This window comes from Papaver somniferum, chromosome 1, assembly GCF_003573695.1.
Source record: "Papaver somniferum cultivar HN1 chromosome 1, ASM357369v1, whole genome shotgun sequence".
NCBI lineage: Eukaryota > Viridiplantae > Streptophyta > Magnoliopsida > Ranunculales > Papaveraceae > Papaver > Papaver somniferum.
This window is the reverse complement of record NC_039358.1, coordinates 121,147,308-121,214,406: the sequence shown is the minus strand read 5'-3', so window position 1 is coordinate 121,214,406 and position 67,099 is coordinate 121,147,308. Positions and strand designations below refer to the sequence as shown.

Genomic DNA, 67,099 nt, shown 5'->3' with positions numbered 1-67,099 from the left:
TTTAGAGAAATATCTTCTCAACTACGGACAATACAAGCTTAACAAGAAGTTTCAGGAAGACCAGGAGAAGCACGAAACAGAAAGAAAATACTTACTTGTCTTGCATCTTGATCCGTTCGCTTGGGTAAGTTTATCTTATAGTGCATATTGATATTTACCACACTACATATTGATGTTAAAGTATGTAGGAATAGGTACTTGCAATCTTGTTTTGTTTTATCCTACACTGCATATTTATATTCTGAACATATCAATAAGTGGTGGTGGATATTTTTCTGTTTATTAACATATTGCATAAACATGATTAGATATGGCTCTTCAAGAACATCCATTTTTTCAGTTCAATGTCGAGTGCCGGGTAAACTCGAAGGAGGAGAATAAAGTTATGTTTTCCAAACAATCTCGGAGATGGACAAAATTATCCAGAAGATTCTTGCCCCAATGTTCCAACCTTCACTGGATGCTACTTGAGTATGACTGCAAAGAAATGGTATTCAACCACTACAACTCGTCCTTTCAATGGAAGAAAACATGTCAACCAAACGTCAAAATGATGGCAGATTTCTTGTTCAAACCTATCAACATATACTTGATGCAGAACGGAAAAGAAATATTGAAGGATGTAATAGTCACTGAGTGTGAAGCACCTCAACAAGGAGAATCACCAGACTGCCTACTATATGTGATGCATTTTATGAAGATGAAGTCGAAAAGTAAATATGAGGGGATAAGTTTGGGAGATGACGAGCAAGTGCAATTGAAGATTCGTAACGAAAGGGTCAATTTAGCATGCAAATTGCTGACAACATCTCCACCATAAATCAGTTGGAAACTGCCAGAAAATAGTCATAATTTCTAAATGTAGTCTGACATAACATATTGATAAGTATCTAAATAAGTAACTAGCTTTATTTTGATAATTTCCATTTATAACCAGCTTTTATATTGACAAAACGTATCTTTGGAATGTTCAAAATTACTTGCCTAACTTATTAGTAATTCAGTTGGGACACAAAAGAAAAAAGGTTCAGAAAAGGAAAAAAAACTAAAAGAAACTGTTTTGTAAGAAACAATACAAAAATAGAATATTAAGAAAATGTTCCATCAGTACTGACGGGTCAAAACATTGCACGTTGCCTTGTTGTTACGAGCTTTCCAATTTCCAGCTGGTTGAAAGAATGGTATCATCATCGGTTTTCTCATCGATCCTGTAATAAAAAATAAGACTTTCATAGTCCGTATTAATAAGAAGTCAACAGTACATAGTATGTATGTTGCTTAAATCAATTGGAACATTTGTAATTAGGAATAGTATGTACTTTTTGAAATACTACATGTCAAATACTACATGTCGTATTTATGAATTGAAACATTCGTACTGATGGATAAGGTTGCATGTTGCCTTGTTGTGATGAGTTTTCAAATTACAATTTGAACATTTTACAGATTTTCTAGTTTTCTCCCATGTACTTTTAATGTGATTCTTTCTTTTTCTTCCTGGTGGAGCGCTTATAGGTGGTGGGAGAATGGTATCATCTACAGTATACTCATCAGGCATGTGGGAAAAAATAACAAAATCATCAGTATATACCAAAATTCCCCACAGTGTATATTTGCTTAATCCATTGTACTGTATGATCCTACCAAAAGAACATATTAATATGTACTTCTTAAAACACATGCGTGTCGTAATTAAGAACAGGCCTAATAGCTAATGAATATAGTTCACGATAAAATATGACTTTAAAGTACTCATTGACGTAATCAAGTAACCCCACCCTCACCCCCACCCATCTGCAGCAATAGCTGCAGTAGATGTTTTCTGTTGTAGATCTACCATATGAGACCTGCACACAAAGACCAACCATATTTACCTACCGAATATCTATACAATACATATTGATAGAGGTTAAATACTAACATTGGAGAATGCACTTCAAAGAGGTGATTATGTGACTGACTCACTTTCCAAGGACGACCAATCTGAATGTGAAGTTCAAGCAAGGCTTGATACACAGGGATTAACTGTTTCGGGTTCAGCAAAAGACTCTCTTCGTGACGTTCTGGCATCAACTCCATTATGCGTAGCCTACATGACAAAAAAAAATCAAAGTGTATTACATTACATATCAACTATCATAGATTAAGGGAGCATGCTTTAGAAGTACATATATGCTTGAACAGTTACATGAAACTATAAAATCTTAACAATACATATAAAGCTTGTGTTGTGACAAAGGAAACTGATACAAACCTGATCTTGTCAACCATAGGACATGCAGGTAACTTCTTCATGTTTAATATCCAATTATTAAACGATTCAGAAACACTTGAAGAAGTCTGACCATACCTACAACCCAGAAAGAATGCACTGGACCACTTTTCCCTTGGAATGTTGCTGCAGTAGTCAGCAACCCAAGGCCTAACCAAATTAACCATTTCTTGAATATTTTCCTCGTATGTTGCGGGAGAAAGTCCATATGTAGACTTGTGGAAAGAATTGTACACTTCTTTATACTTTTCATCAGACTTTGCGATAGGTAAGTTTTTGGACAAGTGGAAGAAGCAATAGCCATGGTGGGATTGAGGGAAAACTTTGGGAATATATTTAACCACCCCTTCACCTCGGTCAATCATAAAAGTGATAGGGAGATTATCCACAACTTCCTTTAGATTATTAAAAAACCAATGGCAAATGTCATTATTTTCTGCAGAGACTAATGCATATGCGAGAGGATAAAAACCTGCAAAAGGAATTAAAAGTTAAGCAACTGGTTCTAAAAAAGGGAAAACAGACAGTACATTTCAATATGGAATGGCACACAGAAAAACATGGCATATGTCCTTGTATTGTTACAGAAAATAGACAGTACATATGTCCTTTTACTATTACATAAAAATATTACATACCAATATGTAGGATAAAAAAACAGTTACCTTGATTGCCGTTAAGACATGTCGCCGCCATGAGAGTTCCTTTAAAAGGCCCCGTAAGAAATGTGGCATCACGGAATATCATCGGACGACACAATCTATAGCCCTCTTTACAAGCTCCAAAGAAAATAAAAAGTCTATTGAAACTCTTGGTGGCATCACTGTAGTCAAAATCAATATATGAACCGGGGTTGGTTTCCCTAACACATTCACCCACCACACAAGATCAGTATACGACTTCACAGCATCGCCAAAAATCTGTTGATGTGACAACTCAACTCCATGATATGCGTGGTGATACTTGATGTTGATCCCGCCCCCAACTTTCACATAATCTACAATCTCTGCAGGCTTTACGAGAGGGTTGTGCCTGACACGTTCATGAATTAAATGGTTCATAAGCTTTCTCGTAAAAGTTGGACTCCTCAAATTATAACCACCACCACAAGTGTGCCTCCCCACATATTCCTTTATCTTAAAAACATCAATACAACTACCAATGGATGTTGTGTGAAGCCTCCATGAGCAGCCTTTTTTGCTGCATACGGCAGTGAATCTCTCAAGGTTATTCTTCAGTTTTGTCACCTTATATCCAATTCTCAAATAGTATTTTTCGCATACTATAAGTACATAATCAACACCACCGTGGATGAGCTGATTCATATCCTCAAAAATATCCTCCCAACCATCTGAAAAAGGACACTTGGAACCTCTTTACCATCTTTCAAATAACCGTTCTTGGAACTTACAACTAAGTCTTCATTTTTGTCAACATCCTTACACCTAGCAGAACTAGATCCGCCAGCTGAAATAACATCCACCTGCAAATCAAAGAAAGCTGATTTCCTTTCACAATCTAATGCAGTGAGGCTCTGAAGTGATATATCAGCAAAAACAGAAACCATCATTTCATTCTGGACATAGTTAACGACAATGGTCGATGGAGTTAACCAGCTTCACGCATTGCAGATGGTAAACTTCAATTCCTCTAAAGTCGAAGATGATGTAACCAAATAGCCAATGGTATTGCTTTTGGTGTACATGAGAGTAGCAAGAAATATCTAAATCATTGTCAGCGACAGACATGTTGTCCATATAAAAAATGATCCAAAATTAACAAAACCAAAAAAAAAGTATTAAAACCTGTGTCTGTAAAATCGATATGTGCTATGCATTTTGATATGTATTGATATGTACTACGAGATCATATCAAAAAAATAGCATGCTATATGCAGTTTCTGTGGGATAAGTAATGCATTGTATATTTGTTGATGCACTTTATACATAATACATATTGATATGTCACGTCTATTTTGAATGAATATGTGCTATACATGATCATATCAAAACAAACAAAAAAACTACATTTTGTAATGGATATATGTAATACATATTGATATATATTAATATATACTACAGGATTTGTCTAATGAACAAAGGTAACTCCATTACAACACTCAGTTCATACATAATACATATTGATATGTCACGTCTATTTTGAATGAATATGTGTTATACATGATCATATCAAAACAAACAAAAAAAACTACATTGCAACACAATTAACTCCATTACAACGCAGAGATTAAAAAAATCAAACAAAGATTACTTAAAAAGAGTATTTCCATATAACAAATCTTTGTTATGATCATGTGTCTCAAGAAAATCAAAAAACGATGATCAATAAACAAAAAAGATCTCAATTACAAAATTAGATTAAAAAAAATCACCAAAATTACTTAAAATCGAACGAGCACGAAATTGAACAATGTACATCATAGTAAAACGATTAGTTACTAATCAATAGAGAAATTGAACATAAATACACCATAGATAAGAATCTGATCATCATGATTTCAAAAACTACGAAATCAAACAAAAAAGCAGCAGCAGAGAGGTTGATTATAGCATAAGTACCTTATTCTTGTCTGAAATAAACCTAATAATTGAGAGCGGGAAGCAACATAGACGAAGCAAAACCCAGCAGTAGCAGAGAGCGAGAGAGCTCAGATGTGAGATGAAGAAAAAAAGAGAGGAAAGAAACAGAGCTAGATAGATTTCTCACTAGTTATATCAATTGCAGAAGGTTAGATTTGGAATTATTTCAGCTGGCCCACACGTGTGCTTCAGTTTTTTGGACGAGCGGATGAAAAATCTGATCCAAAAACATGTTTTTGGACGAGCGATTAATTTTTTTTTTCCGGAATGGACTGGCCATTAACTGGGTCGCCAAAACTGGATTAACCAGTAATTCCTAGATTTAAAATATGCTCTCAAGCTTCTAGAAGCATTATCCTTTTAATACAACATTATTATAATATCATTTCATATATATTTTCCACCATTATCAACAACCACCAACAATCATAACCGCCACTAATGACCACCACCTTCATCACCCCAAACGACCACCACCACCACTAACCACCGTCACCAACTACCACCACCACTGACAACCACCACCACCACCAACCACCACCACCAACCACCATTGACGATCACCACCACCAACCACCACCGCAGTCGATAAACCATCACCATCCCAAATGACCATCGCTTACCACCACCACCGTCCACCATCACCGATAACCACCATCACTTCCCATCGTCGTGCGGATACGAACCACCGACCACCACCATCGTCAACCACCTTCATCAACCGTCATCGCCAACCACCGTCACTTTCCACCACCACCGACAACCACTACCCGTCGCCGCCGCCAATCACTACCACTTTCCTCCACAACCACAGTCACAATCACCGCTACCACCACCATCATGTGGAGTCAACTTTCTAAAGCTGCTGAAGTTGTGTCCAAATCTGAAGCAACTAGATCAAGTTGTCTCCAAAAGTGGAAGTAACTAGCTCAAATTGTCTCCAATAAAACTATGTACATGAACAAGTTGCTAAAACAAAGGGAGCCAACTAACTTAAGTTGTCTCCGAATCTAAGGCAACTAGCTCAATTTGTCTTCAAAAGTGAAGGCAACTAGCGCAAAGTTGTTTTCGAATCTGAGGCGACTAACACAAAGTTTTCCCCAAATCTAGAAGCAACTTGTTCAATTTGTTGACAAATATAAAGGCAACAAACACAAGTTGTCTACAACAAAAAATTATATAAGAATAAGTTGTTAAATCATAGCTCGGTTGAACCCACCAAGCGTTGGAATGTGAAGCTGGTTGTCATATTTTAGTATCAAAACTCATCTAGAGTTGCTTGATTAAATACTAGAGTCAACTTCGTTTAGGTTAGACCAGATTGTTTAGGAATGTTGAGACGTACAAGTATTACTTCGAAGACCTGAAGAATGTGAAGAAGTAACGACTATAACGACAACACCATGCTTCCTCTTGAGGTTAGTAATATTGACTTAATATTGTTTCCATTCCTAATATATCTTTCAAGTCGGATTATATTGAAAACATAACATGCGAAGATGAATATAAATAATACTCTAGCGACTAGACTTGGTCATAACATTATGATCGAACTGTCAAGGAATTTATTGAATTACGAAGTATAACGCTCATCTTTTGAACTTCGTAAATACGACATCGACATAATCTATTGTATATAGTTGCTTAATTATATGTGTATGATTTCACCATAGGAAACAAAGTTTTATAACATTTGTTTGGAGGAAGTACATATATGAACTTGTTTCATAATCGAAAGGAAATCATGATTGGTCAGGTTCTTTATTGAATATATTTTGAATGACCAATTATAAGATGACTATGTAGAACCTATCTTAACATGTTGAGATTTATGGTATAACCGGTCATAGCCTATATAATATAGCTAGTTATAATCGATCACAAGTTACTTTGGAAATCAAGGTGTAACCGATCACAAGCTATATTGGAATGCAAGTCGTAATCGGTCACAAGTTACTTTGGAAACCAAGGTATAACCGGTCACAAGATGAATTAGGATCGGTCACAAGTTACCTTTGGGAAGAAAGGTGTAACCGGTCACAAGCTACTTTGGGAAACAAGGTATAACCGGTCACAAGCTACTTTGGGAAATAAGGTGTAACCGGTCACAGCCTATCTTGGGAATCATGTTATTTCCGGTCACAGCATATTTTGGAGTGATGGTATAATCGGTTCCATGAGCAAAACCAAGTTTCCATGATTCACATATTTATTCATGATGTGTGTGAATTAGGGTTACGGGTTTTCTAAGATGAGAAGCTTCTAGATGTCGGCATTGTTTGAACATGTACATAACTCTTATCATTAATTATTCAAAGATATTTTTTGATTGAGCCGACCGAGCGAAGCGGGAGAGGACCTTAGAGCATCTCAAATGCTTGGGGTCAAGGTCATCCTATGTGGAGGTCTTATTAAGACCTTTTGTTTGTGGGTCATTCACTACATGACAAAAAATAATAAAGGTAAGACTTTCTACCTAAATTCCATCTCCAATCCCCAATATCCTATCCAACACTTTTGTCTAAATTTAGAGACAAAAGATGATGTGGACTCAGGGTCATGAAGAAAGTCTAAATAAGACTTTCTCCTTTACCCCCACCTGGTCCCACATGGACATGTCATCTTCTTTTATGACCTCCACCCTAGTGTTGGAGATGAAAAGTTGGTAGAAAAAGTCTTAAATCCTATGTGTCATATCAATTTAAGACCTTGACCTCTAGCATTGAAGATGCTCTTATATGACCATTTTTTTGTAAAATCTAAGTCATCAATTGACACAAAAAGATTGGATTTCTTTTTGGTAGTGTGCACCTGAAACGACAGAAGTATCCCTCCCTTTTAGTTCAATTACTATAACTCCTTATGTATCCTATCTTTTCACGGTATAATTGAAAAACAAACTTTAATATAACATATCTAAAAATCTGCGCCTTGGAATTTTACAAATTTTATCTCGTTGGAAAGGTTATAAAAAAATGTACGCAATGAATATAAACAACAACATCGAATTTAGAGTTTTTACGAAAAATTCGGAGGTCTTTATTATTTTAGGCACAATTTCAGAAAATTAAATGTACTTCCATTATGCAAACCACCACAAAGGATACGTAATACTTTATGTAGTCATATTTTGGTTTATGCATCAACTAATTTTCAGTTGCAACTAATAAAACGTGTGTACATGCTTCAAAAAACAAACAAACTTATGTACTCCCTCTATTTCAAGAAAAGTGATACTTTCACTTTAGGCACAATTTTCGAAAATTGAATAGAGTGGTTACCAAACAAATTTACTCTTTGTTGTTTGGAATATGATCAAAAGGATTAGTGATTCACGTGCGTGACTCTAGAAGTCGAAGGCGAAGGAATACTGAGGAAACTAAGTAGCTACGGGTAGTCTACTTGGTATCAACTATATGAAGTTGAATTCGATTTTGTATAGCGACTTAATTTTGAGATTATTCAAAACTGGACTAGGTCTCGGGGTTTTTCTGCATTTGCGGTTTCCTCGTTAACAAAATATTGTTGTGCCATTTACTTTATTATTCCGCATTATAATTGTTTTATTATAATTAATGTAAATTTCACTTGTACGTTAATTTCATAACACTTGATATTGATCATATAGAGTTTAGGTTATTACTGTACTTATTATCAAGTGCTCACTTCGTTGTCGTATAGTCTCGATCTTGAATCCACAATCAATCACACAAGTGATCTTGTTGTTGTATTGTCTCAATCTCGTATCCGTATACGATCATACGAAATGTGTACTAAAGTAGTCGTATTGTCTCAACTCTGTCCATAGACGATCACACTTGGTAAAGGACTTATAGGTTGATAAATAAAAGATTTTGGTGTATTTGGGTACCCTCGTCTTTTCACAAGTTGCTACAAGATCGAAGCCAACTTGCCCAAGTTGTCTCCAAAGCTAGAGGTGATACCACTGCACCACATATTCATGCATAACACAAGGTAACATGCATATAAAATTTATTTGGTAATTTCCTGAAAAAGCTACATGCTAATTTTCATATTGCAGCAAGCCCAACATTCCTTTCAGGAAAACTTTGTTTCCTTTTATTTTGGTTCCACTAGTAACTTGGAGCTTTCATGATCTGCAATTTTTAAGTGCAAAACTGATTAATCCACCAAAAATGACTTCAAGACTAAATACATGCCACATAACGAAAAAAGAATAGCTTAACAACATAAATATAAACTGGTTTGGAAAAAAGAATAATCTCTGCAATAACCATTTTTACCTGGTAAAACAAACTCAAACAAATCAAAAACAAAATTGAAACTCAATATGAAAACAACATATATAAGTTTCCTCAATAAAAAAAAACAAAAACAACTAGCATAAGTTGTCTCCAATAGTGGAAGCAACTTCGTCAAGTTGTCTTTAAATTTGAAGGTAACTTGTCCAAGTTGTTCTCAATTTGGAGGAAACTAGCAAAACTTATGTCTAACAAAAAAGTGTACATGAATAAGCCAAACTGAATCAGTTGAATTCGGTTTTGCTTGCAATTTTTCTCTATACTTAGAACTGTATTAGCTATTATTATTAATCCAAATTTCAAACTAACATAAACAGGGATAAAAACTACATATAAAAAGGAAACAAAGTTAGATTTTATCATGTAACGATTATCGATCTAAATTATCTTTATAATACTAAAATTCATATACAAGAAGTAGGTTTTGTTTTTTCAACTATTAATGATTTCTTTTTTCAACTATTAATGATTTGTCCATTTATACCACTTTCATAACAGTAGAAAATCTAGTTACTGCTAATATGCTCGTACACCATTTTCATGAGTGGTGCTACATATATTCATCATTGGACGCAGTAAAAAGGGTTTCAAATACAAAAGCAATAATAAGAGAATATACCATTACTATTTGAATCGCTCTCATTTTTAGAATATAATACAAAGTTTGGCTAAGTTAGACTAGATAAAGGGCGGCCAAGATTTGTTTAGGAGGGATATGTGTACACATATATCTCACTATCAGACACGTGTATATAAAAAGATACGTGGAAAGCATGCAGGTCAAAACATCAAAACATGATGCGCTACGAAACACCAAATAAACCCCGAGGAGTTACTTTATCGCATCCCCAAAAGAGAAGCTAGGATCAACGGTGGAGAGAAAGTTAGCTGACACGGACGTGACAGGGGCAGAAGACACTTGTCTGACACGAGCAGACTCCTCAACTACCCGCATTAAACACTCTGAGCAGTGTACGTGTCGATCAACCTGTGGAACGAGCGTGGATTCCTCTGCGGGATCAAAGGGAAAACGCAGACCTCTGCGTGATAGACGCAAGGACACAAGAAGATAAGGTTCCAACGGTCATCAGAGATGGGTCCCACACTCTAACCTTATAAATACCCCGTCTCCACCAAGAGGAAGGGGGGTCGAAGAATGAGGAAAGGAATAGGAGAGAGAGAGTTTGCAAGTGTAAGTTAATCATTTAGAGGAGAGAAACATGTAAACCCAAAAGTCATTCGACTATTCGTGTAACGGTGAAGAATATAGTAAAACAACAAACCCCGTGGACGTAGGCCTTAGTGCTGAACCACGTAAACCTTGGTCTTATTTACATTTCAGCACTTTATATTTATTTAGCCCCATGGATCTTTACTTATACGTTTTGTTTTCTTTGCTTGTACTTATATCCCGTGCGCCAACGCCTCGCATGGAGTTGTTAGATGAGGCTATGATAAACCCGAAGGTTTTGAGCCAATGAATCAACACTTGGATATCATCATCACAAATCTCCTTAGATGATGATGATTGATTGTGAGCATTCGGATCCCTTCGTGGTTTGAGTGTTCACAATTTGGCGCTAGAAACAGGGACTTCGTCCCGGTAAAAGATTTATCTTATCCTGTGATTTCATTTTAAATTGGCATATGATTGCTCTGGTTTATCAGCTCGGACCGTATAGATCATTTGTTAACTGTATTGTATTCAAAAACCCACCTTTTATCTTCGATAAGATTTATTGTTCTAATCCGCGGATTTACGATTTTCTTTAAATCTCGTGCGAAACCGTCTCTCTGGGGGGTTTTTCGTAGTTTTTATACTAAGGATCTCCTTTAATAAAACTTTAACCCGTATATTGTAGCTTGCGTGTATTAATCCTCTCCCGTAAGAATGTATTTCGCCAACTAACCCGCTTCATGCGGATATACCCATTTTTTGTTTGAAATGCCTTGTGCAGAAAGAACGTATTGTGAGTAAAGAAGGCGAGTTTCGGCGAGATTTCATTGTCAACTAAAGGACACGTGATGGAAAAGACGCAAGAAGCAGGAAAATCCAAAGCTTTGTCAAAAGAAACACCCACGACAACCCCGGTCATCACCCGAAGCAAGCAGAAAGGAGATAAAGCTAAAATGACCAGTCAAAGGCAAGATACCGCGGAAATCACTTCACCTATGAACGCTAATTCAGTTGCAGCGGCGGCTCTCAGAGCAGCAGCGACAAAGTACGGTGCGGCTGCGGTAGTCCCGAAGGCTGCAGAGGCTAGCAATACTTGCGCCATGAATCAACTTAATCAACCAAGAGAAAGGGTGGATGAATCCAGAACATTCCAACCCGTGCACCTTCTAACTTTTGGAATGCCACCAACAAATGATCAAAATCAAACCATACCGTCGGCTCTAGCACCGCAGAGGGGCACTCACCCCAATTTGGAAATGCCAGCAACCGAAGCTGAACCCCTGCCTCCTTTAGTGCAGACCATGGAGGAGGGCGGCACCATGGCTGTAGTAGCACGCGCTGGAACTCCCAATCAGGGGTCCAACCAATCACACCGACTGATGGCTGAGCTTGAGGAACTGAAGAAGAGCCAGCAGGTTTACGCAGATGCTGTAGCCCTGTTGGCCAGAGAAAATCAAGATTTAAAGGAGCGGATTTCTCTAAGCACGAAGACCAGCCAACAACTTGATGAAGCAAACTCCAAAGCACCAGAGCCAAACCGAGACTGTAGAGTCGTCATAGCAACTAATGAAGACGCGACAAGGGGAAGTAGCGTATCCGACCCGGATTATGACGATGGAGAGTCAGACGGTAACGAGCAGAAGAATTTAGGGCACCACCGCGCAATGGAAGAACTACGAGATGAGATGATGGCCGAGATCAGGCAATTAAAAAATAAACAAGGCGGGGGGAGGTTAGAAGAGGTCATGAGAGAAGCTAACTCCACGCCCTTAACTCATCGCTTGGCCAACACCCCTATCTCACTAAAATGCCCTGTCCCAACGTTCGAATGCTATGATGGATCCAGCGACCCTGCTGCACATATTCGGTACTACAACCGTGTCTTAGCTAGATGGAGTCAGAACGACACCGTACTCTGCAGATACTTCCCGTCAAGCCTGAAGGGATCGGCGTTATCATGGTTCGATAATCTGCCACCAAACTCCATCCACTCATACGACCAACTCGCAGAGAAATTCTTAAGAACGTACATGTACAACAAGACTGTAAACACCGGAATGGATAAGCTCTTTTCACTAGTGATTGGCTACAAGGAAACCAAGAGGGAGTACACTAACAGATGGCACAAGATCTGCCAAGCCATAGGGAGCGTGGACCCAGTGGTAAGCATCAATTGCTACAAATGGGGCTTAGACCGAATGAGTCCCCTATTTGTTGAAATTCATGGGAGCGTGCCTAAGACAGAGGGAGATCTTCGAATAATTATCGAAAAGCACGCTCGACTTGAAGAAATTCAACGGGAAAACCCGAGGGCATATCCGCAGAGGTCTCACCGCACCAATTCAGCGGAACAAACCAATGGGGCCAAAAGGAGTTGCTCAGGTGAGAGACCTCACGAAGATAGGAAGGAACGAAGGGATGAACGAAGAGCAGGTGACCGAAAATTCGAAGATCAAGTTTACACGAAACTCAACGCTAGCTATGCTCGTATCCTACGAGAGATCAAAGGGAGGGAAAACTTGGAGTGGCCATGGTCTAAGGGAAAGCAGCCCCCGAGATCCGAGAAGTCTAAAGATTACTGTGAATATCACTGTTTCAACGGACACCAGACCGAAAAGTGCAAGAACCTTAAAATAATGATCCAAAAATTAATTGATGCGGGAGAGCTCAAACATTACGTACGAAAGGATGTTACCGAGGACAGATCTAAGCGAACCAAACCAGTCCAACTTCCGGAAGGAAACCGAACAATCAACACCATCTCGTGTTCTGAAGCCACAGGACCCTCACTTACAGCGCAGATAGGAAAGAGGTTACGGAAGAAATTCGAAGACCGCTGCGAATTATATAAGGTCGATGGGATAGTGGTGGACGAACACGAAGAATGGATGGAATCTCCTATCATCTTCGACGCCGAGGATATCGAAGAAGATATGGAAGACCATAACGATCCCTTGGTCCTAACACTACCAGTAGCTGGATGTAACCTCAAGAAGATCCTCATAGACGGGGGAAGCTCCGTAAACGTCCTATTTTACGATGCATTCAAACGGATGAAGCTCCATGATGAACAATTAATGACCTCTTATCACACCATCTACGGATTCAATGGAGCAGCCACGAAGCCCTTGGGAGACATCGTGTTGCAGGTTAACGCAGGGCCCATGAAACTGGAAACCCGATTCAGTGTGGTGGACACCCCTTCCCCCTACAACGCTATTATTGGACGAAAATGGATACATAATCTCAAAGGAGTTGCGGCAACGTACCACCAATATCTCAGATTTCCAACACCTGAGGGAGTAATGGAAATCAAGGGAGATCGGATCACTGCGCGAGAGTGCCAGGCCACTCAGGATCATATCAACAACGAGCAAGAAGAGCAGCGAAAAATCCGAAGATTAAAAAATCAAGGAACCGCGAAAGAGAAGGCCATAGACCTGTTCCTCAAAGAAACTACAAGGAAGGGCTTGACGAAAGATGATAATGTCCTAAGCACAGAAGCAAGTACTTCAACAGCCAGCGAAGAACAGAAACACGCTAAATAGCAATTAAAGAACGTTCCAGTCCTCGGAAACCCGAAGCCTGTGTTCACTCCAGTGGAGCCCGTAAAGGAAATCAACATAGGAACGGAAGAAAACCCGAAGATGATCAAAATCGGGACCATAATGGACGAAGGAAGGGAACATTCCTTAACCAAATTACTTAAGGAATACGCGGATGTGTTCGCTTGGAAGCTAGGAGATATGCCGGGGATTGACCCAAAAGTAATCCAACATGAACTACGCATCAAACCGGGCACGCCCCCGTTCAGGCAGAAAATACGAAAAGTAGCTCCAGAGTATCATGAGGCCGTAGAAACAGAACTTCGGAAGCTACTAGACGCAGGATTTATCAAGGAAGTCAAGTATCCTACCTGGATCTCCAACATGGTCATTGTTCCTAAGAAAAATGGAGGGGTTAGAATATGCATCGACTTTACTAATCTCAACAAGGCATGTCCAAAGGACAGCTATCCCCTGCCGAGCATAGATCAACTGGTTGAAGCAGTTGAAGGGTACGAAGAGCTGTCGTTCATGGACGGATATTCTGGTTACAACCAAGTAGCCCTGGCAGAAGAAGATCAGCCACACACAGCGTTCTACACCCCACATGGCCTTTATTGCTATACTAGAATGCCTTTCGGACTTCGGAACGCAGGGGCAACATACCAAAAGATGGTCGATGCTATCTTCAAGCCATGGATTGGAGGAACCCTAGAAGTCTACGTTGACGACATGCTCGTCAAAAGCAAGCTGCATAAAGATCACCACCAGGACCTGAGGAATATCTTCGAAGCAATGAGACAGCATCACATGAAAGTGAACCCGGAGAAATGTACTTTCGGTGTCACCTCGGGGAAGTTCCTCGGGTATCTGGTAACAAAAAGGGGCATCGAGGTAGACCCAGCAAAGATTCAAGCCATAGTAGAAATGTCGTCCCCAAAGAATTTAAAGGAAGTGCAGAAGCTCAATGGATCTATAGCAGCGTTGGGAAGATTTATTGCACGGTCTTCAGACAAATGCAAACATTTCTTCAATATTCTCAAAAAAGGGAGCAGGTTCGAATGGACCGCTGAATGCGAGGAAGCATTCCAAAAAATCAAAGAACACCTAGCCTCAATCCCGATCCTGCAGAAGCCAGACCCTGACGAGATTTTGGCACTATACATAGCAGCAACAGAGGACGCAGTCAGCGCGGTATTAGTCAAAACCAATACAAAGATAGAACAACCTATCTATTACGTCAGCAAGACCCTCAATTCTGCGGAAAGAAATTATACTAAGATTGAACAACTCATCCTCGCACTGGTATGGGCTACCCAAAAACTGAGAACCTACTTCCTAACTCACCTCGTCAGGGTCCCATGCAAAGCACCATTGGAAGCGGTCCTCAAAAGCACGGGAAAAGTGGGCCGAATAGCCAAATGGAACACCCACCTGGATCAATTCAACATCATTCATGAAATTCAACATTCTCGGAAGTCCCAAGTTCTGGCGGATTTCTTAGCAGACCTCCCCCTTGACAACGACGAAGAGATTGAGGGAATACCAGAAGCCGAGGAAGAAAACAAGGATCCAATGGATATCCTCGAACCTGCGAGTCAAAGACAATGGGAAGTCTTCGTCGACGGATCCAAAAATAAGGAAGGAGCAGGAATAGGCATTGTCATTATCACACCAACTGGAGAAAGGATTATACAGGCACTTAGATTGGAATTCAAAGAGCATACCAACAACATTGTTGAATACGAAGCTGTCGTACATGCCCTCCGTATAATAATAGAGATGGGGGTAACTGATGTAAGGCTGACAAGTGATTCGCAGCTTGTCATACGGCAAATAGGGCTCGAGTATAATGTGTACGATGACACCCTCTCAGCTTACATGGCCTTGGTCCAAACATTGGCATCACAAATCCCGAACATTAAGTTCCGGCACTTATGCAGAAGGGACCTCAGGCACGCGGATGCCCTAGCATATATATCTTCCATGCTGAGGGATAAAAATGTCGAAACTATTAAAATAGAAAGGGTATACGAGCCTTCGATTGCATCTCAATTCTCTTTCGCTACCAATCAAGATACAGTGGAAGAAAATATCGAAGACCAGGTAGGAGAAGACATCCATAATGACTTTGACGAAGAGGATATCCTGTCAAGAGCAAATCAAGACGAAGACTTCAGCAACGAAGATGACTGGAGAGTGACAATCCATGCCTTTCTCGAAAAAGGAAGCTTACCTGCGGATCAGAAACAAGCTAGGAAGATACTCTCCAAAGTGGGAAGATATGATCTTCGGGATGGGGTCCTGTATAAGAAATCCTTCCTTGGACCATTACTACGTTGCTTGTCCCGGAAAGAGGGGCATCGAATTTTAAATGATATCCATTATGGTGACGCGGGGAATCATAGCGGCATGAGATCACTAGCTGACAAAGCAAAAACGCAAGGATATTACTGGCCGACAATGATACAGGATGCCGCGAGGATGTCCCGACGATGTGAAGAATGTCAGCGCTTCGCAAAAAAGATCCACGCGCCGGCGACAATGTTAAACTCCGTCGATAGCCCGTGGCCATTTGCAAAATGGGGCGTAGACATTGTCGGGCCTTTTATCGAATGATCAGGGAAAAGACGATTTTTGATAGTATCCACGGACTACTTCAGTAAATGGGTGGAGGCTAAGGCCTTATCCAGGATCAGAGACGTGGATGTGTTTACTTTCATATTCCAGAACATCATTTGCAGATTTGGTATACCCGCTGAAATCGTATCTGATAATGGCAAGCAATTACAGGGGAAAAATATAGACATGCTCTTCGATACTTTTAAAATAAAAAAGAACAAGTCCACCCCCATATACCCTCAAAGCAACGGACAAGCGGAAGCTACCAACAAGACCCTCGCCCTTATACTCAAAAAACAATTAGACGAGCATAAAGGAAGATGGTGCGAACAACTGCACAATGTGTTATGGGCATACATGACAACACGAAGATCCGCCACCGGGGAATCCCCGTTTCTTCTAACTTATGGAGCTGAAGCAGTCATACCTACGGAAATCCTCATGCCAACCACGAAGACCGAAGCTTGGGAGAAAAACCTCACAACAGATATGATGTTAGAAAGGTTGGACGACTTGGAAGGAAGAAGGGAAGTCGCTTTACAAAAGATGGAAAATTATCAACGAAGAATAACAAGGGAGTACAACAAAAAGGTAAAGTTGCGGAATTTTGTAGAGGGGCAGTATGTGTTGAGAACAATCCCACGGTATCACCAAGAAAAGAAATGGGGAAAATTAGCACCCACGTGGGGAGGACCTTTTGTAATACACGACGTTGCGGGTAACGGTTCCTACTACCTTCGTAATCTAAAAGGCGAGGTCCTCCGACATCCTTGTGATGCTAAGTGGCTCAAACCATACTTCCCATAGGAGCAACGCAGACTTGAATCTGCTTGGAGTGTACCAGAAGAAGAAGGGAGCCTGACCGCTCCACATGTTTCTATCTCTGAAAGAGGAATTGCAGGCCTCAACTTATCAATCAAACAAGCTTTCAAATTATCAAGTCAGCGGAATCTATGGACAATATTGGGGAAAGTAGTTAATCTGCAATCTCTCAGGGCTCCCCTTCAGTGTCCATAAGTGTAAGACCAGGGGGAAGGCACCCAGCAGAAAGAGATACCCAACCAATCTTAAGGCAACGGGTCGACGGAATGGGTGTGTAAATATTTTAATCCCATATCCTAGAACGTTGCCCCGGCCCTCACCGTCTGGGAATCCTCTGGACCAGGATTCTCCAGCGGGGTGACAGGTCTCAAGACGATCACGAAGGTACCTTCCTTCAGTATCGCACTCAAACACTTAAAAACTGTTGTTTTGTTTTTTCACAAGTGCTTAAAATAAAAACAAACCAACATTGCAGGTATATCAAGAAAAGGATCCATTTCATAAAGGATGATTACAAAAAGTGCAAGGCCAATTCAAGGATACACATCGAAAAAAAAATATTCCTTTTACAAGATATCAGCAAAAAATATTCTTGTTACATGATTACAAAAAGGGAAGGATAATGATGCCGCGGCCCCTAAAAAATACTGCGGTCTCTGCCTAGATTGCTGCCCCATTGGCAGGATTATTCCGAAGACTTGAAGGGACGCTCCCACCAGAAGAGGGTCCCGAGGAGTCAGGCAAGGCAGAAGGAACTGGACGACGAGGATAGTTCTTCACGAGAACATGCTCGTTCCTTAGGCCAAGTTCTATCCTCTCCAGCATCTTGTTCGTCTCCTTAGCCAATTGACAACGAGCCTTGTGCTTAATAACTGTTGTCCGCTGTTGGGCTTGGGATAATAACGAAGATAGACGATTCACTTCTCTAGAAGCAGCACCAACGGCCTCCTCGCGGGTTGCCGCTAAATTCTTGAAATGCTTGGTCTGTTCTTCCTGCTGCGCTAAGGAAGATTGAGCCTTTTCAAGTTTTTCATTTGTGACGCGAAGGTGTCCCTCGAGCTCTGAAAAAGACAACACCACGGAGTTGGCGCAGAAAAAAAACACGGTCACACTCGATGAAATAGGATTATACCTTCGACACAAGCCGAAGCCTCTTCATACTCATTAACAACCGCATCTCGCGCTTCATCAAGATGGTCATATTCCGCGGATAATTTCTTATAGTCTAGTCGAAGGTTGGTGAGAGTAAATTGACAGGCATCTAATTCTACCTGCTTCATCGAGTCCGTGTGACGAAGATGGTCGACCTCTTTATTTATCTCTGAGACCCCTTTGCTAAGTCTGTACATACACATTTCGAGATTCCTCTCAGACTCATCCTGACGAGCCACTTCAACGCGGGACGCGGCAAGGGCCTTGCTTAGAGCATGGGCTTCGGCACGGGCATCATCTCTTTCTCTGACAAGACAGAGCATATTATCCTTAACCCCTGAAAGAGGAATGGATCGAGCCTTCTGTAATTCTTCTTCCAGCAGCTGAATCCTAGACTCCAGCAAGGAAGTACGCTCACGGGCTTCCCGCAGACTATCACGTGTCCACAACAGTGTGCCATTAAATAAAGCACGATCATGGTTGTACAGATTTTGCATGTCAACCATCTGAACATGCCTCGCGCGCCATACCTCAGCCCGAGCATCCCATTTCTTGGCTTCATTCTTAATTTTCTCAACCAGATATCTAATACGAGATTTTTGTCGAGCTCTTTCATTTCGAAGCCATATCAACTCGGGGACGCCACCCACTGGAGATAGGGTGGGGAGACTCAGACAGAACAACTAAGAAATAGAGGAATGACGACATACTGCGAGGGAAAAAGAACCAAACCTGTGAAAGTTGAAACTTGGCTGCGAGTTTGCTCTAACTCAGCGCGAACAGCAACAAGCTCGGAACGAAGACCGGCCTCTGCTTCACCAAGCTTCTCTTTCTCCTTGAGGCTTTTTCTCAGTTCTTCTATTTCGACCTCAGCCTCAGATAATTCCTTTTCTCTGTGACGAAGCTTAGCCTCGAGCTTCAGAGATTTCGCTTTGAAGAACTGATACAGCACGTGGTTACAGTGCTCACTCCTCATCATCTACACATCAAGATGACAAACATTATTTCACCGAAGCATTCGATTGTCACGAAAAAGTATGTACGAAAATTTACCTCCAAGACACGCTGCTGCGGAAAGCTATATTGATACCCGTCGGCGATGGCCATCATATCTGCAACGGAAGTAGTAGGCTCCGGCACAAGGGTAGCTTCGGGAACATTCAAATTTTTTCCCCAGGCTTCAGACACCCGCGCCTTAGAAGACATCTCCATCATGTGACGGGTATACGCAGTAGATTCCTTTTCCCGAGCAACAACAGGGGCGGGATGATGGACAAATAGAAGATTCTTTTCCTTGTACCAATCCATGATGGCGTCCTCGCCCTCAGACGTCGGCGACTGTGGAAGATTATCAGCAGGCGCATCAATGACCGATTTCCCCTTCTCTGACACGGCCCCCTCAGCACAAATGTCGACATGCTCCTCCGCGCCTACATGCGCAGCTTGCTCCTCCGCGCCACCATCTTCAACAGCAGCGTCTCCATTACCATCACCACCAAGAACATCCCAATTATCATTGGGGGAAAGTAAAGAGAAGTCCTCGGGAAAATCGAGGGCATCGTCAAAGAACTCTCCCGTGGAGTACATCCGATCAAAAGAAAATTCTTGAGAGGCGGGAAGGGTATCCGCGACATCACCAGCAGGGACAGAAATGTCCCCAATAACAACGCCATCAGCCACCACGGCTTCGTTCCTTCCTTCATCACCAACATGACCAACGAAGACCTCTTCTTCGACATTGATAGGGGAAGTACCAGTACGTTCCTCCCCATCTGTAATCTCCTCATCCTCAGCAAACTCTTCGTTCACTGGACTAGTAACTTCTTCTTGGGCCTCAGCCTCGCCCATCACAATAGTAGAAGACTGCTTCGGCTTAATCTTTTTCTTCTTCAACACCTGAAAAACAACACCACAAAAAGAATTATTTTTCCAGTCAGATGAATTTCTAAAAAAGGAGAAGCGCAGCTAGAATCCGCGTACCTGAGCAGTTGAGGTATTCTTCGGTGGAAGTATAGCACCAGAACCTTCCTCCTCGTCCCCCTCTACGACGTCAAGGGCATAAGGAAAATTCATACCCGCAAAGTTCAAACGCCAGGGACAGAATTCTCCATAACGAGCAGGAGGAGACTCGCGTGGCTTACTACTCTCGGTAGGCCGCCAACCGCGGGGACCAGGAATCCAACCGTAAGCCCACGGACCAACTATTTCGATAACAGTGGCGTGCCACTCGTAGTCATGATCGCGCTTGATCCTCTCGCGCGCTGGGAAGAGTTTCCGATGACTAGACCCCTCTGTGCCAGGAACGTATTTCAGCTTGGCATCGCTGACCTCATTTAACAGACGAATCTCGCCCCGAGGAGCAGCGAGATTCCGAAGGCTGACACTCCACGGCTTGCGGTTCCTACTATTGACGTAATCACCGAAGGAGTTATTGAAATTCTCAGGAGTATACCATTCCTTCTCCGCGGGATTGGGGACGTAGCAAGTCATCGACGTCTCCCCCTTACTCCGCAGATATCACTCTTTCAGGGCGCGGAGATAATTCCCCGATAGTTGGGATACGGAACTGCTGTGAGTATTGGTGGAAGAGCCTTCACGACTAGCGAGCACGTCATAGTAGAAGGAATCACCTGATTTGTACAACGGCAGCATAAGACCAGCTTCGAACGCTCCAACCGTTGTTAACAAATGAAATTCATCGAATTCATACTTTGAGATAAGATCATAAGTAATATCATCCTCAGGGGCATAGAAACGAACTCTGAAGGCTTGGAGCTCATGATTTTCCTTGAATATTTCGAGATCAATATGTTTGAAGGTTACTTTAATATATCCGAAAGAAAGAGAAGGAAATTAATGGAGGAATGGGAAACGTGCCCGTTACATAAGCAGTTCATGCACGAAAAAAGACGTGCCCAAGTATCTAGGAGAAGTTATTAGGAGTGAGAAGAATATGCGACGATATTTTTCTTCAAGGCACCCATTAGACATTCAAGCCCGAAGAAAAGGGGCAAATTGTGTACACATATATCTCACTATCAGACACGTGTATATAAAAAGATACGTGGAAAGCATGCAGGCCAAAACATCAAAACATGATGCGCTACGAAACACCAATAAAACCCCGAGGAGTTACTTTATCGCATCCCCAAAAGAGAAGCTAGGATCAACGGTGGAGAGAAGTTAGCTGACACGGACGTGACAGGGGCAGAAGACACTTGTCTGACACGAGCAGACTCCTCAACTACCCGCATTAAACACTCTGAGCAGTGTACGTGTCGATCAACCTGTGGAACGAGCGTGGATGCCTCTGCGGGATCAAAGGGAAAACGCGGACCTCTGCGTGATAGACGCAAGGACACAAGAAGATAAGGTTCCAACGGTCATCAGAGATGGGTCCCACACTCTAACCTTATAAATACCCCGTCTCCACCAAGAGGAAGGGGGGTCGAAGAATGAGGAAAGGAAGAGGAGAGAGAGAGAGTTTGCAAGTGTAAGTTAATCATTTAGAGGAGAGAAACATGTAAACCCAAAAGTCATTCGACTATTCGTGTAACGGTGAAGAATATAGTAAAACAACAAACCCCGTGGACGTAGGCCTTAGTGCTGAACCACGTAAACCTTGGTCTTATTTACATTTCAGCACTTTATATTTATTTAGCCCCATGGATCTTTACTTATACGTTTTGTTTTCTTTGCTTGTACTTATATCCCGTGCGCAAACGCCTCGCATGGAGTTGTTAGATGAGGCTATGATAAACCCGAAGTTTTTGAGCCAATGAATCAACACTTGGATATCATCATCACAAATCTCCTTAGATGATGATGATTGATTGTGAGCATTCGGATCCCTTCGTGGTTTGAGTGTTCACAGGATAAATTGACGGTCGTGGTTTTTTCAACTAACCATTATAAACACTTTATTAATTAGTGTCTTATTAATTGCTCATGATGAATGATTAATTAATTTTTCATGATAGTTGTTCATTTAATGAATCTAATAAATACATATTTTTTTATTAAGAAATAAGTTTATTAAAAACTATATATATGTATTGAGGTAAAGAATTTGGTGCTCGCGAGTTTCGAACTCAGGTAACTGGTATCATCACCCAATGACTTTATCATTGTACTACAACGACCTGGGTTAAAAAATATACTAATAAAATTTTAATGGTGGTAGTGAAAGAAGCGGTGAGTGGTGGAAACAGTGGCAGGTATTTTTGGGTGGTAGAGGTGGTAACATTAAATGTTCATTTAATGAATCTAATAAATACATATTTTTATTAATAAATAAGTTTATTAAAAACTATATATATATATTAATCGGTAAAGAATTTGGTGCTGGCGAGTTTCGAACTCAGGTAACTTGTATCATCACCCAATGACTTTACCATTATACTACAGTGACCCCGGTTAAAAATTATATTGATAATTTTCAATGGTGGTAGTGAAAGAAGCAGTGGGTGGTGAAAACAATGGCGGGTATTTGTGAGTGGTGGAGGTGGTAACATTACTGGTGGTGGAAAAAGTAGTGGGCGTGCATGGTTTTTACGTATGGAGGTGGATATTAGTGAATAGTAGTTGACAATAATAGTTTTGTGTCTTTACAAAATGGGCAACATTTTATTGTGATAGATGTAGTTGGTTGTTTTTAGCACAACTGGTGAGGACAAAACACAAATATTTTGAGGAGGATACTAAATCATATAAGACAATATGATCATGACCGCTGGGTCACCCAAATGGGATCCCAGCTATTTATAGTACCGATCTAATAAATCACGATTTTTAGTATTAAAATAAAATTGATTACATTTCCAGAATACAAAACAAAGTTTGGACAAGTTAAGCTAGATAAAGAACAATCAATTTATACTTGCTATAAATGATTACGTTTAATTAAAATTTAATAATAAATGTTCAATTGATATTTCATAATAAATGTTTCTTTAATTAATCAAATAAATATATTTTTGTTGATACATAATAAAATTATTTGATATTAACCATATCAGTAAGCATTAATGGTGGTTGTGATGGTGGGGAGTGGTGAGGATAATGGTGGTAGGTATTGGTGAGACTGGTGGAGTGGTGACGATAATGTGGTGGTGGAAGAAGTAGTGATAGTAGGGTGAGAAAATGGGTCCTAAGATAGGTAAATTAAGCACTAAAGGTGGTTTTGATGGTGGTGGATCGGCGATCGGGATAATGGCGGTGGGTATTGGTGAAACTGGTGGAGTGGTGACGATAATGTGGTGGTGGAAGTAGTAGTAGTAATGGTAGTAGGGTGAAAAAGGTGTCCTTCACCCTTGGTTGATTTTTCTTTGTTTTGTTTTAATTTGATTTTAGTTTTCAAATTACTTTTTTTTTTATTTTTTAAAATTAAAACAATTTTAAAGGCCAAATTTTTTCAAAAAAGAAGATGTGATTTTAAAATTTGCCGAGTAGGGGGCAGGAAGAAAAATGAAACCTATAAAAAAAATTGACCAAACACAAGGCTACACATGAATTAATTGTAATCGGTTCAGTTTCTCACATCTCTCTTTATTCCCCTTTTTTGTCATGGTTTCTGTTTTTGTCATTGTTTTTCCCATACTTCATCAGATTATGCAACGCTACGCGTGATTTAATTGTAATTGTTTCAGTTTCTCACATCTCTCTTTATTCCCTTTTTTTGTCATGATTTCTGTTTTTGTCATTTCTCCCCAACTTCATGTAATTATGCATGCTTGAGAAATAATTCATGATAATAGGTGAAGAGAAAAGAAAAGAAATGGATCAAGAATTAAATACTATTATAAAATTTAGGAAAATGAATAAACACAAATCTATGTAAATTGGGAACCCAACAATTTATATCAAAGAGAAAAATTAAATTCTAATGCTAACAGATTTTGCAAGATTAATCTAATTGATTTTAAAGTAATTTTAGGTGTTTTTATTTTTGTTACAAGTTTGGTGAATGACCTTTGATGATATTTTTTGAAGTAGTGAACGAAGTAATGTTCTAACTACTACCCTAGGATTTGCTCTAACAATTAACTATGTTTATCCCAAAAGGTTGTATGACTTACATACACAATATTAAAAGATTCGAGGATAAGGACATGTTTATTAACCAACTCCTCAAAACGTTTAGACATAGATCGATCGGTTCAATTCTTCTCAGACAACTACGACATGTATGAATAGATGAATACATTTGAAACACATATCCCTGCCCGTGCCGGTACGGCACGGGTTGAGACCTAGTTCTACTACACAGTACATGAGAAAATTATAAATATTTGGTGGAAGATAGATTATGACTAAGCAAAGAATTTTCACGTGTACTGCGATCCTCATTTCTCAACTGGAACTCTCCACTCAAACTTGACTTTCACATGCATTAAGAGAAGAATATTTCTAAACTAATTATTGTGTTAACAAGCAAGGGCGTCCGACAATTAATACAAAGTTCGAGTGATCGAATTCTATGATTTTTGCCTAACAATCTGAACTAACTATTGGTGTCAGTTCCATGACCTCTCAAAATGTATCATACTAACAAAACTAGTTTGCTGACTTCCTCACCGTATAAGTCCCTTCTCTGACATCCTATGGTATCAAGAAAAACTCAAAAAGAATTCAGAATGTGTTAATGGCAACAATAAGTAAGGAATTATGCAACCAACCTGAATTCAGTCTGGCATAAAGTACTCTCCCAGCGACAGAATTAGCAACCGCGTCATAGTGGGTAGTATTTATCATAAATATTCAAACCATAGAGTTTTTCTACAAGTAACTCTTGAAACTTAAAGTTGTTATCGGCGACCGGATACTACAATCTCTAAAATGAGCACCGTTAAGTGATTCTTAAAAGTACTCCGTAATATAAATTTAATTGAAGTATTTCCTATCTTGAATTGGTTTTACTATCTTGGTTTTGATGTATGGCCACCATATATCTTCCACAACGGATTTTACAAGACAACAAGCTTGTAATCCATTTTTATCATCAAAGGTGGCGACCACAACTTATAAAACACTACGGAAAAAATAGCGATTAACTACACCAGATAACAGTTGTCATACGATATACGACAACTCATATCTATGGGTTGCACAAGGGGGTTGTAGAAAGTCCTCAATTCTTTACAACTCGTCAATAACAGTTGTAAACACGATTGTCGTTCCAATGTATACCACTCCGCCAACTGTTGTGTATACACCCTTCTCCACTCCTACTTTAGTTGTATAACATACTCAACTCTTACTCAACTCTTTTTTCACAACCATAGGTTTGTGTAGCAGAAAAAGATATCACAACTATTGTTTGTGTAGTATAATTTCATTTTCACAACACTACTAATATGTAGCAGAAGTATATGATACAACAATTGTTTATGTAGTGTAGCTTTATTTTCACAACCCATAGATCGGTTATAGTTAGCTTGTTTCACGACCAATGCACTATGTAGAAAGAATATGCATCACTATTCTTGTTTGTGTAGTACAAGCTTATTTTCACAACAAATATTATGTGTAGCAGAAAAAGATATCACAACTATTGTTTGTGTAGTATAATTTCATTTTCACAACACTATTAATATGTAGCAGAAGTTTGTGATACAACAATTGTTTATGTAGTGTAGCTTTATTTTCACAACCCCTAGATTTGGTTATAGTTAGCTTGTTTCACGACCAATGCACTATGTAGCAAGAATATGTATCACTATTCTTGTTTATGTAGTACAAGCTTATTTTCACAACCAATAGTATGTGTAGCAGAAATATGTATCACAATTCTTGTTTGTGTACTATAATTTTATTTTGACAACACATAGTTTGGTTATAATTCAATTGTTTCACAACCAATACTCTGTGTAGTAGAAAATTGTATCACTATGCTTGTGTATGTAGTGTGAGGCTTGTTTTAGGAGTTGTGATTCATTTACATTTTATAAAAAAAATATATATAAATTTGATTCTGATTCACCGGAAAATATATAAATTGGCTTCGTTCAATTAAAATGTAACAGCATTCAAACACTTGAACCTGGTGATAACACATTCTCACAACCACCACAAAAGAACATCATTGTTTTAAACTGATAAGTGCACCAAAAAAGAACAACATTGTTTTAAGCTGATAAGAGCAACAAAAAAAGAACAACATTGTTTTATGAACACTCCCCAAACATAATAACAAGTCAGATTGCAGGCAATATGAGATCCTTGGCCCATGTGATATAAGTTCCTACAACGTCAAATACAGTCTTCAACTCGCCGCTTTGCTTGTAGAGAATGGCATCATCAACAATAGATGTAGTGACAGTTACCTTGTAAGCTGCAAAACCTATTGGATCTCCATGGCACTTCATCTTTGGATCTGTTTCGGTAATAATCGCGTCAGCAACAACCTCATTCTCATTGTACCAACTGAGCAACCTGCAATATTTACCCTTCTCTAGCACTCCCCCTGCCATTGGTCTGCCGATTGGGCTGTCATTTTCATGGTGGGGAACAGTCATGCTAGTGCTACCAACAACATTGCTAGCATTTCCAGACTGCAGGATAAACACAACAACAACATAAGAAATTGGCATAATGCCAAGAAATAAATTTGAACTGGCGATGTGCAGCTGTACAAACATATATAAACACACTGACCTTTGGACTGACGTTGTGCAAGTGTGAGGCACCATGGCAGACACAACTCGACGTCTTTTCCTATACCAACACCAAACCTGCAGTATTAGAGGCAAGTTTCATTCATCAACAACAAAACAAAAAAAAACTAAATGCATGAATGAGTACGTTCTCACCTCTAAAAGTGCAAGTCTCTCGTTCACTTCCTTCATACTGTCCCGACACTCTTTGATGATCTTCTTATAATGGGTCTTGACAGCCATTTTTGTCTTTGTCGCTCCATACCCAATTCCTCTCAGTCTCCCTGGTTTGTCGTCACCAAGAGCTTTGGAAAGAAGATCATCTTTCACAGATGATCCAACATCAGCACCATGCTCTTCTGCTGCTCTTTGAATCTTTTCCTGTAATTGTGTATATTTAACCCGACTAGTCACATTTTTGCATCATTTAAAGATACATAAACCAGAGAAAGAAACAAAGAAATAACATAAAGAAGAGTTGAGTTCTCACCAAAGCCTCCACAATACCCGGATTAGGTTCCTTTCCTTCCTTATGTTTGTGACCCGTTGTCCAAACTTCGACTCTATCAATCTCTTCTTGTGTTTTCCGTTCCTTTTGCTGTAAACAATACAATAATCCAGCTAGTTAACATATGAACAATTTGAATACAGTGAACATATAATGAACATAGGAATAAAAATACATAACATACCATCTTAGCCTCGAGTCTCACCCAACCCAGTCTACTGATAGTGTGTGGAGTGGTGTATTTCTTCCTGATTTGTTGCATCCAGAATCTTTTTGTCTGATAAAGTACGGAACGTCGTTAAATAACAAGACATCACCAAGAACAGTGAACGTGCAAGGGTTTAACGCCAAAAAAAATATTTTATTGTGATATAAACACTTACTCTGAATTCCTCCGAGCAAACATGTTTCACGAACTCTTCCCACTCATTGACAGTGCTATTCTCTGGTTTCAGTGCTGCCAGCTTCTTCTTTCTTTCTTCTTTCTCTAGCTCATCTAAGGCGAGTATCTTCCCGACTTTCCTTGACCTAGCCTCTTTAAGATAACATCCCATCTTTCCAACATAGTAATCTTTGTAAAACTCATCGACAACAAACCTTTGCTGCAAATACAAGAAAAAGAGTTAAAAGAGTTATAGAGAGAATGTGTAAATCTTCTTGATACATTATATAAGTAAAAGAGTTTGAAATTTGAAGAGTTAAGAAATTACCTGGACAACCGCCCATATGTTATCTTTGGATTCTTTAGGGACAAGTCTCCAATCCCTTTGTTTTAGTGCGATGTTTCTCCTAACCAGAACTCCCAACACACTTGCAAGCTGCACCGAAGGATCACCAATGGGCCGATCCTTATTGTTAAAGCTAACAGCTTCCTTTCCATTCTTACCATTTGTTAGCCCTAGTGCACTCATCCTTGTTGGGCCACGTGGAACGTACTTTCTTTTCGGGTTTTCCTGCAAAACCCAAGTGTTTTTGCAGTTATTAAGCAAAAGAGTTAAGGATGGAAAAACTAACATAAAGATACAAATGAAAATCTTGGACATACAGTCATACCTGAGCTTCTGTTTCATTTTTATTTCCCACGCCATGGTCCTCGTCATCGTTCTCATTTTCCTCGTCCTCATTTTCCTCATTCTCTTTTTCCACGTTCTCATTTTCCACCTCTTCATTTCCCTTATCTTCTTGTTCATCATCTTCATCTTCTTCGTCTTCGCTGTCTTGAAGATCTGAGAAAGTATCATTTACATTCCTGACTTGCATATTTGGACATGGACCTGTGTACAATCTGAGCTTTGCACATTTCTGCTTCTTAACAACTTCACTAGAGGGTGCAGCTTGAGATGCTCCTGATGTGAACTTGTTCGAGATTAACAGAAGTGAAAAAATTTAGCAGAAGTGAAAAAACTTAGCAGAAGTGAAAAAAATTAATAGAAGTGATTTTTTTTTATCAGAAGTGAAAAAGTTTAGCATGACGAAAAAACCCCTACGACGACTATTTCTAAGAGTTGTGAAAGGCCCATGAGAAAAAAATTAGTGCATCACAACTTCCATTTCAATCTCTAGTCGTCCATTGTTTTTATTTATTTATTCCTTTGTATCCTTTTCTTTTTTTTCCTTAACCTCCTCCACCCCTTCTTTTATTTTTCTTATCTTCTTTTATGTTTCTTCCAACCACGGAAAACACCTCCTCCATCTGCCGAAACACCATCAATCAAACCACCATCACTCAACATCATCAACAGATCGAGGAAACAAATCGAGTTTCTTAAATTTTTCATCAGCATGTCGTTTTTTTCTTCATCAACGGATAGAGTTTCTTAAGCTCTGTTAACATCATCAACAGATCGAGCTTGTCCATTAACAGATCCATCTTCTTAAGCTCTGTTAATACCTTCTCGATATGTTTCACGGGTCTGTAACCGATTTCTTTAAAAAAAAATTTAATTGTTTCATCTTAATTTGCATTAAATTTAGGGTTTGTTGATTGGGTTGCATTAAATTCGTTTTTCAATCATTGCATTTAATTCGTTTTGATGATTTTGTAGCATTAAATTTTGATGATTGGCTTGGATTAAATTTTTAGGGTTCCATTAAATTTTGATGATTGGCTTGGATTAAATTTTTAGGGTTGCATTTAATTTCAATCATTTCAAACAGTTGCATTAAATTTTTTTTGGGTTCTTCGAAATTGATGCATTCAATTCTGCAAATGGTTGAAATAAATTTTTTTGGGTTGTTTGATTTTTGCAGATTGAGCCAACTGTATAGGGTAGCAGGTGAAGTACAAATTTTGCTGAAAAGAAGTCTAGCTAATGGATGGTATGTATGCGCTAGTTATTTGGCTTGTTGTTTGATTTGTTCTGTGAATGATAGAGTTTTGAACCTTTAGCATCTTATATATGTTTTAATATGAGAATATTTTTCATTCACAGTGGCAAGGGAATAGAGATTCATATTGAGCTGAACAAGGATCTTGACTTGTAAAATGATGAATAAAGATTGAGTTAGTTGGCCAAGGTAAAGCCAAGTCATAACTGTCTCTACAGGGTCATGGCTTGTAGATGAATTTTTTACATTTGATGTGTATGTCTCATAATGAGATTAATTGATCTTAGTGACATCTAACCATTGGAGTTTTAATGTAGGGGGAAGTTCCATACCAGGATGCAGTAAAGAAGTTCGCAGAGTTGGCTCATGAGAAACTTGGAAATCCTTCTAAGTTTAGTTGTCCTTGTGTGGATTGTAAGAATCTTGCTGCACCACTTCCTCCTGGTACAATACATATGCACTTGCTAAAACGGGGTATGGATCCTACTTACACCGAGTGGGTTCTTCACGGGGAGAAGGTTAGCAATTTTAATAATGTTCGTGAAGAGGGAGCAACATGTCAACGTACTTTCTACCAGATGTGGACAGATGCTAATGTTGAAGGCGATGTCGAACCAGGGCAAGGGGTTTGTGAACCTAGGCAGGACGAAGGGTTGCCAAACCACGACGAAGGGTTGCTGAACGAGATTGAAGAGGCTGACTTCCCTTTATACCCTGGTTGTACTACACACACGAAGCTATCTATGACTACTGAGTTATATAGGCAGAAGACAGTAAATGGTTTATCTCGAAGGGCTTTTTACGATCTTCTCAAGACAATTGGTTCAGTGTTGCCCCCAGGTCATTGTCTTCCTAAATCAACTTATGAAGTAAAGAAGTTGCCGAAAGCTTTCCAGCTCACTTATGAGAAAATACATGCATGTCAGAAAGATTGTTGTTTGTTTAGAAATGATTTGAAAGACGCAGATGAATGTCCTAAATATCACTATTCTAGGTGGAAGGAAGACACATCTAACATGGACGATGTTGACATGATAGACGAGCCCAAAAAGAAGATACCGGTGAAGGTGCTTAGATACTTCCCCATTGTGCCGAGATTAAGGAGATTGTATAAATCAGCAGAGCTAGCTCAGCAGTTGATATGACATGCGAATCATAAGATTAAAGATGGGAAGATGCGTCATCCAACGGATTCTTTGGCTTGGAAGCACATAGACACAAAGTTCCCCGAGTTTTCTTCAGAACCGCGTAATTTGCGTCTTGGGATTGTTGCTGATGGATTTAATCCTTTTGGCGATCTTTTCGCATCCCACAGTTGTTGGCCGGTGTTGCTTGTGTTATATAATCTCCCCCCTCAGCTGTGTATGCAAGGCGACAATATTATTTTAAGCTTGCTGATTCCAGGAAAGAAACAACCAGGTAGAGACATCGATATATATTTGCAACCACTGATTGATGATCTGATTAAGTTGTGGAATGACGGGGTCGAGGTTTATGATTCGTATAGTAAGACAATGTTCAACTTGAAGGCATTATTGATGTGGACGATAAATGATTTTCCTGCTTATGGTAACCTATCTGGATGTACGTATAAAGGGAAGGCAGCCTGCCCTATTTGTGTTGATAATACTCTTTCAAACTATTTGTCGTTTAGTCGTAAAACTATTTACATGAATCATAGGAGATTTCTACCTCATAATCATTCTCTTCGATCGAGTAAGAAGAAAGCATGTTTCAATGGAGAGATTGAGAGGAAGGAAAAGCCACCTACTATGTCTGGTGCAGAGGCTTTTCAACGTCAGAGCAGTATTGTGAATGACTTTGGAAAAACGAAGTAGAACGAGACGGAGAAAAGGAAAGATAAAGAGTTAAAGAAGAAGAAGAAGAAGAAAGAGGGTCAGAGCAGAGCAGCAGGTGCAAATGACGGTAACTCTAAGTGTGGGAAGCAGAAAAGGGCAGTTGCTACTGATGCCGATACGAGTGTTGCTGCTGGTTCTCGTGCACAGGATCATGACCATCCGATATTCAATAAACGGTAGATATTTTTCGACTTGCCTTACTGGAAGGTAAATTCTAACCTCAAATTATCTTCTTTTCACTCTGAAATTCCTATCTTCATTGTAAGTCTCGGTGCTAGGTTCCTAATATCCATATCATGATGTTGTTTCCCTGTTATGGAACGTACGACCAAGTGACTTGTATGCTCATACTTTTATGTTATGTTTCTTCCTTGCTAGGTTTTGTTACTACGTCATAATATTGATGTTATGCATACGGAAAAAAAAACGTCTGTGAGAGTCTCCTTAGTACTATATTGAATATAAAGAACAAAACAAAAGATGGCTTAAACTCCCGTAATGATCTGAAAAGTATGGGAATCAGAGAAGACTTGCATCCAAAAATCATAGATGGCAAAACATGGCTTGAACCAGGACCATATAACTTAGGCGGCAAGGGAAAGGGTATATTTTATAATAGGATGAGAAATTTGAAAGTTCCATATGGGTATAGTTCTGATCTTAGGAGGCATTTCTGGAAGGATGGTTGCTTGGGTGTCCTTAAGGCTCATGATTACCATGTTCTTATGCAAAAAATATTACCTGTAGCTTTGAAGGGACTTTTACCTGATGGGCCAAGTACTGCGATTAACCGGTTATGTTCTTATTTTAACGAAATATGCCAAAGGGTTGTTGATCTGACTAGATTATTAGAACTTGAAGAAGAAATTGTTTTGACTTTGTGTATGTTGGAGATGTACTTCCCTCCATCATTTTTTGATGTGATGATACACTTGACAATTCACCTAGCTCGAGAAGTGCGTTTATGTGGACCCGTACAATATCGTAGGATGTATCCATTTGTAAGGTATTACTTGTTTTATTATTATTAAAAAATTTGTTAATGTAAATGGGAGTTTGGTGATAGTAATTAAAGGTTTGGTCTATCGCAGGTATATGAAGATATTCAAAGAATACGTAAAAAATTATGCACAACCTGAAGCATGTATAGCAGAGTGTTACTTGGAAATGAAGTGCGTCAGGTATTTAGATGTTCATGCAGACAAAGCATATGAAGGAGAAGTAAATCAAAGCCGTAATGAAAACATTCAACATGATTCCACACCGGCAGGGCGTCCTCTTTCTAAAGGTGTTCAAGTGTATATTGGTAGTGATATGCTAAAGATCGCTCATAGATATGTGCTTTTTAACACAGCAGCAATTGACCCATATAGAACGTAAGTATGACGTTATATGTTCATTTGAAATTGTTATTAGTTAATACCCTTACGGGTCTTTTTCATATTAGTTTTTTTCTTATTAGAATGCGCATGGATGAGTTAAGATCCTCCCATACTGACAGTGAAGACCAACTCCTTTCCATACACTCAGACACATTTGCAGATTGGATACGGCAAAAGGTACGTGCACCACCACTTGGTCATTTGTTATATGTTATATGTCATTTGTTATATGTTTGATTCATTTTCCCTGAGTAATACCTCCTTTTTGCATAGAGCTTGCACCCATTATTGTGGTCATTGTGTTTTGCTAACTAGATTATATTTATAGGTTGAAATGCAAATTAATCGAGGCATATCTGTATCAAGTACAGTACAGTGGTTGGAATATGGTCCTTTAGAAAAATGTGTCTCATATAAAGGCTTGCAAATAAATGGGTCAAGGTTTATCACGAAGGATATTCTAAGAGTCACACAAAACAATGGTGTTTTAATTGAGTCAAAATCTTTAGTTGCAGCATCACAAATAAGTAGTGGTTTTTATGGTGTTTTAGAACAAATTCTTGTGTTGGACTACCAGCATATGTTTCAAATTCCCATATTCAAATGTGACTGGGCTCACACCTATTTTGGTGTCAAGCAAGAAAAAGGCTTTACATTAGTCAACTTACGTCAGTATAAGAACCAATATCAGAATGATCCATTCATTTTAGCGTCACAAGCCCGACAAGTTTTCTATTATCGAGAGTCATATTCGTCTAATTGGTTTGTGATGTTGAAACCACCACCTAGGGGTTTCCATGAATTAGAGCAATACAATGAACATGAAGACACAATATGCCTACCGGTGGATCCTTCAACTCTTGACTTACAAATGGATGACAAGCCCGAGACTTATGCAAGAACTGATGCTGAACCTATCTTAGTGGTTCCCGAAAAGAAGAAGAATAAGAATAAGAAAAAGAAGTGTCACTAATGGTGGGTTTAATTACTCTTTTCATTTCCACTGATGCGCCGAACCTATTTTGCTTCAGATTGTAATTTTTCTTTTAAAATGACATTCTATTTATTTATCTTTAATTATGACTTGCAACATTGTTGGTATGATATGCTATCTGTTTCTCTTGAGATGAACCCCCCTTTTTAACTCTGCCACTGAAATAATATATCATTTCATTGTCGGTCTCAAGCCCGGATAAAGGAGGAGAGAAAAGGTGATTTATTGAGTTCTAAATACAGATTTTATGAAGTAATGTGCAGAAATTGGTTACTTGAATCATGCAATGGTAACCAATTTCTTGCTTTTTTTTTGCAGTTATGCAGTTGTATTTTTTTTTGCAGTCAATACTTTGAGCATTTGCAGCTTCTTCAGAACTGGTGTTTGCTTCACCAAAACTTGCATGAATTTGGTACTGTGAGTGTTGATTGAAATGTGATTGCAGACCTTGTATAATTCAGATAATGCCTTGTATGTTTCAGGCAAAGTGATGCATTTGCTGCTCTCTTTTTTGCAAGGTTGAGTTGAAATTTTTTATACATATAAAAGTAAGTGTAAAATATAATCACACATGTAAATGTGGAAGAATGGTTTGAGTCTTAGACTTGGACAGAGGAGGCTCAGGTTCGACTTTCACCTGAGCTTCATTTTTTTCAAAGTTATTTTTATTTTACAACTCTTATAAAGGTTGCAGAAGATCTTTTTATCATCTTCTTATATATTCAATCTCCCCATCAACGATTCTCCTCTACTTATCTTCCTTTCCTCATTTTTTTCCTTCATCCATCTCCCGCAGAACCTCCTCCTTCATCTCCTGAACCACGAAACTTTAAAACCCCATCAATAAATCGAGCTTAAGATTTATTCACCACCAAACTTCATCTCCTCGATCTGTTAAAGAAAAGAAGGTTCATTTATTTACACCCATCAATAGATCGAGCTTAAGATTTCTTCACCACCAACACCCATCAATAGATCGAGCTTAAGATTTATTCACCACCAACACCTTCTCGATCTCTTAAGGAAAAGAAGGTTACACAAGTCTGATTCTATAACCCATTTTAGGGTTTTATTATTTGTTTGATTTCCCGTTATGTTTAAGTACTAGTATACTGAGAATGATGATACAATTCTAGTCCTTGCTAATTTTTTGATTTCCCATTCTGTGTAAATTAGGCAACACTGAATTAGGATTTTAAGTGAATTAGTGTAGATTTCAGAAATTTCTTCAATTAGGCTTTAAAAACTCTAAATTAGTTATGGGTGGAGGTGTGAAAGACTCTCCAAGCAGCAGTAGTAGCAACAACAACAGCAACAGTAACATGAGAATGAAAAAAATCCTAAGTGAGTGTGTTATCTGTGAACAAAGGAATCATGAGACAAAAGTGTGTCCTTGGCTCTATTCTAGGTGCAAGCATGTTCCTTGTAATGGTGTGAGAGCATTTCTACAATCTAAAAAAACTGAAACCTATGGAAATATGTTTTTCAAGTGCACCATACCTACTTGTACCTACTTTGAATGGTTTGATGATGCTTCTGACCCTTGCAAAGCCAATTTGTTGTTGCTTCCATCATAGAAAAGCTGTCAAGCTTGTGGAGAAGATAATCACTCTTATAAAAATTGTCCACTGCACAATTGGTTGTGCTTCTCTTCAACTTGCAATTACAAACTCAACCTGAAAATATGCAACAATCAACACAATAAGCACATAGCTTACCTTATATGTGAACAATGTGGAGATTTTACATGGGCTTCAGATGCTATCTTCATTGCTGCAAAAGAAAAAGTTAGAGTTTCTACAAATCAAATGACTGATCTAGTTACAAATATACAGAAATGTATTCATATGTAATAACATTTCATTTTATGTGTAAGACCTGGATTTCCTTTGTATGGCTTATAATATTGTTGCTCTTGAGATGATATGCTTTTTGTTTCTCTTGAGATGAACCCCTCCTTTTTAACTCCGCCATTGAAATGATATCTTATTTCGTTGCCGGTCTCAAGCCCGGATAAAGGAGGAGAGAAAAGGGGATTTACTGAGTTGGTCCTAATTCTGCACTTGGCGAGAAAAACAGGTAACACATTCATATGAACTCTGAAACTTTGAGCATTTGCAGCTTCTTCATGACTGGTGTTTGCTGCACCAAAACTTGCATAGATATACACCTCCACTTGTTTCATTCATTTAGATTTTGAGATATAGAATCTGGTACTCTGTGTGTTGATTAAAATGTGATTGCAGGCCTTGTATAATTCAGAGAATGCCTTGTATGTTTCAGGCAGAATGGCGCATTTGATGTCCTTTTTTTTAAGGCTCGGTTGAAATTTTTTGTCAATATAGATGTACTTGTACAATATGATCACACATGTAAATCTGGAAGGGTGGTTGGAATCCTAGTCTTAGGCCGAAGAGGTTCAAGTTTGATTCACCGCAGCCTCTTTTTTTTTCAAAGCCAATTTTTTTCATTTTACAACCTTTGTAAAGGTTGTCAATATTGATCAGAAAAAAAGCACAAATATACCAGTATTGAGAAGCTGGAATGATGGTTGATGACTTGAGTTAACATACAATAGGCTTGGGTTCGAATCTCTCAAAGAACATTTTTTAAAATCAAAATTTTTGTAATCTTCAACGACCCTTATGGGTGTTGTTATAAACTTATTCACTACCTTTAAGATGTGAGTTGTAAAATCTAAATGTGGTCACTTCTCTCTGCAACCCTTTTTATACAAAAAGTTGTGGTTTTAATTCTCGTCACTACTCTTTGGACCTCTTAGGTTCTAAGAGTTGGACGGTTTTTACTTTGACAACTGTTTCAGTAGAAAAGGTTGTAAAACATGATATCTTTTACAACTTTAAAATTACGAGTTGTCAATCTACAATTGTAGATTACTGTTTTTCTCGTAGTGAAACCTCACTAAAAATGTATTATCAAATGAGTACCTGGCACATGCAATTCAATGCAAAGTCATTGATCACAACAACTCCGTAGTTTTAACTAGGTAGCTATTCTCTTGCATGCCATTGAATTCCAGAAAGCACGATGTAACCAAGCCAATAACTGGAGTAATTAGCTAACTTAATATCTTTTACTGAATCAAATGATGCTCGCAAAATGCATCTAAACACACATTTCAAGTGTAGTTTAGGAAAGAAAAATTCAAATGCTTCTTCTCTAATTTACAAATATAGAAAAATACAAAATCAATCACTTTCAAAACATCAAAATTATACAGTTAAATCAATAATCTCTACAAACATCATGAAACTAGTAAACCATGAAAAATACAAATTACATATAAAGATGCATTCTTACTTGTTTATAGATTATGAAACCAAATTGACCACTAAATCTATTCCGATGAAATTTGTGAATCAAAGTCAGTAACCCTAGGTCAAGGAGTAGTGAAACAACATATGCAAATTAAAAAATTATTGGAGATTAGAAATTGATTTTTATAACATTAATGTAATCCTTGAACTTGGGAGCCTTCAAAGTCTAATGATCTTCTATAATTGTTGCACTGGATGATAGCCTTCTCGTTGCATAATGTTATTTTATAAATCTGGCACTATATCCTGAGATTGTAATATCCGATATTTTTATTTACCTTTTCGGTTCAGGTTATATCCGACTTAGCTAACCATGTGGTTTAGTTTGTTGTTTTCAATGCCTTAGTCTAATGGGTTGTTTGAACTAGAAAAGCTACAAATTAGGGTGGAAATAGAGTCACCTTATTTTAATAAATAAATAAAAATTAAGGGAAATGAAAATATAAATAAAATAATATATATGATGTATTATTATTACTAGAGTGTTATTAATGTTGGCATTAGTGTACAGTTTGAAAAAGGGGGGGTCTAACAACCACACCCAATATTTCGCTTAGCAATCTGTATGGACAAACTCCAATATACATTCTAGAGAATCAACTAGACATTCAGACTCAATCTATATAAAAAGTATATCAAAGAGTTTATATCTCAATCTCTCGATTTGATATATACTCAAGCAAATAGAAATTTGCGAGTCTTTATCAAATACTAGAGAGATAACTTGGATGGTACCAAAGATCAATATCCAAGTGTCAATCAATTTAAATAAACAACCAAAAGGTCGGATATTCTAATTGATTGAACAACGCACAACCTGTGATATTTCAATTATATAACAAAATATAACGCGGAAAAGAAATAACACAGACACCAGAATTTTGTGAACGAGGAAACCGCAAATGCAGAAAAACCCCGGGACCTAGTCCAGTTTGAACACACACTGTATTAAGCCACTACAGACACCAGCCTACTCCAAATTAACTTCGGTCTGGACTGTAGTTGAACCCCAATCAATCTCACATTGATCCAAGGTACAGTTATGCTCTTACGTCTCTGATCCCAGCAGGATGCTATGTATTTGATTCTCTTAGCTGATCTCACCCACAACTAAGAGTTGCTACGACCCAAAGTCGAAGACTTTAATAAACAAATCTGTATCACACAGAAAAGTCTACGGTAATAGATAAATCCGTCTCCCACGAATATACCTACGAGTTTTGTTCCGTCTTTTGATAAATCAAGGTGAACAGGAACCAATTGATAACCCAGACTTATATTCCCGAAGAACAACCTAGTATTATCAATCACCTCACAATAATCTTAATCGACGCAGCGAAAAAAGATATTGCGGAATCACAAACGATGATACGAAGTGTTTGTGATTTCTTTTATATCTTGCCTATCGGAGATATCAATCTCAAGCCAATTATTATAATTGTACTCGTACGATAGAAACAACAAGATCAGATCATACAACTACAAGAAAGTAGTGTCGGTCTGGCTTCACAATCCCAATGAAATCTTTAAGTCGTTAACCTGGTTTAGAAGAAGAAACCAAAGGTTAAAGGAGAATCGACTCTAGATTAGCACAACTAGTATCACACAGAAGGTGTGGGGATTAGGTTTCCCAGTTGCTAGAGTTCTCCCTTATATAGTCTTTCAAATCAAGGTTTGCAATCAATGTTAGCTTGGTAACAAAGCATTCAATATTCACCGTTAGATGAAAACCTGATTAGATTCAAGCTAATATCTTTCAACCGTTAGATCGAAAACTAGCTTGTTACACACAAATGAAAAGCACGTTTCTAGGCTTGTGTAACCGTACCCAATTTTGTACATTTGTTGGTTCAACAATAGTCAACCAAATGGGTAACCATATGATCACTTTCATATCAACCATATTCTTCTTCACCATAACTAGTTCAAGTGACTCAAATGAACTAGTTAGAGAGTTGTTCAATTTCAAGGAAAACTTATGTAACTACACAAGACACAATTGAAGCAAAAACGATTTGATTCACTCGAATCGGTTCATGAACTATATAGCCACGATTTGCAATTTTCATTCCTTAGTTTATATAAGAATAAGTTCACAAACATCGTTTTAGATATAACCTACTCAAGTTCGCGGACTGGGTTCGCGGACTTAAGTTCCCGGACGGAGTTCACAAATTCCAGCAGAATTTCTCGGGTCGAGAACTTCCGCCAGTTCGCGGACTTGGCTCACGCCACTATTCCGGTTCTCTTGATCAACAAAGTTCGCAAACTTCGGTTCAAGGGATAAAGACTTATACATATATGTGTTTCCACAATAATGCTTATATCCTCCAATGGTTATATAATCTAAACTCTCATTTCAATCATTAAACATTCTTAGAGGACGTTGATATTCTATAGTTGTTATTCACAAACTATTTTTCGTCAAAGTAAGCAATTTTCAAAGTGATTGAAACTTGTCATGACTTTCGTCACTAGGTAAAAATGAACTTGGCTAAAGCGAATGCTTACCAACACATATTTAGAGAAATAGATAGGCGAGATAAACTCGGCTCGAAATAGCAAATGTGTATAACCTAAGTCTATATAGCAAAACGACTTTTGTCTCAAGATAGGAGATAAATAGACTTTTGAGTGATAGATAAGTTCAAGTCTCCACATATCTTTTAGTCGATGAAGATCCACGAGTTCCTTGAGTAGTCTTTCGTCTTGTATGGTGATTTCCATGGAGTTATTGAGCTCAACTACACTTTTTATCCTAGTCCTAGACCTTAGCTATAGTAAACTAGAAATCAAGACATATAGTTTTGATCACTAACATTGACAAACATGCTTGAGATAGCAACGCATGCGAGTTCGACCGAGAAATGCTCTAACAATCTCCCCCTTTGTCAATTTTAGTGACAAAATTATCAATACATATGAAATACAAAAAACAAATAAATTAACTTTTGTACCTCCTATTCCTAATGTCTAATCTTCAACATTACTCGAAATCTTCGTCACTTTCAAGTACTCCAATGATCCCAAAGGTTGTAAGTTCAACATCATCTTTGTTGAAAATCCGTAGCTATAACAACGAGAAAATAAGAGTTCTCAATCATTGTTATACAGTTTCATAGTATCATTACACAACGTCAAAGTTCAATTGTATCACAACTTCAACAACAATACTATGGTGATATGTATCACTCCCCCTTAGTCAATATTCCATCTCACATGGAAACCACTCCCCCCTTACATAATGATCCGAAAACCATATGTATTTGTAGTGTGAACTACATATTAATTCTCCCCCTTTTTGTCAATAAAATTGGCAAAGGTACAAGAACGGGATCCTAATGAAATTTCCGAAAGAGACGTTTCATGACCAAAAGAAAGAAACACATATCATCTTATTTAGATGCAATCATAAAGCCAAAGCTAAATGCATTCATCAAGGAGTTTATAAAGATAAAAGATAACCCCTATAATATTCCACAGTCGCACTCTCCACAAAGATTTGGAAATTAAACACAAGTTCAATTAAGAACTCTCCCACATAATATGTCATTCCCGAAAGAACAACAAGAGCGACCTTAATTTCGAAAGAAAAGAAAGATTTCTTTGGACATAACAAATCACATACAAGTATGAATTCGAATCCAAAATACTCAATTAAATTAACCACAAGAGAACCCATGATTAATTTAATCGAAAAATGCTCAACATAAGTGAACTTATGGAGACTCAAAAATATACAATTAGATTAATCACAAGAGAACCCATAATTAATGTAATTGAAATACACAACCAAACTAATCACAAAAGTACTCAATTTAATTGGTCATGCTAATATAAGAAAAATTATGGAGCAACAACTAAATAACCAAATAAGATGATTAATTCAGACTTCTTACATTTCAACAAACGAGTCTCTGATCTAAAGATTCACATAAACAAACTAAGATGGAATATCAAGAAAACATGGAATGCTGTTAACCCAGGTACTTCTAAGTCTTCTCTTGATAATGCTTCTTCAATTAAATCAGGTAGTTTGCTTAATACCGATAAGAAAAAAGAAGAAGTGAATAATGATGAGAAGCATGCTCATCTTATTATGCCCTGACATGTTCATGATTGCATCCTTTTTTATGATGATTTGTTATGCTCATGATTCTCAGGATTTTCATCTTGAGAAAAACTGTCAGGATTGTACTGCATTCGATGTTACTTATTCCGTTTGCTCCTCAACATCTCTTTCTCTTTGGGCTTATTTGGTCTTTCATAAGCCTGTCTCTCTAGTACACGCACCAACCCTCACGAACGTCTTGTTTCCTAGGGTTTGATGGAATCCCTTATTTTTATAAAGTGTTCTAGAAGTGCAAAAAGATTTTCTAAAGTCTTTTCAGTACACAATGGAGGGAAGCAACAAGTTTGATGATGTTTAGCTTTGTCCTATTAATATCTCGTGCTTTCATGCTCTTGATCATGAAAACGAAGACAAACTGCCAGTTCACATTTCTTCACAACTGGTAGGAAATCTTCTTGAAGACTTTAAGGTCGTACGCGAACAGCTTGGTATCGCAACACGGAACCTTGATTACCTAAAAGGCGAACTAAGGAGGGCAACTGAAGAACTCTTTTATGTTCAATCCCTGGTTGCAGACAAGATTTAGTTTGATCGTCTTTGTTTTGGTGTATATGCCTAGGATGTCTTCTTTTTGGATTAGTTGGAAGAATAAATAGTGCTTTGAATAGCGATGATTGTGACTACACATAGCTATTTTTGTTTTCATCTTCTTATGTTATTTTTTAGGTTTATTGGTATTAAATTCTAAAAATATTTGGAGGATGATGTTTATTGCAGTATTTTAATGGTTTGTGATATTGCAATATTTTTATGGGATATGTATTGTTTACGTCTGTGAACTTGAAGGTCCCATATTGCAGTCAAAAGTAAAGTCGTTCATGAATCGGTATTCGTATTGATGAAAGGACGAATGGATTTTTGACATATACAAAAGTTATGCCTATGCAATCATGTATTTGGTGGAAAATAGGATAAAATCTTTTGTTCAACAAGGATAAAGTCTTTTATGTCGTTATGATGGAAAATATAACAGATCCTTGTATGTTATCCACGGTATTGATCTTCATTGATCCATTTTATTATGTTTTACCGTGAAGGCTCCATTGTGTGTCTTATGTTGAGCACCTTACAACTAAGTCGATTTACCTTGGCTTTGTTGGTTGTTCCATAAGATGCTATACGTCGAGCATTAGGAACTAAATTAATCAAATAATTTGGTTATTTAGTTAGTACTCCATAAGTCTTCTTTCTTATGTTGAGTACATGTATGGTTAAGGTCATATAATATGATGAACTTAGTCGGGGTTCCATAAGTTCTTTTATGTTGAGCCCAAAATAATTGAATTGATTACTTCGGTGATTAGTTTGGTTGTTTGTATTCCAATTAGATTAATTATAGGTTCTCTTGTAATTAATCTAGTTGAATTTTCATATATTCCACAAGTTCTTGTGTTGAGTATATGAAAGGTTACACTATCATGTTCTTTGGTTAATGTAGTCATATATTCCGTAAGGTTTTCCTTATATTGAGTATTTGAACGGTTAAGTTAGTCATCTCCATATGATTGACTTAGTCGTAGCTCCGTGAGTTTACTTATGTTGAGCACTTTCAATTAAATTGATCACTTTTGTGGTTTGATTTAGTTGCGTATTCCAATTGAATTAATCATGGGTTTTCTTGCGGTTATTTTGGTTGAGATTTGGATATAGAAAATCATTCCTATGGTTTTTGGTGTCCAATAAAAAATCCTTCTTTTCTTTCGAAATTAAGGTCGCTCTTGTTGTTCTCTCGGGAATGACATCAAATGGGGGAGAGTTCTTTTGAACTTGTGCTTAATGGTAATATCTTGCGGGGAGTACGGCTGTGGAATTTTATAGGGGTTATCTTGTATCTTAAAACTCCTTGATGAATGTTGTTAGCTTTGGATATTAGATTGTATCTAAATTAAGTTGGTATGTATTTTTTTCTTTTGGTCATGAAATGTCTCTTGTGGAAATTTCATTATGATCCCATTCTTGTACTTTTGACAATTTTATTGACAAAAAGGGGGAGAAATATTGCAGTTCACACTACAAATACATATGGTTTTCGGATCATTGTGTAAGGGGGAGTGGTTTCCATGATAGAAATGGAGTATTGACTAAGTAGGAGTGATACATATCACCGTAGTATTATTGTTAAAGTTGTGATACAATTGGACTTTGATGTTATACAATAATACTATGAAACTGTATAATAATGATCGAGAATCTCGATTTCTCTCATTGTTATAGCTATGGATCTTCAAAAACGATGGTGCTAAACTTACAACCTTTGGGATCATTGGAGTACTTGGAAGGACGAAGATTTCAAGGAACGTTGAATATTAGACTATGGAAGAGCCACTAAAGTTTATCTTTTTTGTATTCCATATGTACTAATAGTTTTGTCACTAAAATTGACAAAGGGGGAGATTTTAGAGCATAGCTCGGTCAACCTCGCATGCGTTTCTATCTCAAGCATGTTTGTCAATGTTAGTGATCAAAACTATAAGTCTTGATTTTTAGCCTACATAGCTAAGTCTCGGACTAGGATAGAAAAATATAGTTGAGCTCAAGGACTTCATGGCGATTCATTATACAACGACGAAGATCTATACAAGGAACCGTGGAACTTCATCAACAAAAAGGTATGTGGAGACTTGAACTTATCTATCACTCAAAAGTGTATCTCTTCTATCTTCTACTTCTTATGAGACAAAAGTCGTATGCTATATAGACTAGATCATACACATTTGACATTTCAAGCTGAGCATTCATTGCTTATCTTTTATCTCGAAATCGTGTATCGGTAAAGCGTTTCGCTTTGATCAAGTTTATCTTCACCTAGTGATGAAAGTCATGAAAAGTTTCAATCACTTTGAGAATTGCTCTGACGTGAATCGGTCTGTGAATAACGGCTACATAGCGTCCTCTGAGAATGTCTCAATTATTGAAATGAGAGTTTAGATTACATAACCATGTATTCCTTGAACCGAAGTTTTCGAACTTTGTTGATCAAGAGAAATCGGGAGGATTGTGGAATTGGCTTGCCAAGTACGCGAACTGTCGGAAGTTCTCGACCGAGAATTTCTGCTGGATTTTCCAAAACTCGTTTGTGTGCTAAGTCCGCGAACTCAGTCTGCGAACCCAGTCCGCGAACTGGTGGAAGTTCTCTTTCCGAGAATTTCTGCCGAGTTTGGAAAACTCAACCGGTTAACTTAAGTCCGCGAACTTGTTTGTGAACTTAAGAGGTTATGATATAAAGATGTGCTTTGAACATAAAACATTAAATTACTAAGGAATGCTTTATGCAAACCATGGATATAATGTTCATGAGCCTATTCAATCGAATCGAATCATCTTTGTTTCAATTGTGTCTTGTGTAGTTACATAAGATCTCATAGCAATTTAACAACTCTTTAACTAGTTCATTTGAGTCAATTGAACTAGTTATGGTGAAGAAGAACAAGGTTAATATGAAATGCTCATATGGTTAACCTTTTGGGTTACTATGTTGAACCAACATACAGTATACGTTTGGGCATTGTTTTCACGAACCCAGTAAACGTCTACTCAAGTGTGTGTGTGACAAGCTAAGTTTTCGATCTAACGGTTGAGAAATATCAGCTTGAATCTAAATTAGGTTTTCATCTAACGGTGAATAAGGATTGCTTTGTAACTAAGGCAAAACCATGATTTGAAGGCTATATAAAGGAGACATCTAGCATTGTGCAAAACTAATCCCTACACGTCTGTGTGCTACTAGTGCTCCCGCTAGAATCGATTTCCATTAACCTTTGATTTTCTTCTCTAAAATCAGGTTAACGACTTAAAGACTTCATTGGGATTGTGAAGCCAGACCGATACTACTTTATCGTAGTTGTGTGATTTGATCTTGCATCTTCTATCGTACGAGTACAATCGATTGATTGGTTTGAGATCGTGAGAGTTCTCCGATAGGAAAGATAAAGAAGTCACAAATATCTTCATCTCACTGTTTGTGATTCCTAGACAATCTGCTTGTGTAGTCAGGAAGGATTGTAGAGAGGTGATTTATTAATCTAGGCTGTTCTTCAGGAATATAAGACCGGATTATCAATTGGTTCTTGTTCACCTTGATTTTATATCAAAAGACGGAACAAAACCTAGGGTTTATCTGTGGGAGACAGATTTATCCTTTGATAGACTTTTCTGTGTGAGACAGATCTGTTTATTATCAAGTCTGTGATTTTGGGTTACAGCAACTCTTGGTTGTGGGTGAGATCAGCTAATGGAATCAAGTGCGCAGTATCCTACTGGGATCAGAGGCGTAGGAGTACAATTGTACCTTGGATCGGTGGGAGACTGATTGGGGTTCAACTGTAGTTCAGTCTGAAGTTAGTTTGCAGTAGGCTAGTGTCTGTAGCGGCTTAATACAATGTGTATTTAATCTGGACTAGGTCCCGGGGTTATTTGCGGTTTCCTCGTTAACAAAATTTCTGGTGTCTATGTTATCTCTTTTCCGCATTATATTTTATATAATTGAAATAATACAGGTTGTGCGTTCGTGATCATCAATTGGAAATCTAACCTTTTGTTGTTGATTGATATTGATTGATCCTTGGACATTGGTCTTTGGTACCGTCCAAGTATTCCTTGTATTTGATAAAGACTCGCTATTGTTTTTAGCTTGAGTAAAAATCAAATCAAGAGAGAGATATTAACTCCTTGAGATATTTTTATCTAGATTGAGTCTGACTGTCTAGTTGATTCGCTAGCAAAGTATTTCGGAGTTAGTCCATACATATTGATAAGCGAAATATTGGGTGGTGTTGTTAGACCCCCGCTTTTTCAACATGCATCAGCATTAACCCCCGTATCCTCCTGAAGTACAAAGTATTCCTCTTCCGAGAGGATACTATTCTCCTCAATTCTCCCTGTATGACGGCAACGGTAATGCGCGTGAACATGTCTCTCGGTTTTTGGAATCATTGGGCGAGCACGAATACAATCATGTTCTCCGTTTGAAGGAGTTTTCGAAGTCACTTACCGGAAGAGCATATACAATACAACATCATTGCACCAAACAGCATATCCAACTGGGGTGACATGGTTATGGCTTTCTACAAGAAGTACTTTTTTGTGTATGAGCAAATTACATTCTCAGATTTAGGAAGGATGTTTCAATGAAACAATGAACATCCAAATGATTATGTCAAAAGGTTCAGAATTCAAGTGCTGGATTGTCACGACCCAAATGTGACCGAACATCAATTAGTGGATTCTTGCATCAATGGCATGGTTCCCATATACCGTGCCTTAATGGAGAATCTGCGATTACAGACATTCTATGAACTTCATGAGGCTGCTAAACGGTCATCCACAACAGCACCAGCATTGTTGGAAAGAACCAGGCCAGCTAAGGTTGAAGACGCACACGAAACTCGAGGAAATAGACGCCTCATCAATAAGCAATATAACACTGACCCCTCTGTGAGCATGGTAGGCGAAAGAGGAAAAAGGAAGGCTCCAGCGGCAGAACAACAATCCAAGCGCGCAACGCCAGCAATCAGGTGGCTCCACTGCGAAAGGCTGCAGCTAAGGCTCCTGCGCAGCATCAAGAAACCGGAGAAAAGACCTTAGATTTCACGTTCCCAGTCGAAGAAGTAATTGAACTCTTGGAAGCATGGATCCAAAATGACGCCATCAAGCTGCCTCTTATCAGGCGCCCGCCAACTGAAGAGGAAATGGCAAATCCTAAGTACTGCCGCTACCACAGGTTTGTCCATCACCCTACCAGTGACTGCAATAGATTAAAGTGTATCTTAAAAGAAAGGTGGAGGCAGGGGAACTTCAACTGGGCAATGAGGGAGTTCACAGAGATCCTCTTCTAGTCAGGAGTTGCATGCTCTCTGGGGAATCTGTTCACAAAACCATGCAATCCATGATGCAACATGTATGCGAAATTCTCTATTTCTCCAAGGAGCAGCGTCAAGATATATTTGCAGCCCTTAATCGCGTTGTGTAGGCAAGCGACTTTTTCCTATTGAAGAAACCACGCCAGAATCTCAAGCTCTCTCAGGAAGCGGTGCTGGAAAATGCAACTGGGGACTGCTGACCACGGTTTATCGAGCTTGATAGCACATTGATCGACGCGGCCTCTGACTTCAAAATCATTACCATCAAGACTCTGATAGATGCAAGAATTTCGAAACAGGAGGCTACCCTTTCCCCAAATGTGGTCATAAACTTGGAAGGAGAAGCAGTAGACGCATATGGCTACATCAACCTTGAAATTAAGGTGGGAGATGCTCTGACACATGGAAAATTCCACATCGTCAAAGAACTCTCAAATTACGACATGATTCTGGGGCGCTCATGGGTACGTGACAACAACGCGAAATTAGGAGTATCCCCTCTGCCGGTGTCGATGCCCGAAAGAATTTCCAACAAGCCATCCAACCCTGAAAATCACATGTTGTCGTATCAACAACTTACTAATGTAACTCAATTACATGGAGAATTCCCGTCGACGTTCGTCCGTAAATTCCGGACACAAGTAAATCTTATTGAACAATCCTTTCTCCAACCAGTCACTTCTCCTCTAGGTCAAGCATGGAGACTCGGTCCAGTTATCACCCCGAGCGTCATTAAGAGATGTGAATGGGATGCTGGGTCTTTCAAGTGCTTTGTCAAAAATTTGGAAGATGCCTCGGTCAAAGATGACGAGCTCAAAAGTCAAGTGGTTGCACAACGCTCAAATCCGTTTCAAATTGGAGATATGATAGGCAAGGAGACCACGTTTCAAGTTGGAGATGTAACAGTGAAGGTAGCCAGTCAACCTGATTTGCCTAAAGAAAGGGAAGGCGAGCCACATCTGGTGGCAGATGTTATCTTGGGTGGTTACTGCAAACTCATCAATGCCGAAAAATTGGAAAGTTTGACAAAACACTCGCGATGGCTCAAGCCCTTCAATATCTAAGACGTTGTGCTACCTTCTCCTCCAGCATTTTCCTTTTAGTATCTCCTTCAGCAATTTCCCCTTTCATGCGATATTTGTAACTTCCCTAAAAATGATTGCACTGCTTGCATTCATAATTAGGGTTTTCAACTTCAATTAAAAGCATCTTTTCTTAAAAATAAGTTTTCCTGAACCATCTTAAAGGAAAAATACCAAGTGAACCCAAACCCTCATAGAGCCATTACCCGTCAATTGAAGACCAGAAAAACCAAACCCTACAAAAAATAGCTTATTCAAAGATACTGAAGAAAGGAATATGCAAGAAAGAAGATCATCAAGAGGCGGCACGGACACCTTCCTTCAAGAACCTCTAGCCTCAACTTTCACCTGACGGTTTTTCTCTATTCCTCTCATGACGTATTGTCCAGCTTGTGGCAGCTCACACTTCTACATACTCAGGCGGTATGCCACAGACACCCTGGATAATTTGCAAGGAAAATCCAATAAAAGGTTGGTCAAATCCTAAATTGTTGCTACTGTTTTCCCATGTTTTGAGTTACTGTTGCTAACGACATGCGAGGCGTTGCTATGAAAGTAGCTAAACGGGAAGAAGATAACACGCCTATTAACATTATTGTATTTTTGCTCCCTTTCCGCTGGATTGTTATGGGGGATGAAGGAACTGGTTCTTCGCAACAAGGGGTTCTTCCGGGAGATTATATTCATTCAATCAAAGATATGAAATTATCAAAGCGGCATAAATGAAAGAATATTACTCGGTGAAGCATGGCTCCAGTCGCACGAAAAAAAACAACTGAAGTATCAAAAACATTTACAAGCTACGAAAAGATTGTTTTCTCTACGAAAGGAAATCACAAAATGGAAAACCGGTTGTCAATGACAAGCGCCTTGGTCAATGACGCCTCCATCAGAGCTTTTTCAAGCACTTTCCCCAGCACTCTCTCTGACAGCAAATATTCCATCTAGAAGCCGTTTCAGCAGCAGCTTCAACATCCCATCCAGAAGTCGTTTCAGCAGCAGCTTCAGCATCCCATCTGGAATCCTTTTCAACAACGGCTCCAACACATGCTTCCTCCACCTCCCCATCTGCCTTGACAACATCCTCAGCGGTCGCTCCGACCTCCCCAACAGCAGTTTCAACATCCACTTCAGAAGCTGCTTCAGTCTCGCAAACCACAGCCTCTTGAGAATGCTCTGGTTCGTCCACCTCAGAATCGAGGATCACGATACCATTATGGACAGGGTAATCAAACTGTCTCTCGCCCAGAAGTTTCTTGGGCTCAGTCCTTCGCCATATCAATTGAGAAGTGAATCGCTCAGCCCTGGCATTGGGATGTGGAGAAGCTTCATCATGTTGAGATTTCCCGACTTGCTGGAATGCTTCATCATGTCTCCACTTCTCCTTCATGTCCATCAAAGCCATGAAAGCCTGAGCACGCACCCGCATGATGCGTAGATCGGTGAGAGACATGCCTTGTATAATCTGGCCGGCTGCATGGAACAAAGGGTTGATTTGGTTTAATATCTCCTCATGTGAAGAAAACCTGGGTTTGTCAACTTCAAAAAATTTCTCCGAAGAGTCAGAGGTATGATCATCACCAGAAGATCCCATTGTGCACTTTAAAAAAATGGAAAACTATGAGAAGAGACACGAGACAGTACCTGTGAAGAAGATGGATGCAATTCTATGATGATTTATATGAAAGAAAGTTTCAAGATTGCATCTTATACTAAGCGGATTGGTGAAACCTAAGAAAGAAAAACTTTATTGCCAACTGATAGGTGTCTAAAAACACCTTTCTGAGTATCGATTGATTATGCTTTCTTAGCTAGTTTTCGTGTGAAACTGAATTATTAGCTTTCTTTTATATTTTATGGGAATTTTGGAGCTTATTCCCGAAAAGGACAAGAAATCATCCAATTGGCCATAAAAGAGGCAGAATTATCTAAAAGTCCTTGATATCATCTCGAAGAGCACGAAAATACGAAGCCAATGGCGAAAGAATGGAGTCAATCCGGCGTCATATGAAGAATCTGGAGGCATTTGAAGCAAGCCGAAGTTATCGAAAACTAGAAAACCTACAGAACTGTTATAGGCACCCGAGTTTCTACTCAGGGCAGCCACGAAATGTTAATTGAATGGGAGCTGCTAAAAGTTCGTGGTCTTTGGGAGATGGTAGTGCAATGGTAATCAAGTTTCAGAAGACAGAGCAGTGACTAATGATAGAGCTCGAGAACGGATCTTGGCAGAGATGGAGGTGCTGCTGGTAGTCGATGGAGTTGCGGTCTGTTGGGTCGAGTCGATGGAGTTGCAGTCTGTTGGGTCGAGTATGAGAACAAGATGAGATGGAAGTGATGATCACTGAGTCGAACTACTGCCAATGCCGAGAGATGAAGGTGGTTACGAACTGAGAAGGATGGGTGATGGTGGAACTTGCTGTGTATGGTGGTCAGTAGTGATCAGAAGTGATAATAATGGATGCTGCTATTCTCTTTGGAGCTGAGAACTGAGTTGGGTTGATTAGTTTCCAGCGATTAATGGAGTTGCTTCCGTCAATTGTTGAAGATGAATGAAGGATATTAGTAAGCTTATATGCGTCTGTGAAAGGTTAGGATGAATGGGTTTTGCTGAATTTGAAATCTCAATCGAGAATTCAGTAAAGAAAGAATCAGCAGAGGAAGTGACCGAGTTGGTGTTGTAAATGTTCGTAAAAAGGCCTGAACGACACAGGTCTTTGATGCTGGTGACGATGAGTAGAAGGTTGAGCCTGTGATGGTTTAATGGATTCTGGAGTAAGGGAGGTTTGACAGTAAAGACTGCATGATAACTGTTGAGTCCGAGAGAACGATGAAGGTGCTTTGAGTCAACTAGTACAGAGCTTGGCAGTTGCGTGAACGAGTATGGGAGGTTTAGCTCTGGGATTGACGCTCGAAGTGGGTTTTGCAGCGAGACTGTTGGCTCGTGATGGAGAGTATTCGTTTGCATGGCAGTTGGTGATCGATGAAGACTGGGTTGTAGATGGAGAGAGCTCGACAGTATGGCAGGATTTTGAACAGAGAGAACTTGATGGAAGTAGTGAAGATGAGTGAGTTTGCTGTCGGATTTGGTTGATAATTGTCTGGCAGTATTTGGCAAGAAGAGGCTGCTGATTGTATCGATGATTGGCAGACATGAAGCTTGTGATGACAGGGATTGATGGTTGGTTATTGATGTTGGTGGTCTCAAATGCTGAGGTTGAGGTTTGCATAAAATTGAGATGCTGGTGATGGACCGGTGATGAATACAGGGAATAAAAGTTATGGTGGCTTACTGTCGTATCAAAAGAAGAGGGAAATAGGTTGTCGGTTCCATAAGACTGGCAGGCCAATTATGAAATGGGCTGGGCTTCTACAGCTGCTGCACGAGCTCAATAGGCAGTACGTAGACGACTTCTTTGCATGGCCAGACTTGGCCGTGACTTTGGAAATTTGGCCAGAGTTTGGCAAGCTACTTTGCACGGGGTGTGATGCACGGGACACAATTCTTAAGGAGGTGCACTTTCCTATCTTAGCTAGGTTTCCTAGTTTCTTCAAGAAGAGGTTACAAAACTACAAAACTCTATATATTGGGAAGCTTAGATACAGTTTAGGATATCTTCTTTTCACCGTTTTTCTCCCCCTTAGGGGGGGAGAACTATCTCTTTTCTATATTCTTTTTATTGTTAAGGATGAATTCAAAGTTCTAATTGTGAAGCTCAATTATTTACAAGCTTATTTCAAGTTTTAAAGTTAATCATGGTAGATTGTTTTTACTATATCGAAGGTTTATGATTGATTCTTAGATTGGTTTTGGTGGCCAACTAGATTAGTCTATTAATCATTCTAATGCTAGTAGAGAGTTGAGTCGATCCGTAATTGTCGCTTACTTCCTACACAAGTAGAAATCGCAAGACCTTGCGGAGGGATTCTGTGGAGAAATTGCGAGTAAAGACAACACCAGTAAGTGGACCCAGCGTACCGAGTTTAACTGCTGGGATTAAACCTAAATTCATAAATCTTAATGCGTTCGGAGAATTACATCTAATAAGCGAACCTCAAGGTGGTTCTTTTGAATAGAATCCGGTAGTCGAGCGCTTCTGTATCCGGTGATACAAGGAGTTTTGGGGATAGCTAAGCGTACCTGCTTTCCTACGGTCGGTGACAATTGATTCTAACAAGAGATAAACGGGTACAATGTTGAGTTAACGCTTAGTAACGGCGAAGGATTTTTTCATTATCTTTTTCTTATTATCCTTTTTATCCTTATTTTATATTGTTGTTGATTTAGATAACATATCAATTGCATTACTCCTCGTGGGAACGATCCTTACTACCGCTTTATTACTTGTTAATTAGTGGGAAACATCTTATTTTGTTGAGTAAATGACGCTCATCAAATTGCTAATTGATTTGTTATTTGTTTTGGCTTAAAGGTTTTGTGGGTATATCTCTCGTAAGCCCTCACGAGCCTATAACTCGTCCACTAGGGACACCTAGGGGTTTAAAGGTTTGTTATTCATGCTAAGAGTAACCGTATCCTCGACGACATGGAGTTGTTGTATTTTATTTTTGTTTCGTTTTGTTTGCTCGAGGACTAGCAAATTCTAAGTGTGGGGGAATTTGATAGGTGTCTAAAAACACCTCTCTGAGTATCGATTGATTATGCTTTCTTAGCTAGTTTTCGTGTGAAATTGTATTATTAGCTTTCTTTTATATTTTATGGGAATTTTGGAGCCTATTCCCAAAAAGAACAAGAAATCGTCCAATTGGCCATAAAAGAGTCAGAATTATCTTGGAGCCCTTGACATCATCTCGAAGAGCACGAAAAGACGAAGCCAATGGCGAAAGAATGGAGTCAATATCACGTCATATGAAGAATCTGGAGGCATTTGAAGAAAGCTGAAGTTGTCGAAAACTAGAAAACCTACAAAACTGTTATAGGCACCCGAGTTTCTACTCAGGGCAGCCACGAAATGTTAATTGAATGGGAGCTGCTAAAAGTTCGTGGTCTTTGGAAGATGGTAGTGCAATGGTAATTAGGTTTCAGAAGACAGAGCGGTGACTAATGATAGAGCTCGAGAACGGATCTTGGCAGAGATGGAGGTGCTGCTGGTAGTCGATAGAGTTGCGGTCTGTTGGGTCGAGTCGATGGAGTTGCGGTCTGTTGAGTCGAGTATGAGAACAAGATGAGATGGAAGTGATGATCACTGAGTCTAACTGCTGCCAATGCCGAGAGATGAAGATGGTTGTGGATGGGGAAAAACGAGTCGCCGGTTTTTCGGGAAAGTGGAGAGTCGAGCGTGCTGTCGAGACTCCTCAGCCAGGCAAAATGTTAATCCTCACACAGATGCACCGCTGCAAACGGGGTTCTTAGATCGGGAAATCAATCTGTATGACTCCGGCCTAAACCAAGAAAATGGTCGTTCCAGAGTCAATTCGGTCGCAAAGAGGGAGATGGGTTGATCTGTAGGAGGAAAGCTGAGAATTGTGTGGGATCAGTGATGATCGAGGATTGTGAGTGTGTTGAAGGTTTCTACAATAATGGTGAACTGATAAGTTCTAATAAGTTATGATGGATTGATGAATTCGTGAGAGTGATAGCTCGATAAATTCTACGTAGACGATAGTCGGTCTTCTTCAATCATGGTTTCAGAGACTTATTTATATTGTCAGAGTCATGAACACCTTGATCCCTGTAAGTGTGACGGTTTCTTGAGTGAAAGAGTGGAAAAATGGGAGATCGTGGTAAAGTCAGTTTCATGTCGTGTGGAGACTTGACTGATCGTGCACCCACTACTTTGCTAACTCCTTCAACCGTTTGCACGACTTACGCACATTTCTCGTTGTGGATGAATCCACGTGCCGTAGACCGCCAGACCAAAACCCTACGTGATATCCCCCCATTTGTGACGTGATTGATGTCTCACAAATCGTGGAGTCTGCAGAGCAGACGTGTTTTGATTAGTCAATTGTTGACAATGAGTCTGAATTTCGTTGAATCGAGCATGAATGATGAATTGATAGACACGATTTTGTGTCTAATTTGTCCTCAATGTTCTGTATTTTTAGTACTTGATTTCGTACTTATTATGGTGTTTTATGTTTTTGTAGATGTTTTTGGAAAAATAAGCTCTTACGGCGAAATTGGCTCGAAAAGTGGTGTTTTACACCCCCGAAATGTGTTAAAGGCACCCCAGAAATGCGCTGAAGGAATCCCAGAAAAATTACTATTTACGCCCAAAAATACTATTTGCACCCCAGGGCAAGTGCTAAAGGGACACCCGTACAGGATTAAGGGGAGGACATCTTCTTCCAAAAATTCAAAAATGAAAATTGGCGGGAAAATAGTCACAGTTGCTGGCATAATTTTCGGACGTGATTTAGTGAGATTCAATCCCTGAAACTTAGTGGGTAGACGTGATATGTCATAACAAAGCTGGTATGGGTGTTTGTTTCGATCGAATTTGGTTGGATAACTCGCAAGAAGAAAACAGGGCAAGCCACGTATGGGAAAGATACTCGGGATTTTTGTGCCATGTTGAGGAGATTTCGTGAGGATATTGCATGTATAACTGCTACTGGTATTAGGTAGAAACGTGCTGGAGCAATTCTGTGTACAACAGGCGCATGAGAAAGCAAATCAGGGAAGAAAATATTCTCGAGAATATTTTTCTTCACTGCCGAGTAATGGAGGATTAAGTGAAGTTATTACGTGAGATTTTGTTGTTTCTGGGTTATAAATAGGTGATGGGATATCAGTAAGGGGGGTCGATATTTTGGGGGGGCTTTAGAAGGGATGAGGAGTGAGAAATCAAGACGAACAGCAAGCCTCCTGCTGCTGTTTTCTGCTGCTGCTGGTGCTGAAGAACGCGAAGAACAGACTCCCAGAGACATTCGTTTTTCAACAGTGTCAGCGACACAGAGGCGAGGGTCGCAGCACAGTGTTTACAACACTTTCTGTCTATCGTTTTCTGTAACAGCTGGTTTGTAACACTTATAACTGTTACAAACCCGGTTTTATTGTATTTCTCATATTCTCATCATTTGTAAACCATTTTTGAGCATCAATGAAATTCTTTGAGAGGTTTTCCAACATGATGAGCGGCTAATTCTCTCACAACCAAGGCAATGAGGAAGCTATTTACGCATGAATAATTGGTAATTATTTATTCTCTCTAATTTATAATTTATAATTCACTCAATCACTGCTTTTGCAGAGTTTTTAATTGTTTGCAAAAAATTTCTTCATTAGTTGTGATTCAATTAGATAGGTTATGCTTTGTTTAGATAATCTATGCTTAGGGGATACAATTAATTTTTGAGAATTTTCCAGATTATTTGTGAATTAAGAAATAAGGGTCTTAAAAGATAATTAGAGTTTTGGATTGTTTAAAAGATAAGAAATAAGGGTCTTAAAAGATTATTTATTCATGTGTAATAGTGAAATCAGTGTCTTGGTTGTTTTCTAATATCTTGAAGTCAATTTTGCAATAAGTTTTGTTTGTTTTTAAATTTTTATTAAGTCTAAAATTCATTGCCTTCACAAGTCTTAAAACAACCCTTTTATCACTATCTACAACAACTTTGAAAACACATCAATTTTTGGCGCCGCCGACGGGGACTTGTCTTTAGGCTAGAGTTTTTAGATTTTTTTTAGGTTTTTATTTGTTTTTATTTTATTTGTGCTTTTTACGTTTTTGGGTTTTTGTCTTTTCCTTACAGATTTTGGAATTGAGAGCGAAAGAAAATTTTTCCAAAGCTTTGGTGAATACTTAAAGACTTGGAGTAAAAGACAAAGTGAAAGGAGCGAAAGAAGAATTTTTTTTTGTTTTTGTTAAAAAAAGAGAGAAAAAAAAAGAGACATTTTATTTTATTTTGTTTTTGTTTTTATTTTTATTTTATTTTTATTATTTTTCGTTAGACTTTCCTTTTCTTTTGGACTTTGGACTTGGACATTTGGAAATTCTTTTATTTTTAAACCCTACTGAAGGGTAGTATTAAATATTAAACTGTTTGCAGAGAAGGACGGTGATTACGATATCACCTCGGCCCCTCGGGTTCGTACATGACATTGGAGTTGTGGCCCGAGTCGACTTCAACGGTTCATCCCCCGTCTGGAACGGGAGGTAAGTTTGTCGAAACACTCGCGAATCCCCTGTCAGCGAGTTACTGTATTCCTTCGTTTGCATATATGCTGAGGACTTGAAAACGGCTGCTTTAATTTCCTAGTAAAGGGCAAGGACTGGCCATACAAGATAAGGGTTCGAATTTCATCATTGTTCTCTTCTTGCCCGCCTTAGGAAAACAAAACCAAACGCGAACCTAAACCTAAAATTTGGAATAGAACGAGACCTATAGGGTAACGAGCTTAATAGGAAAGTCGTTCGAAAAATATTGGTTACTCTTTTGAGCATACTTCGAAGTTCATGATGGCTTCTGTGAGTTGAATGCGTGACCGCGTCGCCTTGGAATGCGGTGAGGCCTTGGGTATCAAATCTCTATGCAGCTTCCCTCGCCTCTATTCAACTTACTTTGACTCGGATTGATTCCAGAGGGGTTTTCTCAAATTGTAACGAATTCCCATTCGAAGGATTAGAAGCTGGTCTAGAAACAATCTAAGTGGATCCATCATGCTTTTTGTTTGCTAAAAATCAGTAGGTTTGCTGTGGTGGAGTCATCCTTGTTTGTGTTTGCATAGAACTTCCCTTCCTTTTAGGACTTTTCTTTTTCTTTTGTTTTTCTAGTGTATGCCCGAGGTTATCAGAGAGCGGGCTTGGAAAAGAAACACTCTAGGTCGTTTGATTAGTGATAAACCTAGTAGTTCTTCTTGTGTAGGCGGGGAGCTCGAAGACTCTTCTTTTGAGAGCCCCGTTTTTGGAAACTTCAGTTTTGAAAATCTGTCTCTTCGTGAGGAAGGTACCCCTAGTACTTCAGCTGTGCCAGCGATGGCAACTTTGAAAGATTACATGTTCCCAATTAGGACCAACCGAGCTTTGTGCATTAAATTGCCAGCCACTACGACTAATTTCGAGATAAAACCTAGTATTCTTCAGATGATCCCTATATTCTTAGGAAAGGATGATGAGAACCCTTATTTTCATATTAGGGACTTTGAGGAAATTTGTGGGACAATTAGAATAAAATACCTTACTGATGAAGTTTTGAAACTTAAGATGTTTCCCTTTTCCTTGAGAGATAAAGCCAAGACCTGGCTGAACAACCTTCCATCTGAATCCATTGAAACATGGCAAGAACTTATTTCTGCTTTCTATATTAAGTTCTACCCTAAGCATAAAACTGCAACTGCTAGGAAGAAAATTAGTTCCAGTACGCAACAAGAGGGAGAATCTCTTTATAGGTTTTTAGAGAGATTCAATGATATCCTATCCCAGTGTCCTCACCATGGATTTGATAAGATGAAACTTGTAGATATTATTTATGATGGTTTAGACTATTCGACCAAAGCCATGGTCGAGTCTATGTGTGCTGGTGAGTTCACTAGTAAAAGTGTTGATGATGCCTTTATCTTCTTAGGAACTATCGCTGAAAAATCCCAACAGTGGGAGTCTTGTGTTGAACCTCCTAAAAGACTCTTGGTCAATAGAAGTAGCACCAATATGGTAGATACAAGCTTTGGGTCAGATGTTAAGTTTGTTGCTTTGTCTAGAAGGTTAGAAGCTTTGGAATTGAATCAGTCTAAACATAGGTCTCTTGTTGAACCTGATGAGAGGATTAGAGCCTCTCAAGTCTCTAGTTGTGGAGTAGAACCCAATAACTCGTTTTGGGAAGGTCAGGTTAGTGAAGAACAATCCCATGTTGTCTATAACAACGCTAGGTTTGAAAACCGTCAGAAGATTGACCCATACTCAGAGACCTACAACCCTGGTTGGAGAAACCATCCTAATTTCTCTTGGTCTAAGGGACAAAATCAAGGTCAGTCTAGTAATGCTCAGGTTCCCCCAGGTTTTGGCTACACTAAGAATCCTTCAGCTCCGGCACAGTTTCAGAACCCTTCAGATAAAAAGATTATGAGTTTAGAAGAGTCTCTTGCTTTGTTAACTCGTAACACTGTGCAGTTTCAGCAATCTGTTGCTCAAGGTTTAGAAGAAAATAAGAGAATAGGTCAGGCTAACTCTCAGGCTATTTCCGAGTTGAAAACCCAGGTTAGTCAGATAAATGAGTCTTTAAGAGAAAGAGGTAAGTTTCCTAGTCAGACTCAACCCAACCCTAGAGGAATTAATGAAATAGGTGAAAGACCATCCGATCATGTGAATGCTATTAAAACCCTTAGGAGTGGTAGAGTGATAGACAACAAGGTTGCCATGCCTGATAGTAAACATACTGCAGTTCACCCTTCTGAACCAGAAACTGAGGAGACTGATAGAGTCTCTAAAGAGACCAATGAGGGTCATATTGAGCCCGACTTTGCTCCTAGAGCCCCATTCCCACAACTACTAGTTCCAACAAAGAGGGAGTCCACCTTTAATGATATATTGGAGGTTTTTAAGCAGGTAACCATCAACCTTCCATTGTTGGATGCGATTAAGCAGATTCCCGCTTATGCTAAGTTTCTTAAGGACTTGTGTACACGAAAGCGTAAGCTTAGTGTCCAAAAGAAAGCCTTCCTAGCTAGTCACGTGAGTTCCATTATTCAGAATACCACTACTCCTAAGTATAAAGACCCAGGGTCCCCTACCATTTCTTGCACAATAGGTAAATACCGTGTTGAGAAAGCTTTGCTTGACTTAGGAGCCAGTGTGAATTTACTTCCATACCATGTGTACCTCAAGCTAGGACTTGGTGATATGAAACCTACCCAGATGACACTTCAGTTAGCTGATAGGTCCGTTAAAATTCCTCGTGGTGTGATCGAGGATGTTCTTATTGAGGTCGACAAGTTTATTTATCCAGTGGATTTTGTTATCCTAGATACCCAACCTGTCCCTGACCCAGAGAACCAGATACCAGTGATTTTAGGTCGCCCATTTTTAGCAACATCCAATGCGATCATTAATTGTCGAACTGGTATTATGAACTTGTCTTTTGGTAATATGACTATTGAGCTGAACGTCTTTCATATTAGTAAGCTACCCTCTGAACTAGATGACTCGAGCATAGAAGAGGTAAACATGATAGGAACATTAGTCGAGGAGTCATTACCAAACACTTTGTTAGAAGATCCGTTAGAGAAATGCCTAGCTCACTTTGGGATTGATTTCGATGATGATAATGTGATTAATGAGGTGAATGCTTTGTTAGATTCAACCCCTTTGTTAGACACTAGTAACGGATGGAAACCTAAGTTCGAACCACTACCAGTTTCTAAGTCTACCCTAGTTCCTTCGTTAGAAGAGCCTCCTAAGTTGGACCTAAAACCATTGCCAGATACCCTGAAGTATGTGTTTTTAGGCCCGTCTGAAACTTTACCTGTGATTGTTGCTTCCGACTTGGATAGTGATCAGGAAAGTAGGCTAGTGACCGTCCTTCAAAACAAGGAAGCTTTAGGGTGGACCATAGCAGACATTAAGGGTATAAGTCCTACTGTTTGTATGCATCAGATCTATTTAGAGGAAGATACCAAACCTTCTAGGGAGATGCAACGAAGACTAAACCCTAATATGAAAGAAGTAGTTCGAACCGAGGTTCTTAAGCTGTTAGATGCAGGCATTATCTACCCCATTTCAGACAGTAAGTGGGTCAGCCCCGTTCAGGTTGTTCCCAAGAAATCCGGTATTACTGTAGTCCAGAATGATAACAATGAGTTAATCCCGACCCGAGTGACCACGGGTTGGCGTGTTTGTATTGACTATAGGAAATTGAACAAGGTCACTAGGAAGGACCACTTTCCCCTTCCCTTTATCGACCAAATGCTAGAGAGATTAGCTGGACATAGTCATTACTGTTTTCTAGATGGCTACTCAGGCTACAATCAGATCGTTATTGCCCCAGAAGACCAAGAAAAAACTACTTTTACTGTCCCTTTGGTACCTTTGCGTATAGACGCATGCCTTTCGGGCTATGTAACGCCCCTGCGACTTTTCAGCGTTGCATGATGAGCATATTTTCCGATATGGTAAAAGTTTTTAGAGGTCTTTATGGATGATTTTTCAGTGTTTGGTTCGTCTTTCGATGAGTGCTTGCATCATTTGTCATTAGTGTTGACTAGGTGTAAGGAAAAGAATCTAGTGCTTAATTGGGGAAATGTCATTTCATGGTTCGATCAGGAATTGTCTTAGGGCATATCGTATCTTCTAAGGGTATAGAGGTAGATAAAGCCAAAGTTGACCTTATCAAGACTTTACAGGTCCCAAAAACCGTAAGAGATATTAGGTCATTCTTAGGGCATGCAGGTTTTTATCGTCGATTCATTAAGGATTTTAGCTTGATTTCTAGACCTCTTTGCAACTTGCTTGCAAAAGATGTTAAGTTTGTCTTTGATGATGCTTGTTTAGAGGCTTTTGAGAAGCTTAAGACTTTACTCACTACCGCCCCCATAGTCCAGGCACCCAACTGGAACTTACCCTTTGAGATCATGTGTGATGCTTCAGATTATGCTATTGGTGTTGTGCTAGGTCAGCGAGAAAACAAATTACTTCATGTGATTTACTATGCTAGCAAAACTCTGAATGATGCCCAGTTGAACTATACCACTACCGAGAAGGAACTGTTAGCCATTGTGTTTGCCTTAGACAAGTTTAGACCCTATCTCTTAGGTTCTAAGATCGTCATATATACTGATCATGCTGCTTTGAAATATCTTTTGTCTAAGAAGGATACGAAACCTAGATTGATTAGGTGGATACTTTTGTTGCAAGAGTTTTCTCCAGACATTAGAGACAAAAAGGGTGCCGAAAATGTAGTAGCAGACCACTTGTCTAGGCTAGTTGTTGATTCCCCTGATGATTCCCTTCCTATAAGGGATAGTTTTCCTGATGAACAACTTTTCTTTGTTACCCAAGCACCTTGGTATGCGAATATAGTGAATTATCTTGTTACTGGTCGAATGCCCCAACATTGGGGTAAACAAGATCGTTCTAGGTTTTTAGCCGAGGTTAAGCACTTCTTTTGGGATGATCCTTATTTGTTTAAGTATTGTCCAGACCAGATTATTAGGAGATGTATACCTGAGAGTGACCAGTCCAGTATTATTTCCTTTTGTCATGATCATGCTTGTGGAGGTCACTTTAGTGCTAAGAAGACTGCTGCTAAGATATTGCAGTGTGGTGTGGATTCTATTGGCCTTCGTTGTTTAAAGACTCCCATAGTTACTGTGTTACTTGTGAGCGTTGCCAGAAATTAGGAACCATTTCCCGTAGGAACATGATGCCCTTGAACCCTATTTTAGTTGTTGAGGTCTTTGATGTGTGGGGTATTGACTTTATGGGTCCGTTTCCTAATTCTTTTGGTAACCTATACATCCTTGTCGCCGTAGACTATGTCTCTAAGTGGATTGCGGGCGTTGCGTGTAAAACCAATGACCATAGGGTTGTGATTGAGTTCTTGAAAAATAATATACTTACACGTTTTGGTACACCGCGAGCTATAATTAGTGATGGAGGGTCGCACTTTTGTAATGGACCTTTTAGGCTTCTGATGAAGAAATATGGTATTACACATAAGGTAGCTACCCCGTATCATCCGCAGACTAGTGGTCAGGTAGAGGTTTCCAATAGGGAGATAAAACGTATATTAGAGAAAACAGTTAATCCTAATCGGAAAGACTGGTCGTCTAGGCTTACTGATGCCTTATGGGCTTACCGTACTGCGTTTAAGACCCCCATTGGAATGTCCTTATCGGCTTGTGTATGGCAAGGCATGTCATTTACCTGTTGAGTTAGAACATAGAGCTTATTGGGTGTTAAGCAACTAAATTTTTCACTTGACAAGGCAGGAGCCCATAGGAAACTCCAGCTCAATGAGTTGGACGAGATTCGTATAGATGCTTACGATAGTGCGAAGGAGTATAAGAACAAAATGAAACTTGTGCATGATAGAAATATTTTACGGAAGTCATTTTCTCCAGGTCAAAAAGTTCTTCTGTATGATACCCGTTTACATCTTTTCCCTGGGAAGTTACGTTCTCGGTGGACGGGTCCTTTTATTGTTCGCACTGTCTTTCCTCATGGAGTTGAAATTGAGACACCGGATGGTAGTAGTTCTTCGAAGGTTAACGGTCAGAGATTGAAACCCTTTTTAGAGCCCTTTCCTACAGGTGATGTTGAGGAGGTCCCTCTGGAGGACCCTGTTTACCCTTGATTGACCATCGAGGAAGTTGTATGTTGTATATTAGTTTTTGATTTTCTTCACCCAGGTACTATCTTTCCAACTTCTCCTCGTGTTATTTTACTTTTGGTATTGCTCTTTCATTAGAAACATTGAGGACAATGTTAGATTTAAGTTTGGGGGTGGGGAAGAACTTTTTAGTTGCACTTTTGAAACTTCTAGCGTCACATGGTATCCGGTTAGCTAAGTTTACATACTGTTTCTCACCGAAAAGATAGAAATTGGAATGCTAGGGGTAACAACCTTTTGAGACATTAGAGAAAAAGACATTGAGATCCTTGAAATTCAGGAGAGAACTTGTTCCTTTTAGAGGGTAACCGTGATGGACCTAACCATACATGATGGAAAGGAAAGTAGGTCAGGGAAAATGCCAGAAAGACAAAGCAACCTCACAATGTAGTCTTAGTTACTGGATTGCGACTCTCTCTCAGTAGAAACTTATCATCATCAATAAGCGGAGCGACATCAAAATCTATGAAGAAAGTTGAAGACGTTTTAGGTTTAGAAGCAACAATAGAAGAGAATAATTCAAAAATCAAAGTTGAAGTTATAAGAGCAAATGATATAAGTTGTTAGAATTCATGATACCAAGACATCACAAGTTGCGAAGATCCAAGTTTTGAAAGTCCTTCTCTCATGGCCATGTAAATTGTTGTCTTGTAATTTTTGTTTCCAAAAAAAAAAAAAAAACAAATGAAAAAAATGAAAAATGAAAAAAACCATCGTTACGTTTTGTTCAATAAGGCCAAAGGGAAGTAGAAATTTATAAGTCAAGCAAGAAATTAAAGAGAAGAGTTAATTGTCAAGATTCTATGAGGTTCGATAGTTTATCATCAACAGTTGAAGACCGAAGAAGACGTTGTTTCTACTTAGCACTATGAGAGAGTCTAAGAAAGATACATTTGGTTGCTTTGTTAGTCCGCTTTCAATCTGGCACAAGATATTTATAGCACTAGTTTAACTAATCACACGTAATTAGTCCAGCTGTGTAGCAGATGTCCCTCTCATCTTTATCTCTCTCCTAATCTTATCCAGCTGTAAAGCAGCGGACGCATCTTACAATGTTTATCTAGCAGTGTAGCGGATATCTCTTTATCTAGCAGTGTTGCGGATGTGTCTCCCCTTTTTTTCAGTCAGCTTTAGAGCTGACACCTTTAATTTCTCTGGCATTCTAGTTACTTGGAGATAGGTTGAGAATATGTATGTCCTCATAGCTCTTTGGATACTTGTGACCAATTAGAAGTAATGGTTTTGTGGGTACACCTCTGGTAAACCCTCCCGAGATTAACTCGGTTTTATTTTTTATTAGTTTTGCCCGAGGACTAGCAAATAATAAGTTTGGGGGTATTTGATAGACACATTTTTGTGTCTAATTTTTCCTCAATGTTCTGTATTTTTAGTACTCGATTTCGTACTTATTATGGTGTTTTATGTTTTTGTAGATGTTTTTGGAAAAGTAAGCTCTTGCGGCGAAAGTTGCTCGAAAAGTGGTGTTTTACACCCCCGAAATGTGTTAAATGCACCCCATAAATGCGCTGAACGAATCCCAGAAAAATTGCTATTTATGCCCAAAAATACTATTTGCACCCCAGGGCAAGTGCTAAAAGGACACCCGTACAGGATTAAGGGGAGGACATCTTCTTCCAAAAATTCAAAAATCAAAATTGGCGGGAAAATAGTCACAGTTGCTGGCAGAATTTTCGATCGAATTTCGGACGTGATTTAGTGAGATTCAATCCCTGAAACTTAGTGGGTAGACGTGATATGCCATAACAAAGCTGGTATGGGTGTTTGTTTCAATCGAATTTGGTTGGATAACTCGCAAGAAGAAAACAGGGCAAGCCAAGTATGGGAAAGATACTCGGGATTTTTGTACCATGTTGAGGAGATTTCGTGAGGGTATTGCATGTATAACTGCTACTGGTATTAGGTAGAAACGTGCTGGAGCAATTCTGTGTACAACAGGCGCATGAGAAAGCAAATCAGGGAAGAAAATATTCTCGAGAATATTTTTCTTCACTGCCGAGTAATGGAGGATTATGTGAAGTAATTACGTGAGATTTTGTTGTTTCTGGGTTATAAATAGGTGATGGGATATCAGTAAGGGGGGTCGATATTTTGGGGGGGCTTTAGAAGGGATGAGGAGTGAGAAATCAAGACGAACAGCAAGCCTCCTGCTGCTGTTTTCTGCTGCTGCTGGTGCTGAAGAACGCGAAGAACAGACTCCCAGAGACATTCGTTTTTCAACAGTGTCAGCGACACAGAGGCGAGGGTCGCAGCACAGTGTTTACAACACTTTCTGTCTATCGTTTTCTGTAACAGCTGGTTTGTAACACTTATAACTGTTACAAACCCGGTTTTATTGTATTTCTCATATTCTCATCATTTGTAAACCATTTTTGAGCATCAATGAAATTCTTTGAGAGGTTTTCCAACATGATGAGCGGCTAATTCTCTCACAACCAAGGCAATGAGGAAGCTATTTACGCATGAATAATTGGTAACTATTTATTCTCTCTAATTTATAATTTACTCAATCACTACTTTTGCAGAGTTTTTAATTGTTTGCAAAAAAATTCTTCATTAGTTGTGGTTCAATTAGATATGTTATGCTTTGTTTAGATAATCTATGCTTAGGGGATACAATTAATTTTTGAGAATTTTCCAGATTATTTGTGAATTAAGAAATAAGAGTCTTAAAAGATAATTAGAGTTTTGGATTGTTTACCATAATTTATTCATGTGTAATAGTGAAATCAGTGTCTTGGTTGGTTTCTAATATCTTGAAATCAATTTTGCAATAAGTTTTGTTTGTTTTTAAATTTTTATTAAGTCTAAAATTCATTGCCTTCACAAGTCTTAAAACAACCCTTTTATCACTATCTACAACAACTTTGAAAACACATCATGAATGCTCAGCGATTCACGGGTCGAACAAGTAGTTCTCTGAAGAGATATCAGTATGATGAATTACTGACGAGGGACTGAGCAAGTATTGCTCAATCCTTCAAATTACTGAGTATTGAGAATTTGATGAGCAACTGAGCAAGTATTGCTCAATTCTGCGAATTACGAGAATTTGATGAGCAACTGAGCAAGTATTGCTCAATTCACCAAATTACGAGAATTTGATGAGCAACTGAGCAAATATTGCTCGATTCACCAAATTAATGATTTTTGATAACCTAACGTGCAATTGAGCAAGTATTGCTCAATTCGACAAATTATGATGAATTGCTGAATATTGATCAATATTCGAGCAATTCAGCAAGTATTGCTCGTTTCAGCAAATTATTTACTAGTGACGTGACCCAGTAAATACTAATTAAAATATTGGTAGATTACCAAATATTGTATAATTAATTTATATGCTGGTTGGTGGATCAACATAAATTTATTAGTGTTTTGGAATTGCTCAGAATGATGGTTTCACTGAGCGTTTATTCAAAACCCTAATTTTCGATCAATCCTCAATCAATTGGCAAATTGCTGAAGATTGGTCATGAATGAAGAGGGACCGACCACATGGGATAATGAGCGTCCATGTGGTTCCCAGTGCTCGAGTGAGCACGCACCAGGGTTCTCAGTTTGAGAGTTGGTGAAAATAATGATTAAATTGTGGATTCACCATTTACTGAAAATATTGTTGGATTCAGCATTAGGTGATAAAACCTAGGTATGAGAGATGGGGGACCGACCAAGAGAGCATGGGACCGGCTCTTGGTGGTCACGTGACCATTTGTTGGTCGTTTGGAGAGTTCTCTATTGGTTGGAGAAAGTTCGGGCCCAGTATGAGCAATTGAGAAAATTAGGTCAGAATTACGAAAACGTGTGGGAACGACTTCGTGCAAGCCCTAGGAATGACCCTGGTCGGTCATGAAGGAATGCACGTGTTGCCATGATGTCCGCGTCTCCATACTGAGAATTTCAGTATTTTCTGATGCGCTTTTGAGCAATATCGTGAATTCTCAGAAGAGTTTCATCTTGACAGAGAATTCTCGATTGTTTGTTGGAGTGAGCATGTATGCTCAATTCATCAATATTTTGAAAATATTAAAATTAAAATATTTTAATATTTAAATTGTCGTGAGAGGCTAGCCGGTCGTGTGATCATGTTGGCTTTTGGTTTTTCGTGATTCGAGCAATATTTGAGAAAATATGAACAAATCATGAATTTTTCTCAAACCCCAGGAGTTTCAAGAGTTGAG

At 38.9% G+C, this 67,099-nt stretch overlaps 2 protein-coding genes and 1 long non-coding RNA gene across 3 annotated transcripts; 1 reads left to right on the top strand and 2 right to left on the bottom strand.

Annotated features, from left to right (window-relative positions):
- Positions 1–27,639: 27,639 nt before the first annotated feature.
- LOC113332400 lies at positions 27,640–28,106 on the bottom strand. Its single transcript, XR_003351493.1, has 3 exons — positions 28,019–28,106; positions 27,820–27,912; positions 27,640–27,725 (listed from the first exon to the last, which is right to left on the bottom strand). It is a non-coding gene; the product is annotated as an uncharacterized LOC113332400 (long non-coding RNA).
- Positions 28,107–28,131: 25 nt separating this feature from the next.
- LOC113350034 (nucleoplasmin-like protein ANO39) lies at positions 28,132–29,368 on the bottom strand. Its single transcript, XM_026594106.1, has 5 exons — positions 29,308–29,368; positions 28,689–28,981; positions 28,346–28,588; positions 28,233–28,237; positions 28,132–28,189 (listed from the first exon to the last, which is right to left on the bottom strand). The coding sequence occupies exons 1-5, from the start codon at positions 29,366–29,368 to the stop codon at positions 28,132–28,134; spliced, it is 660 nt and encodes a 219-aa protein (XP_026449891.1).
- Positions 29,369–32,334: 2,966 nt separating this feature from the next.
- On the top strand, positions 32,335–34,177 carry LOC113350028. The gene is made up of 4 exons (XM_026594093.1): positions 32,335–32,828; positions 32,914–33,198; positions 33,285–33,381; positions 33,533–34,177. Exons 1-4 carry the CDS (start codon positions 32,335–32,337, stop codon positions 34,175–34,177), a joined length of 1,521 nt encoding a protein of 506 aa, XP_026449878.1.
- Positions 34,178–67,099: the final 32,922 nt, after the last annotated feature.

Bases quoted from the DNA above. Each gene is read 5' to 3' on its own strand.
- LOC113350028 (XM_026594093.1), top strand. From the start codon at position 32,335: ATGGGAATCAGAGAAGACTTGCATCCAAAAATCATAGATGGCAAAACA. The intron at 32,829-32,913 runs GTATTACTTGTT...GGTCTATCGCAG, and splicing joins AGGATGTATCCATTTGTAAG to GTATATGAAGATATTCAAAG. The intron at 33,199-33,284 runs GTAAGTATGACG...TTTTCTTATTAG, and splicing joins GCAATTGACCCATATAGAAC to AATGCGCATGGATGAGTTAA.
- LOC113350034 (XM_026594106.1), bottom strand. From the start codon at position 29,368: ATGTTGAGTGATGGTGGTTTGATTGATGGTGTTTCGGCAGATGGAGGA. The intron at 28,982-29,307 runs GTTGGAAGAAAC...AGTTCACATCAG, and splicing joins TGGAGGAGGTGTTTTCCGTG to GAGCATCTCAAGCTGCACCC. The intron at 28,589-28,688 runs GTATGACTGTAT...TGGGTTTTGCAG, and splicing joins AAAATGAAACAGAAGCTCAG to GAAAACCCGAAAAGAAAGTA.